Source organism: Glycine max, chromosome 12 (assembly GCF_000004515.6).
Source record: "Glycine max cultivar Williams 82 chromosome 12, Glycine_max_v4.0, whole genome shotgun sequence".
NCBI classification, from domain to species: domain Eukaryota; kingdom Viridiplantae; phylum Streptophyta; class Magnoliopsida; order Fabales; family Fabaceae; genus Glycine; species Glycine max.
The window spans coordinates 40,689,121-40,761,209 of record NC_038248.2 but is presented as its reverse complement, the minus strand read 5'-3'; the positions used below and the strand labels follow the sequence as shown (position 1 = coordinate 40,761,209).

Below are 72,089 nucleotides of genomic sequence, written 5' to 3'. Positions count from 1 at the left end.
TTCACAACTACTTATTCTAAGACAACTTGTTTCTTACCATGCCTTTGGCCGTGTTTGGTTTTACGTTGAATAATTTAAAGTTACATTAAAATACTAATTAACATGATCTTAGATTAATAATTACATGCTTGATTTTACATTAAAAAATTTCTTGATTTTACATTAAAAAATTGATTCTGAGTTTATAATTTTCAGTTGAGACAATTTTAGAGAGTTTTTGTATTAGATAAATAAAATTTATGTTGAATTTTACTATTAATTTGTTTTTAGAATAAAAACATTCCCAGGAAAAAGAATAAAAACATTCAATCATAAAAATCAATTTTAATTAGAATTAATTTTGTAATAATTTTTTCCAAACATACTAAGGGTATGGTTAAAGGCATGGAGTTTCTTGAGAGAGATTGGGAGAGTTTGTTTAAATTAAAAAAAACTTTAAAATAAGTGTTTTTTTATAAACTGTTTTATTAAAAAAAATAGATAGGATTTATTTTTTAAAATAAATAGAAAATGTTTTTTTTAATCATAAGTAATTTAAATAATCATATTAAAAAATAGAAAGTTGATTATTTTATTAAAATAAATATTTATTTTATCAAATAATTTTAAGTAAATTGATCCATTGATTAAAAGTCAAGATTACACTAGATTAAATTTTTGGATTAATTAAATTTGTGATCTTAACTTTTGTTTGACTGATTAAAGTTTTTAAATTTTTAAAGTTTTTAATTTTTAATCTCTCAATAAAAATTTTAATTTATTATTTTTATTTATTTAATGAGATTTAAAAGATTAAAAACTATTCAAAAGTTTAAAGATTAAAATGTTAACGAAAAAAAGTTAAAATACATTAACCATTCATTTGTATAGGTCTTAATTATATTTTAGGTTAAATTATTCATTTGGTTCCTATTGTTTTATGATTCTTATTTTTCAAGTTTTTATAGTTTGAAAGTGATTTTTTTAGTTCCTATAGTTTATATTTTAATTTTCTTCTAGTTACTATAATTTAAAAGTATTTTTTTTAGTTTTTGTAATTTGTATTTTAATTCTCTTTTAATCTTTATAATTTGAAAGTGATATTTTTAGTCCATATAATTTATTTTTTAATTACTTTTTAGTCCTTGTTAAAAAAAATATAAAAACAATTAGTTATAAATTATCAATTATTTTTTTTATTACAAATTATCTTACGATAAATTAGTTGTGAATTATTTATTAATATTTTTGTAGTTAATTATAATTAATAATATTATTCATATTTTGATGGTAAAGATTAAAAGGGAATTAAAATATAAAGTATAGAGACTAAAAATATTACTTTCAAATTATAAGGACTAAAAGAGAATTAAAATACAAGACTAAAAAAATACTTTTAAAATTATAAAGATTAAAAGAGAATTAAAATGTAAACTATATAGACTAAAAAAAATCACTTTAAAAAATTATAGGGACCAATAAAATAGAATCGTGAAATTATAGAAAGGAAAGGAATAATTTAACCTATATTTTATTTTTTTCTTTGCCATTGATAAAATTTGAGAAAGACTAATGGTTAAGTTAGATAAGAACTTACGAGTCGTCATTTGTGAAAAGTGATGCCTTGTCTGTTAGGCACTCGATTATAAACCTCTCTTGATTTCTGATTGCACCTTGGTAGTGAGAAAGATAAATCAAGTTTGTCTGGTGGTCTCCAAAGTGGCCAACTACATGACGAATTTGATTTTTGGATTACTTTATTTTGAAAAAATAATTATTCTGATAATTTTTGGGCTACATTATTTTTTCTCCGCTTTTTTATTGAATTTATTTAATTTAGTCTCTTTATTATTAAATTTAATTTAATCTTTTAATTTTCAAAATTGAGTCAATGTTCTCATTTCCGTCTAATTGACATTTACAGTGTTAACCAACAAAAAATGTGAAGTTGACACATATTCTAATATTAATTGTCTTGATTATAATGATTATAAAAATTAAGGGATGAAATTAAATTTTTTAATAATAAAGAAATAAAATTGAATAAATTAAATAAAAAGATTAATCAAAAGAAGAATTTGGTCTAATTTTTACCTATAAACTACATACTGAAAATATGGAGAACTTATGTTTTTATCTTTGAATCTTTTATTTTATAAGCTGTACTTTCCTTCATTGATAGATAAAATGTGTTACATATTTTAATTCATTTTAATACAAATATATTTCTTAATAACAATAAATAATTATGGAAAATTCTGAGGCATTTTGTATACAACTTTTGGTGTCAATGGTAGATAATTTTAAACAACTTATTACGGGAATGAATTTTCTCATAAACATGATAAGTAGTGTCAATTAATTTATAATTTTAGAAAATGAAATGAAATTTTGAACGTACTGTTGATTTTGAAATTTTTATTTTATATGTTTTAAGTCATAAAGTCAATAACAGAGGTTCAAGATTAACTATCAGTCTATCAATGATATTGAGAATTATAGCAAGAGAAAAAAATCTTCAAAAGTTCATTTACATAAATGAACTAAAGTGCAACACAATGTAAAATAATAAAAAAAAATGCAAAGCAGTCCCAGATCTAAGACCTCGAGTCAGTAGTGGCAAAAAAAACTTGAGTCTCTAAATTTTTCATAAATGCCACTTTTTGTTTTAAACAATTTTATTTTTTATTTTTAGTCTATATTTTTCTTTTGCATATAGTTTTAACATCTTATGTCAAATAATAATATTAAATGATGATGTAACAATTATATTAATAAATAATTATTTAACTTGTCATATTATTAAGAGTCTAATGAGACATTAACTTATAATATTTTTGATAAATAATATTTTTAATCTCTCATGTTTAAAACACATACACTAGTTGAGGAGGATTAAAATTGAATGCAGATTATGAAAAAAATTACATAGAATTGTTTCGTCAAACTCTTGATAATGTGACAAGTTACTAAATTATCAATATGACACTCACACAACGCTTAATTTACTTAATTGTTGAAACTAAAACGGTTAAAAAAAAATATAAGGACCAAAATCATAAAAAAAATTTAAGAAGAAGGGTATAGTCTAAAAATATATTTTGTTTTGAAAAATAAGCTTAAATCATAACCATGACCAAGTGGAAAAATTGTCCATTTCTTTATTTATTACTTTTCTTTTTGGGTTAACTAAGATCTTATTCTCTAAATGTTTTTGAAATCTAGTTTTTAGTTCTTAAACTTTTCAAAAGTTATAAAATAAAATCATAATAAAAAAAAGTTGTGGGAAATTAATTGATCAAATAACAGTTTAGTAACTAAAAACTTTAATGAAAAAATTGAAAAACTTTGATTAATGAAACAAAAAATTTGAGACTAAAAATTTAGTTAATCTTTTTTTAAAAATTACTATTTGGTATTTTGATGCACGTGAAATACGGGGAAGAAAAAGGCCTAATCAAAGACCTGAAATTGAATGTGCAATGGGTGAATCTCAGTCTACACTCTACAGGACCTACTAGAACGATATTCATGGGAATAATTAGAGCATCGCCATTAATATGATAACGTTATTTCACCTAAAAAATCTCCTTAGATAAATGCTGATACCTAACACCCTACATGTCGAAGAACAAAATCATCCTTAACAGTATGAGTTATATTTGCAACCGTACATAAATGAATATTTTTTGCCTCATATTCTTATATATTCGTATATCGAGTGATTGAGAATGAAACACCAAGACAAATACTGTGCTAAGCAGCTGTAGTCTACAAGTCATATTCCGCATGTGTGGAGCAAAAAGTGACTAATCATGCAAAATCATTCTTTCTTGAATCTGATTTGATGCATGTTGAATTGCTTTACCAATTATTAAAATTCTTTCATTTTATTATTAAAACAATTTCAAATATTCTTTAGTTAATATAATATTATCAAGGGATAAAACAGTGATAATTTAGTTTTGAAAAAACAAAAATTCTGATTGAATTTTTAAATAGGTAAAAAATATGATAATTATATTATGTCAAATAATTTAATATCAAATTAATCATAAAAAATATAATTTTATGTTAAATTAGTGTGTTTGGATTGCTATGTGCTAGTTCCAACCTTTATTTTTAGAAGCATCATCTTTTTTTGAAAGTGTGTTGGATTTCGTGTTATTGAATTTGAAATGACAAAATAAACACACTCTTAATTTTTGAATAGTATAATTTAATGACAAATTTATTTCACCAAAATTAACAAATAATCGTAATTGTTGTATTTTTTCTAAATCAAAATTTTGGTTTTTTTAAGAGACTAAATTATCAATGGTTTCTATGGGAATCAAAATTATCATTTATCCTTATTTTTATCTTAAAAAATATTTATTAATTTTAGTCCTTATTAATTTTAAAAAAAATTACACTCAATAATAATAAACATCTAGTTAAATCACATCAACGATAATTCTAGAATTTAATTCTATTTGTTGTAAATTTTTTATATTATTAATCAATTAGAGCATTACTAGCATGGATATTCCCATGAGTTGCTTAAAATTAAGAAATATTATTTAAAAATAAAAAACAAAATGCATTAGAATAGATGACTTAATAGTGCATTACTTAAAGTAAGTTGTTTAAATTAGCAACTTTGCTTAATAGGTTCGTTCCGATAAAAAAAAAAACAAAAGTCATTTTCAGTTACAAAATTAAATTAAACATTTACTTTAATAATTTTTAAGGATATTTACAATGGATAATTACTTAAATAAGTTATTTATTTTAATTTTATGAGAACTATCATGTCACATATTTAAGTACTTCACACAAAATACTGTGAGCACATATTTACTTAAATAAGTTATTTATAAAGAATTTTTATATTTATAATTATCCATTATAAATATAAAAATTCTTTATACTGTGAGCACATAACCTTAAAAAAAATTACTGTCAGCGCATAAAATATTTACTTATTTCAACTTACTAATTAATAATATACTTTGAGTTAACATGTGATGTAATATATATATTAAATACATGGCATTATAAGTAATAATATAGATAACTTTTAAGCTTTATAAACACTAAAATAAAATAAGAAACCAAAGAATTAAGATCAAACTTACTACTTTATATTGAATTTTTTTATTTATTTATTAAAAAATGAGCTGCCATGCAGTACTCAGTTTGTATTCGGAATATTGAGAGATCCGAATTGGAAAGCGAAAGGTGACATTTTGAACACATGCAGCTGCAGGTCATAAAACTTGATAATTTTTTATGGTCGTGTCGTGCATACATCTTGATCATAGACATATATGGACATGGCTGAGTAATCAATAATATATAAGATTCTTCCACAAAGACAAATCCAATGATGATGGACCTTACTAAGGCCACGTAATAATATCTAACAACTTGAGCCAAAATTCTACTTTCACTCAGATAATGGAGCTTCAAAATCCGTGGCTAAATTTTATTATAGAGATCTTAGCCTAAGGAATGTAACCTTTTGTACGGATACCACTTTTATGATTGCTGCGAAAAAATATATATATAACCCCCTTAACTAGATTCGATTTAAATGATTTTCATTCTAGAAGAATATATCTACTATACAATAATAATAATAAATTAGAAATGAAAAATTGTACCCAAAAAAATACGAAATGAGCTTAACTAAACTTAGTGAAAGCTATTCACAGTTATTTAGAAATTAACATTAAATTATTAATTCACAGTTGATTAATTGAAAACTATTCTTAACTAAATTTAATATCCGTGAGTTGCAAAATTTATTTGAATACAAAAAATAATTAAAAATATAAAAAGCTTAAATAACAATATGATCCTTATAAATATCCTATTTTTGGTTCAAGTCTTTTAAATTTTTTGTGCTGTTTTAGTACCTATAAAAAAATGGTTTTAGTCCCAACTATCAAGTATCAACGTAGTGATGTAATGATAATTTTTTTCACATTTTATTATGTGAGAAATTATCTTAATTTTTCTTTAAAATAACCAGGTCTTTAGTTTTCTTAGTTAATGGTAAAAATTGAAGAAAAACAATATGACATAAAAGAATTATGATTACATGGAATAATGAAGATAAATGGTTGAGTTTTGGATGATTCTTTCATGAAGGAATGAAGATGGAAAAGAAGCAATATCTGCACTTAAGCCATGGAACTTCCAGAGACCAAATGCAGATAGCGCTTAAGTAAAGGAGAGTACCAAAGACCAAGTTTTCAATGATACCAAATGGCGCTTAAGCGAGAATTTATCAGGCTTAAGTGCGATGCTGAGCTTGGTTTAAGTAGATAACACGCCAAGTGAAGCTTCATTCGGTTGTTCAAGTTTGTTGGAGACGATTTGGGAACCAAGAACTCTCTCAAGAGCTTCCATGGCTTCCATCTCCTTCCATTCTTCTTTGTTTTTTTTTTTTTTTATCTTTTCATGGCTATAAATAGCTAAATCTCCCCTAAGTTGTTGGGATTGGATTGTAGTAGGACTTCCAAGCATCTATTCTCTATGAATTTTCAGATTTCATTTTATTTCAAAGGAACGTGCAGGGTAGTTTTGGGATTCTGTAAGAAAATAAGTTAAAGGAGGTGTAGTTAGCAAAATTTGGGGTGCGGGAAGCACTGGCCTGCAATTTGTCTCTTGACTCTTGAGAATAGCAAACAGGGAGAATTATATATTATGAACATCTACTGATAATGAGATTGTGATTACTCCCCTTTCTTGTTTCGTTTCTTTATAATTTTTTTTTATATAATTTTTGATAATAGAATTGATGAGACAATTTGAAAATGGTATTTACTTGTTCCATGATCTTTTAGCTTTTCTTTGAATCATTGGGTTTATACATTACTTCGAGAATCTTGAATCTTTTAAAAAATGGCAGCAACATACCATTTTTTCTTTCTATAAAAGAATAATACAAATAGAAGGAATTTTTCTTTCTATGAAAAAATCATAAGGTTAATTCCTGCTGTTACACTTTTGATCAAAACAGTTTTACTAATTCCAACCTTTGTAAGTGTATGTTTGATTTGTCGATTGATAGGTTTTAATTCCTATAAATTGTCATTTTTTTAATTTTAATTCTTGTAAGTGTTTTTGTTTATTTTTAATCTTTAAAAGTTTGTATTTTTTTATAGTTTTAGTTTCATTAAAATTTTAATTTTTTCATTTATAATTCTTATAAGTTCAGACTTACAAGGATCAAAATTAAAAAAGCATAAATATTAAAAATAAATAAAATATCTTGAAAAAAACACAAATTCACTTAAACTAAAAATAAATAAAAAATTACAAAAATCAAAATTTAAAAAATACAAACATATAGAAACTAAAGATACTTAAACCTAAAATAATAACATCAAAAGTACTTATACGTATCTTAGTTTTGTCTTCTAAAAAATCAAGAAAAAAAATTCTTACTCCAACTCTTAAATTGCTGTCTTGGTAGGGGTAATGGAATCGAATCTCTACCTAACAAAAACTAACAGTTATCAATGGCGGTGGAACATGGCGGAAGGTTGAAATTTCACCATATAAACACATCATTGTGCCATATGGCGGGCCTCTTCACATATTGACTATGGTCGTTGGCAACAAATTTGCCATGCAATTCCGCCATGACCACTATTTAACAACACTGATCTTGGCTATTGATAAAGTAGAAAAATCAATATCGAATATTAACTATACAATAATGGAAGTGTAACTAAACTTTTCAACAATTCTTTCAAAGACTGCATTTCAGATGCTCTTCTGTTAGTGCACAACAGCCAGAAAATAAAAGGGATAAAATGATAGACAGAAATGCTTAGGAGAAACTGTTCTATTTCTTAAAAGTAAGTTGGATCAAGGAAAGGGAAGTTCACATCTACATTTTGAAAGAACCACTGCTTCCCATACAAGACACTTGAATCATGGTTACAGCTTACTGAGTTTTGTGGTTTCCATTGCCACTTCTATTAATTTCTGTAACTACCAACATGCTTTGAGTACGATCAGAAGAATGGGTTTCTATCCATGTTTAAATAAGTATAAACATCTGAGTCGGTTTTCAAGGACAAATAAATGAATAATCATTTTATCTGCACTGCTCCATTGCTCAAACCCGTGTTCTAGATAAGCACTTATGAAGATGGTCACTACGTTAATATGATTGAGCTCCGTGAAAACCTTGGCATCAAGTTTAGGAACCACAGATCTGGAGTGCTTGCTGCATGAAGATTGCTATGATACTGCCCATTGATATGTTGATGACATTGACTGCATCATTGTTAAGCTGCAGAAAACAGTGAAGTAACCATAAATAACTAGTGGAAAAGTACATCTACATACTTGCTACCATATATACATATTAAGCTGGTGAACAAAATCCCAGCGTAAAAATGAAATCCAGCTTTGAGCATTACTAATCCATAGTAACTCATGTAGATCGGTATCATGTATGTGTATACATACTAGCCAAGCTCAAGTATTCAGTTTGAATTTTCCACACGTCTCAAAATTATTTAGAATTTGGACCAATATTTTATCTAATAGGCAAATTGGCATTTAAGAACGAGGTATCACACTGCTTTTATAAACCTACCCATTTAAATCCTTCCTTCTCTTGAAGTGCAGCACCAATTATGCTCTCGCCAAGATTAGCAATCTGAGCAGCTAGTACACATATAATTGCTTCATGTGAACCAACCTGTTCAATAATAAAAATAAAAAGCAAGTCAGAAGCACAATTGCACAAATTTAAGTTCATAAACTCTTGAGCAACTGACCATAAAGTAGTAGCTACATGTGTAAGGATTATTGTTCACTGACATTGCAGTTGAGGTGATTTAACTGGAAGAGGAAGGAAATGAAGTTGGGGAAGGGTGCCATCCCTTGATAAGTTTCATAATCCAAAAAAGAGGGAATGCTATAAAAAAAACAAAACTAAATGCATAGGGATATTTCTTCATTGACTTTTAAGAATTTTATGGGACCCACTATTATTAATCCCTGCATAGTTTGGAAAAATGGGAGACAAGCTGAGTTCACTGAATCAGTAGGAATCATCATGTTTAGTTGAATAACTTGCATTAAATTTCAGTTTTTAGTTTTAACCCTATGTTAAAGTTCTGACTCCACAACGGAAGAAGGCATTCACATAGTTCTAGAAATAATTTATATTCTATACCTCAAAACCAAAACAGGGAAATGTAATATTATTGAACTCCTTTGTTTCTTACCAATCCTTCCCATAACACCAAATTCCTTTGATTCTCTTTTCTATGAAACCAAACCTTGGCACCTAGCATTGTTTTTCCAATTTCATAGACATATTTAAAACAGTCAAGGGTTGCTGAGGAATCAACTTCAGACACATGCCAAATTCTTTTTTCTCTTTCTCTCATTAGTCAAATGCTAAAAAATTCTCATGAGTAATGATTAAATGTTTTCAAAATGTCCTTTCAACAAATAAGTGCACAACCAACCTCATACAAACACAAAGCCACTACCATAGAAATGTACACCCCCCACCCCCCCTTCCAAAAAAAAGCCCTAATGTGACCACTATTAGCCTTGTAAAAGTTAGCACTTAATCTCATACAAAACCCTAACTCCAACACAACTGATCCTGAAAAGTCAAACTCACCCCAATCCCAACTCCACCACAACTGACCAAGTTAACACTTAACCCTATGCTGAAAGAGTATTTTATTATTTCATAACCAATTTACTAACAGGTCGGACCCCAAATGTAGCTTCCTAAATGCCAAAAGCAATTATATTGTAGGTTTTACAAGCCAAAGAACCTTGAGGAGAGGAGATGAAGAGTCTACTGTCTATCTTGAAGAAAATTATAAGAGCACAATTCAAAATTAATTTATTAGAAGCACCAACAATTACTCTCCCTGTACATTCTTACAGAAATGCTGCATAGAAAAAAAACAGCAAAGCTAGGGACTATGCACTTTCCAAAAATAGGCAGCCACTGCTAACAGCATTTGGGACTGAAACCAATCCACCTCCATCTCTAACGCCAGCATTTCTGAGAAATAAACGACTAACTAACTTATCTCTGGATCACAAACTAACCACTTCCCACAACTTAGAGTATTCGAGCACAGATCATTCAATTGATTTTACTATTTAATTTCAAGGGATGAACTTAATGTTTTGTTCATATTTAAAATCTGTTTGTGGGAATGGGAATGGGAATGGTCATTATGACGTCTGAAACAGAAACAGAACGATTATAATAAGCCTTGAAGCATATTGGTTTTTCCTTATAGCATTACTTAATTGTAGAATTATATCTAAACTAGCATATCTGATAGGGATTATTTTTTAGGAAATGGTCATTTTTCTTTTCTTTCAAAAGCTCTCCTAGGAAACTGCAAGAGAAAATAATATGTATTCAAAATATGCATACTTGTATACAGAGTCAGGAATAAGTGAAGTACCTCACCCATGAGAAAACTGACAAGTGCAAGAACTATGGATGCTAAAATTCCTGCCAATGTTCCTTCAACACTAACAGCCCCTTCTGTGCCTCTTGGGACTATCTTGAAAGTTGTAACTAGGTACCTGGATATTATGCCAGACAGCCAGAGGGATTTTAGAACTGAAATGTTGAAAAAACACATAAAGTGAAATATATGCATCTTTTAGAAGAACATAGATCTCAAGTTGCCAGGAATAACGAGAAACAACTATAATAAATTCAGACTAAAAATAATATTGGCAATCAAGTAAAATGTACAACAAGCAAACATATTATACAAGGTTATGTAATGCTTTGAATTCACAAGGCAATAGATATTGCCTGCCTAATCCATGTACAGCCACAAATGGAGGGGTATCCCTAAGTTTCCAGTTGGAAAAATTATCAACCAAAATTACAGAATAGCTCAAAAAATGTCTGTGTCAACACAGAATTATGATTTCTTGGAGGGCTTCCATCAGTTCATGGCACAGAACTAATATTAGGGAGTCAAGGGATGGGGTTCCAAGGTTTTATTTAACAGTTTGCGATTTCAACTGCAATGTCATGGTTTCTGGGGTCTCTGTGATCATGTCATGACTACAATTGTGGCCGTATCAACTGCATTTGTCCACATTTTTCCACAACATCAAAGATCACAACAAAACCGCAACTGCAAATTTAAAACCTTGGGGTTTCTAGAAAAGCTAACAAGTAAAAAACCATGAATGCTTCATAAACAGATGTTGACAACAACATAACACAACCAATATTCACACCTGAATTCACCACTCACGTTGTTTTTCCATATGCCTTCCCGATCTCACTTGAGACAGTGTCACTCAACTTGGTACAGAAACTGGCAACAAACCCAAGTCTCCATAGCCGAGAAAATGCCTCTCCCCCAACACCAAAAATTGTGAGGAAAGCACAAATGCAACCAGCAGCACTGGATCCAATAACACTGCCCGGACCCCTTCTTCCTCTTCTTTTCTCAGCAACCCCCTGAGCCACTTTCTGTGCCATTTTGACCTTTGTAGCAGCTGTACCCTAACAAACCCCAAACAAATCAAATCCAAAGAACACAGCCTCAAACCCAGAAGCAAAAGCAAGGAAAATCCTCACACCCATTTTCAGAATTGCATAGAACTCCATGAACAATCAGTCCTTCTCTCAAAATTTATCACTTTCCCCATAAACAAAATCTGGAAAAATCTGCACATCCATTTTAAGAATTGCACATAATTCCAAGCAAAACCATTTTTTCCCTCAAAATTAATCTCTTCAAATTAAGTGAAACAGAGAATGTGATCTCCCACACCCATTTTCAGAACTCAATGAACAACTAAATTTGATCTCCACAGTTGCCACTTTCAAACAACACAAGTTCTCAACCACAGAAACAAAAACAAGGAAAATCCCCACACACATTTTCACAACTCAACGAATAACCAAATTTGATCTCAACATCCGTCACTTTCAATGACCACAAATTCCCCACCCCAGAATCAGAAATCCACACCCTTCCCCAAAAAAACCCAACTTTGCACTAAAAAAAACACCACTTTCAACTAATAGCCAAATTTGATCTCAACATTCGTCACTTCCAAAGTCCACAAATTCCCCACCCCAGAATCAAAATTCAACCAAACCCGCACACCCATTCCCAAATTCCACACCACTCCCCAAAAAGCCCAACTTCACACTAAAAAAAAAAACCACGCCTTTCAAAACAAGTTCAGTAAGAAAGAAAAATAAGCTCACAATAACAAAGTAGGTGGCAACGAGGAAGAACCCAGAGGGCCCAAAAGCGCGCCAAGTGAGCGTCCCAAGCAGAAACGCAGCACCGATCCCGGAGAGAGACAAACCAGAGACCAAAATCGGAGACCCCAAGAGGAATATAAGCGCGTTGCTGAGAAGCGCAGACTGCCACGTGGCGGGAGACGATTGGACGAGGGCCAGTGCCCCTCCAACGGCGTCTTGGATGCGCGTGGCGTGCATGGTGCGAGGGAGAGGGCGAAGAGGGTTGAAAGAAATGGGTTTTGGAGAGAAAGGGGAAAGGGAGGGTGTGAGGTGAAGGGGAAAAGGGTGGAAAGAAAAAGAAGAAGAAAGGGAAGAGAGTGGGAAAGCGTGGAGAGTTGAAAATTTGTAGGGCGAGGGGTGGCGTAAATGGGAAGGGGAAGTGAGTGTGGAAAGGGGGAGAGGGTTACTCCATGTTGCCGATTCCATGGGATGAGTGTCACCCTCACTACACCACCTAAAATCACGAATATCATGTCATTGTTAATTATTAATCTATTTAAGTTAGTTTTTAAATAATTATACATAATCATTATTTATCCTTATGATGCTTAATTATATAATATTAAATTAACTAAAACCATAATATATAGTAAAAAAATTATATGTACTTATCATAATTAGTTGACAATAATAATTTTTAATTTTTCAGCTATGATTATGGTTTTAGTTTATTTCATATTATATAACTATGAATTAATTTCGAATTATATGTACTTATCATATTTTTGAATTAATTTTCTAATTAAGTAACATTTAAAATACTTATTAATAATATGTACTTATCAAATTGTCAATTAATTTTCTAATTATATGTACTTATCATATTTTGAATTAATTTTTAAACAAATTATATGTACTTATCATATTTTGAATTAATTTTCTAATTAAGTTACATTTAAAATACTTATTAATAATATGTACTTATCATATTTTCAATTAATTTTTTAATTATATGTACTTATCATATTTTTAATTAATTTTATAATTAAGTTACATTTAAAATACTTATTAATAATTATCTTTATTGATAATCATTATTTATCATTATGTTGGTTAATTATATAATATTAAATTAAATAAAACCATAATATATAGTAAAAAAATTATATAGTAAAAAAATTTTTAAATTTTCAACTTATATTATGGTTATTATTAATTATTAATCTAATTAAATACTTATTGATAATTATTTACAAATAATTATTTTAAAATATAAATTTATATATAAATAAATTGATAAATTAAATTAATATAAATAAATTAATATTAAACTTTGTACGTCAGTGCTGACGTAGGCACCGACGTAGGAATACGCTATTTCTAAGTTGTTGCTTGCATCAGCACTAGAAAATAAAGCTTTCAACATCGGTCGTAGAGTAACCGTCGTTGTAGAACATATGATAAACGAAGTCGTGCTTACGCCAACAACGTCGTAGAAAGTAAAGCTTTCCACATCGATTGTAACATAACCGTCATCGTAGAACACGTGATAAACGAAGTCATGCTTACGACAACACCGATGTAGAGTGCTTTCTACATTGATTGTCGTAAGCACAACTTCGTTTATCACGCGTTTCTAAGACGATCCTTTTACGATCGTCGTAGAAAGATCCACCCTCTACAACGTCATTAATTTCAAAGACGCGCGTCCACTGTGACACCCTCTACCCCTCACATATATATTAATAAAGGAATAAAAATTCAAATATTAATTAAAAGTATTTTTAAAACATTTTTTAATACAAGCTTTTCAAATGGGTAAAAGGCTCACATTCACTTTCTTCTACATCATATTCAAACTTGTCCAAATAAATAATAAAGTCATCTCGACTCAAAGAAAGTCATATAAGTCTCATACAATTAATATAGAACCTATATCCTAATGTCACATCCTATCAGAGCGTGGTGTTCCCGTGTCCTCTAGCATGAGGTTCTTCATAGTCATCCACCTATTCATCTGCTCCCCCGAACACAAGTTCAAGATCATCACAGGATCCAAACACAACAACACACAGGGAGTGAGTTATCACATTCCTAGCTAATAGAGAAACAAGACAATTAAATATACATATTATATAAATGAGATACCACTTGCTTAAACATAGCTCACGTAACTTCACCACTTCGTCATTCAAAATTCACTTTTCAATTATCAATCACATTACACAAGAATCACACACTTCGATCAAGATATAATAACACATCAATTAGCAAGCATATGCAATAGTTATGCTAAGACTCAATTCTATATGCAATGTGGTACCATGTCAGTGAAAAACCACCCTGGGGCGCTTAGGAGTACATAACAAGACACACCACACAATGGGTTTGTCAGGTCACTCTCACTAAGTAAGATCATAGGGAGACCAGTCAGGGTCACGATGTTTTGCGAGAATGCTCCAACCATATGAGATCAGCATAGGCTTAAAGGAGCACTCAAACCCGGTGACCCCCAAGGCCTACACTCCGAAGAGTCCGTCAGGGCCTCTCCCTCCTGATTCAGGTCCAACCCCTAAAATAATTTTTTTTACATGCAGACACTGCTCATGAATTATATAATACCCACGACCTTACACTCGTGTTTTAAACACGTTCAACACAATTGCGCTACGATTTAACACTGGTTCTTAAATAGGAAACCTACATTTTCTCTTTAACACTGCGCATCAACGCTTTTCTCAAGATAACGCTGGTCGGGTATTGTACAATTCATAGCTTACAACACAAGTAATTTCACATCAAGTGTTAACTACACACTTATCCACAACTAGAACTCATTCACAATTTCACATCTCATAGTGTCACAATCCACCATCACATGTTTACACGTATCTCACAAATTAACACATGTTCAACTTTACACTTATACTCAATCTCAATAACAATATTATAATCTCAAAGCAACATGTTATTCTACAATTCATCACATACTCACAATTTGAATTATCATTTCATATCCTCAATATAACAATTTATATAAAAGACTATCACAACATGAGGACTAAAACCCCTCAAATAATATTACACAATTATATCCAAATCATAGGTCCAAATATACAAATATCAAGAGCACAATTTATCAAGCAATTTTAATCAGGACATCAATATTTTATTTATAATCATAAAGGAAAAATTGCAATTTAACAAACATCCCAAAATAAAATCCCAATTTAATCCTCTAAGGATCCTTACACATGTTCTCACTAATCCCCAACTGTGAATAACTCATTCCTTACCTCTAAGCGGGCTCACGTGTCTTCAGCCAGCGATAGCAACATCTCTAGCGGTTCCCGGAAATTCTTTCAATTATTCATCCGACTGCTCCGATAGAATTCCCAAACGTCAGAGAGACGGAGAAGAGATTGAAACCTCCACTTGTACTGTCTTCATATGATTCCTTTTTCTCCCTCTACAAATATTATCTCGCAAATCCCAACGGTGGAAGCGTGCGGAATTGAATTTCGAACAACATATCAAAATTTCACAATAATCCAACAGTTAACAAAATCGGGATCGTAGTTTTACCAAGACAGCTCTGGGTTTCTACGGGAAAGAAAAAGGCTACAATGCGAAGGGTTTTTCTCTCAGTCCAGACATGATATCGAAATTCCCAACGGTGATAATGCTCGGAATTTTGTTGCGAACATGATACTCAAATTTCACAACGATCCAACGGTGAACGGGTTCGAGATCGTTGTTTTTCTGAGACTGGTTTGGTGGGCTGCGGGAAAAAGAAAGGGTTTTGAGAGAAGGGAAAAAACAAAAATGAGGCCAAAAGGAGGCAGCTGACTTAACATAACTATTTATATCTAGGGTACTCAGCCTATTATTTGCTCTATATTTATTTATTTATTACTAAAAAGCTTTTTAAATTTATTTAAGAAAAATTGGGATGTTACATCCACCGTCTTTGAAAGACGTTTACCACCGATGTAAAATGTTATTTTTCTAATAGTGAAATGATTTTTTTAAAGAGAATATTGTTCAAATAATTTCAATCAAAATTAAATTTTGAGAGTAAAATGACCAAAATGAATTTTAATATTTATATACATTTTTTTATAATTATTTTTATTTATATATAATTAAAATTAAGCCAATATTATATACACTATTTTAATGATTTATCACACTAACGGTATTGTATTAGTACAAAGGTAAATTAGATAAAATGTATTAAAAAATATAGTAGAATTTTTAACTATAATTTTTTATTTTGATAGATTTAATTATATTTTAAATCAATAAATAAATAATAAACATATGCATGAGAGTATTGAAGTGATGGTAAATTAGTCAAAATTCTAGTAGAATTAATTTTGGTAGAAGTAAAAATTACTACATGCAACTTGCTTCAACTCTATGTGCATGTTTGGTTTTACATTGATAAATTGATTTTGAATATATTTTCACATGTTTAGTTACACATTAGAGAAGAATTTAGAATTGATTCTGTGTTAAAGCAATTTTGAGTAGCTTTTGCATTGGGTCCAAAATTTTGTATTGAATTTTACTCCCAACTTGATTTTATAACAAAAATATCCAAACATAAAATTGCACCACTTCAAAATCAATTTAACCAAAATCAACTTTGCAGAAATTAATTTCATTCAAATTCAATTTTGTCAATGTTCATCCAAACACACCTTACCATGATTTTTTTCCCATCAAAATTGATTCTACTATGATTTTGAAACAATCTGTGACACTCTCTATCTCGACATACATATAAATAAGAAAAATATATAAAAATGTGAAATTTAATTAAATCAATTTTATTCAAATCACATAAACAAATTCACGTGGATATAAGGGTTACATTTGTTTCACTGTTATCAAATAAAACTTATTAAAAACATTTTCGGCTCAAAACAAGGTTGTCCAAGTTTACAAAAGAACTCAAGTTAAGCAGCGGAATGAAATAAAGTAAAATAATATGTCCAGAACATTATGCAATTGATATAAAAATCCATGTCTCAATGTCACATCCTATTAGAGCATTATGTCATAACGTCCTCTAGCACAAGATTCTTTAAAGTCATTCACCTAATCATTTACTCCCATGAACACAAGATTTTAGATCATCATAAGATCAAAACACAAACAACACACAGGGAGTGAGTTATCACATTCCTAAAAAGATAGAGATAAACGAAGACACGCATATATAATATAAGTATAACAAGCTCAACTTAACACACTTTGCATCATTTTACCACTCATTGCGTAACATCACTTGTCCCAAAGATTTAATCACAATATCACATTTCACACCTTCATATTAATCATGTATTCAAAATAACACATCTTAAGTACATTACAACATCTCACACTTATAGAATTCATTACCCACCATCACATAACAAGTCACAATGATCATTACACAAGCGTTACACAACAAATACACTAAAATTCAATCTTATATGCAATGTGGTACCATGTTAGTGAAAAACCTCGTCGTACGCCTAATAGTACATGACAAGACATACCACACATTGTTTTGCAAGAATGCTCCAATCGTGTGGGATCGACACATGCTTAAAGTAGTACTTAAACTGAGTGTATTTACCCCCAAGGCCTAGACTCCAAAGAGTTCGTGAGGACCTCTCCCTCCTAATTTAGGTCCAACTCAAAAAACATTTTAATACGCAGACTCTATCTAGGAACTATACAAAACACACAACTCCTCAATTATTCTCAAAATAATTTTAACTCGTTGCGCCTCAAAGTGATTCAACTCGTCGGGTTCCCACAGTGAATTATATCACAATACTCATCGCGCATTAACTTGTCGTCCTTAAAGGATCTTACAGTCGTGTGATTGTACAGTTCATAGCTCACAACTCAATGCACACAACAAACAGTTCATTGATTGTACAAATTGCTCATGTTTGATGTGACCTTAGAATTTAACACATACTCAACTTGTCACTTACACATAGTTCATCACACTTTCATAATCCAAACACATCATGTTATCAAGCCTCATGCATCATATACATATCATACAATAATAATATTAATATGTTATGTTCATATGACTAATCATCTCCTTAAAGCAAGCATTTAAAATCATATATGTGCCATTGGAGTTTGAACTATGCAATACACACAACTACTCAATTGTTTTTAAAATTATTTTAACCTGTCGCGCCTCAAAGTGATTCAACTTGTTGGGTTCTCACAATGGATCCCATCATAATACTCATCGTGCATTAACTCGTCGCCCTTAAAGGATCTTACAATTGTGTGATTGTACAGTTCATAACTCATAACTTAATGACATCACTTTATACTTCACAATAACATGTATAATCACATTGAGGAACGTATTAATCCCACACTTGTTCACAACACATGTCTCATCACACCTTCTCACTAACACATTATCATATCATGGGGAACAAAACCCCTTAATTAATTTCAAGAAAACATGAAAGAATCAAGAATTCCTAAATTTCTAGGTTTCTAATATTCAAAGCCAAACACTCAATTAAACCATCCAATTCACATCAAAGCATCAATTGACCCATCAAACATGAGCAATTTGTAGTTATTATTGTACAAGCAAAATTAAAACGCATAAAACACCCTAAAATTAATCTCAAATTGATCCTCTGAAGATCTCTACACATGTTCATTCTAACTCCAATTGCGATAAACTCATCCCTTACCTCTAAGAGGGCTCACGTGTATAGTCTGGTAGTAATAACGGAATTTCTAACGGTTCCTTAAGATTTCTCAAGTTTTTCCTCTGGTTGCTTTGCTAGGATTTTCAAGCATTAGAGAGAAGGAAAAAGAATTGAAGCCTCAATTTCACTGTGCGAGAGACACTTATCTCTTTATAAACATTATTTCGAAAATCTCAACAATAAAAATGTGAGAAATTGAGTTCCTAAGGTGGTGTCCAAGTTTCAGGACGATCCAATGGTTAACGAGTCCAGAATCATAGTTTTACTGAAACATATTTCAGTGTATGCGGGAAAAAGAGAAGATTTGAGAAAGGAAGAAGAAAAAACAAATTTGAGAGAAAAAAAAGAGTCTAGAGACATATCGTAATTGTAAAAACTGACCTATTATATCTCTATTTATAGTTAGGGTACTACGAGCCTATCATTTATTTTATTTATCTTTATTTTATAAAAAATTATTTTACTATTTTATTAAATAAATAACCAATTAAAATATCACTTTATTTTTTAAAATATTATTTTACTCTATTTATTTTTTAATACTATGAAATCCTTGTTTTAATTAACAAAAACTCATTTATCTCATTTATTTAATTTCTAAAAATTCTATTAATTTCTGGTCCACATGACTAATCATTAAAACTCAATTTCAATCCAATATCTCACCCCAATATATTTACTTAATTCAATTAATTATAAAAACTCAAGTTACATAATAAATATCAATATATTTAAAAAACTGGGGTGTTATGCAATCCAAATATGCAAAATTTGGTCAAAATTAAGATTGACCCACCTCACCATAGTCTACCATGATTTTGAAGGTTACCCAAACACACACTAAATAAAAAAACACTACAAATCATGTACTGAAAGGTCTTGATTGAGTAGAATGTATAATTTGTTATAAATTTTTTGATATTTGTCTTTGATTCTTGCGGATAAAAAAATTATAAATCATGTATTTTTTAAAAATTATTATCTCTGTGTGTGATAAAGAATTAGAGTATTGAAAATTGTAATTTTAAGTTTGAATTTTGATATGGTTTTCACGTCTTTAGTTAAGAGTAAATACGGATAGAATTATAACCAACAATTCTAAGTAAGGATAGAGGGAGATGTATATATGTTTTATGGACTCTTTTTGGCTTCAAACAATTGTTCTGTAAAATAGATTTTATTAGAATTTCAGAGTTAATATCCTTCGTTATCATCAAAATATTTTAAAAGTCAGATATTTGATCGATACGTTTATGGTTCCAATAATTTTGGTGTCTTTTGTTAAAAATTTAGAATATCTTGATGATATGTGGTGTGCATAACAAATGACATAAATGATGATGTTTTAGTTTCATGGCATGATAATATGACATGCGAAAATAGCTACATAAATCACCAATATGTTAAAAATGGAATTTTAACCACTGAGTCCAAAACCTTTATATTTTATTTATAACAATTCTTTTGAAGGCAAATCATAAACTTTTTGAGTAAAAGTCTACTAATGAGATTGCTCGAGTGCATTAAGACATGTTCAGTAAAGAACAACTTTTGAAGTGAACTCAAGAAAGGTCTTATAAGAATTCAGAATATTCCAGGCTACTGAGATGAACTCCTTAAGCTCATTACATGAAGAAGAAAGGCTTAGCCATGTGAAGGAATCAATATAAAAAACAAGAAGAATATTGTTCTTGATATATAGAACAATTATAAAGCAATCATGAAAAGGCAACATGTGCAGAATAATTTACATGTCAGAAGAACCATCTTTTGCTCCAGTGACATTATAGAATGAAACTTCATAATGATACTAAGAGTTGCACAAGAAATCTAACATGAAGTACAACAAAATTGTAACACACTCAAAATGATACTTCATAAACAAAAGGGAGAATTATGAAGGAATCACCTTAAGCTCTAAAAATGCGTTTAAGATGATCTATGGAAAGATAAAAGAGACTTATACATTTCTTATGAAGAAGACGTATATAAACTAATATGACCTTCTATATATTCAACAATTCCTTCAAGAGAAAAGGAAGATATATTTCTACTTTGGATATTCCTAAGCTTCCTTAACAAATTATGCAAGAAGATTACTTATCAGAGATTTCATTCCATTGAGAGACAAATAATTAAAGATAGGATCCATCTGGCCATTTTATGGGCTCGTGACTAAACAATAGACATGGATCTTTTATATATGAAGTATTGTAACACATAAACATGTTTCATTAAAATAATAGGCATATAATGTCATTAAAGATTAAAAACATTATCATAATTTCATCCTAATTGAGCTAGAGCTACTGCAGAATGTCATGAACAATTTCATGGATATAGTATTGAACTATGAAGAAAGCGCTCCCATGAAATGTGATTCACTTTTTTTTTTATTGGAAAAAGGTTAGGTGAGTTGAGTCCTAAAGATTTATCAGGATTAGAGCAGGTTTTAACGCTCAAAAAAATACTTATAGAAAAATACTTATAAATTATTCATCAATCAGATCTTCATATTGATAGAGGAAATTAAACTTATATCCTTTTGGGTATAAGCTCATTCCTTATCTATTAAACCAACTTTTATGGATTAATGTGATGCACTCTCATTCCTAAAGAAGATCAATATGAAAAGAAAAATATGATCCAACACTGATCAACTTGCTAGTAGGTTAAGAAGAGATTTTAAAAGGTATCTAATATTGCCCTGTCCAGATTTATTTTCTAGCATTCTACTCTACTTACTACCTGTATATATTTGTTCCACACACTTACGGGAGCTGTTTGATAGAACAGAAGATTGGGGGATTTTATCTGTTTAAGTGCGCTATATATAGAAATGTGACATACTCACTTTGGTGAGTTGGGAGATGTGTTGTTGCCTAAGAAGAAAGGACATTTATATTTTGTCAATTTAGTACGTGAGAATGCACGAGAGGTGAGATACAGGAGAGTGGAATAAGTTTGCTCTTTTCATAATTAAATATTAAACTATTATAACATCCTTAAAATAAATAAATTAAAATAAAAGAAATGGCGAAGCAACTTGGGTTATTTGGAAAAATATTAATTGAACGCAATGGTATTCACAGCAAGCAAAAGAAGGATGTAGCTGAGATGGTGGAATTAGTGAATTTGCAATAGTGACAATGACTAACTAACAAATGTAGGTTTATGTATGCACATGATGGTTGATCTAGTGATGAATGGAGAAGAAAAAAAAAGAGATTATGGGTTCAAATTTTTTTATCAACAAAAACTAATAATACTTATAATTAATATTTATTGATAAAAAATGCTTAAATTTCACATTTTTACCCAATAGTTCATAAAAAAATAAAATTGGTGATGGATTGTACTAATGGTTCCTAGGGACTTTTGTTCAGGCATCAATTGCAAATAAGCCCGGTAGAAAGCTAAGTCTAACCTGAATTTTGCGCCAACAACGAATACAAGATGTTTATGTAGGCATGGTGTGTGGAAAATTATATTCATTTAACGTAGTATGGGGTGCAAGATAATAAGGAATTATGCAGCAGGTGCAATTTTATTCCATATTGTCAGGGACAATCAGATCTGCCTTTTGGGCTTCCTGGTTTTGTTCACTATATCTTGTGTTAGGCCTAGCATTTGGCATCATGTTGTTTATTAGGAAGGGCCAGATATGACCTTGTGGTTAATATATACTGTATTTTTTTATCACAAGATGCAGGAATATATAATAGTTGACGTTAGATACAGTTTATAATGATCCTTAAGTATATATAGCATCTCCTGTATAATTTGATCTAAGAAACAAATATTAGGCTCCAAAAAAAAAAGGAAGAAGAAGCTAAGATTCGAGAATTACTAGATAAGTTTAGAAAGGGGGAATTTTAATTTGACTATTTTATGGACGTTACTACTAATTACTATCATGCTTTTATACAATTCTAATAAACAATACATTTTTTTGTTTGTTGAGATATAATGAATCAGCACAAGATGCATGCAGCCTATACTATAATATCTCAATATTTAGGAAAAGACACAACAAACTTACGTAACTAATTGTTCAGTGTATGAATCCAAGAATTAATAAATGTACATGTGTGGTTTTATCGGCATAAATGTAGCTATAAAAAAAAAATATTTACTACATGTTAATTGTTTGTTCTAAATGGAACAGCTCGCATGGGTTGACCCATGTCAACATCTGGGTTTACACCATTTTCAAATTTCCAATCAAAGCCATTGATTAATGATCCCAACATCAAATGCAACATCCTTATAGCTAGTGGCAAACCAGGGCATATTCGTCGCCCGCCACCAAACGGTGTTAATTAGTTGAAAATGTCGACCTTTAACATCAATCTCTGAACCCAAAAACCTCTCAGGTGAAAATGAATTAGGGTTTTCCCATATGCTTGGGTTCCTTCCAATGGCCCATTCATTAATCACTATTTGTGCACCCTGTGGGATGGTGTAGTCATTGATCTCCACATCCATCAATATATGTTGGCTTTTCTAGGTAGCAAAAGTGGGACACCTGGGTGCATGCGAAAGGTCTCTTTTACTATTGCACTCAAATATGGGAGTCTTGCAATGTCTGATTCCTTAATTGACTTGACTCAAACTCATGAGGGATGAACATCATGTGTCTCTAAAGCTTGTGCCAACACAAAAATATCATGCCACCTCAATTAATTGTGCACACCGTTTTAATATTAAGAGCAATAATTTTGTTTTTGACGTTGATCGTTCGTTTGGTTTCCGTTGGTCTCCGACTCTGTCGTTTTATTGGTCTTCGACTTTGTCTTTTTGTTGACCTGTGTACTAATTGCCACCACCACGGCATCTGCATCCCTTGGTGTTGCTTTCACAATAGATTGTTTCATAGTGAAGTGTGTGAACTTGAGCTAAGGGCAAGTCAATAGATTGCCAGTCTGCTAGCTTCACCAGCGACAGCCTAGTTGTTTGAACATAATAGCATGGATAAGTGGTTCACTCTAGTCCATCAATTTAGAATCTAATTCGATAGTTTCCTCAAGAGGTATATATCAGAAAGAGATTGAAATGTAACTTACTAATGTAATAATATCCATGAAGAGCAAATAACGTCACAGGATTTATTTTTCTTAAATGATAATTAAAGTGATGTAGACAATTAATTGGGGTGACACATTTTTTATTTGAGGTCAGCAATTGGGAACTGAAGATTTCCATCCTCTCACGAGTCTTTCTAGGCTTTATATGGCTATAATTTTATTCAATAATTTGAGTGGTAATAATATATGTATCCATAGCACTCCAATGGCACAAAAAGTTAAAAAAAAAAAAAAAAGAGGGTGAGATCGAGAGAGCTATATATAGACCGATAAACGGCATTGTAAATTGTAAAAAAAGTACAACAAGTGTTAAAGTAAATATTCCAGATGGAGTTGTGTAGGAAGAAACAGTGGTTAGTATCAGTATTGTTGGGAGCAATAGTTTTGAGTGATGTGTTAGGCAATAGTAGTGGTTGCTTCCAACAAGAGAAGGCTGCGTTGTTGGATTTCAAGGCTACTTATCATGGCAACGACTCATTGAAGCTGCGTTCGTGGGTGAATGAGGCTAAGAGCAATTGTTGTGATTGGGAACGGGTCACATGTGATTCCTCTTCTGGTCACGTAATCCATCTAGATCTTGGAAATACAATTGCTGAAAGTGAAATGGTACCATTTGTATATCCACCTGGTGAAATGGGACCATATACGTCGAACATAAAAATGCCTCCATGGCCATATCCATATTGTTCAAAGCACACAAGCCGTTTCTTAAACTGGTCCTTGTTTCTACCCTTCAGGAAATTGACAAGTCTCAGTCTGTCCAACTCTTGTTTGCTGGGATTCATTCGGACGGAAGGTATAATTTTATTATTAATATTATTTTAAAAATTCAAATAATACTTATTAGGACTCAGATTCAGTTTGTTGAAGAAAAAAAACAGATAAATGTGTTATAAATTCTTTAGTTGATTCACACAAAAAATACTTTTATTTTGTTCTGAACATGAACGTACGTGGATTCGGGATGGTGAGACAACCACGCACCCTACCATTTATTGGCATTTAATTTGTCATAGTTCACTTGCTCCACGGTGATATTGTTATTGCATCGGTTAATGAGAATTGTTTTATATCCCCAAAGGGTAATACTAATACTCCTTTCATTTCAAATTGATGGACGTTTTAACCTTAAAAAAAATGCATATTCATTGTTGCTTTTGGTTTTAATAAAACTTTTATTTTAAATTTAAATCTTAATAAATATGATTTTCTCGGTCCTTTATATGAAAATTAAATAATTAATTTATCAAGATCAATAAAAATACACTTTAATGACACTACACCTTCACCATAAACTTTATTTTTATTCTTAAAAATACACTTTAAATTGTACGTAGTTATTAACATTTAATGACACTACACTTTCACCAATAAATAAGCATCACTTGTATTGTTAATAGATCAATAAATGTGTCTTGATAATGGATTTTACAAAATGAATGATAAAAACAATTTAACAATTAATGCATCTTAAAATGAGTTTATGTTTCTTATCATTATGAGAAACAAATATTTTTTCTTATAAAAAAGATAAGGAGTATTATTTTTTAACAAATAAATATTAAATATTATTATCTTGAAATACATAATAATGTATTTATAGAAATTAAGAAAGTGAGTAAGAATATTTTAGTAAAATTGACCCATAATAATTATTATTACTCCCCTATTCCTTAATAATTGTTGTGTAAGAAGAAGAAATAAGTTCTAAATAGCTGTTATTTTAATTTTTTTGATATAATATTAATTAATTTTTTAACTTATATCCCTTATAAATGATAAACAAAAAAATTAAAAAATTAATAAAAATAAGTTTAATTTTATAAATTAAAATTTTTATTTTTTTCAATCATTTATTAATTTTTGTGTGTAAAATAATCTACAGTAATTATAACAGGAATGAGGAAATATTGTCTTGGAGTTACTATTATTCTTAATCTGTATGATAAAATCATAAATGTCAATCAATGTAAAATGAAGGTAGTATAAGGTAAGCTAAAATATCATTGGGCTTGATTTTGTGGGCCCAAATAATAAATAAAAGTTACTCGATTTTGCTGGCCACAACAGAGTAGTAATTTAATTAATAGCTTTTCCTTTATATGTGAATGGAAGTAGGTGTGAAGAGCAGTTGATTAAATTGAAAATTTTAAATGAATATAAGATTTTAATGTTTTATATTTTATGTTGTACATGAATGGTTAAAGTTAATATTGAAGTAAAGTTTCAGATAACAGCAAGTCAACATTGAAGAAGTTGGAGACTTTAGATCTCAGTTTCAATTATCTCAATGAGAGCATAATGGAACTTGTGGGCGTTCTCCCATCTGTCAAGAATTTAATTCTTGCTGCTAATTTTATCAGAGGACCCTTTTTGAAAGGTATGAATGCAATTATATATGTACGTAATTATATGTTTCACACTTGGAGATTTCTATACATTCTAATTTGCTTTATTTTTCCTTCAATTCTAAGAATTATCACTTTTACCAAACTTGGAAGTGTTGGATTTGCATATGAATATGCTCGGCAATGGCAGCCACTTTGCAACTGAAGGTACATATGTATGTGTGTATGATGCTACTTTTGGGTATCACTCATAGTCCAAACCACCATTTAATTTGTTAAAGTCACGATGAGCCCATTATTAGTATGGAGTCTTCATAAAACAATTACAAGTAGAATCTTACATAATTAAAAGAATGATGTATATAAATTCTTATTTCATAAGTTAATTTTTAAGTCGAATTAGATATAGACCCAAATTTTAAGATAGTATAAAAAATTTCTTCAGAGAAAAATAAAAATATTTCTTATATATATATTACTTATACCATGTTAAAGTAACAACATAATTTTATAGGATCATTCAATCTGAATGACACGTGAAGAATATAAGTCATATGAAGAAAAAAAAAGTATCTCAAATCATTTGTTATTGAGCTGTTATTAGATTACTAACATATGTTTAATCCTATGAACTTTACATTTAAAAGATATTCCGTCTTTAATGTGAGATGTATATGGTAAAGATCTCACCTTAGAGTGAAGAACACCTCATCTCATGAGTTTGATCTAAACAAATAGAAGATGATATTCTATATTTTAAAGGATAAAATTATTAATCTTATCTCCTCAATTTTAAAGAATGTGAGTTTATTTATTTACTTTTTAGAAGAATGTGAGTAGATTTATAGATTATGGTTTACTACAATTTTTTTTTACTACTTTAAGTAAAAAATTAATATTGTATATTTATCATTTACTCAAATTTGAAGTAATATTTCAGATTATAAAAACAAGTCAACATTGAAAAAGTTGAAGACATTAGATCTCAGTATCAATAATCTCAACGAGAGCATAATGGAATTTGTTGGTGCTCTCCGATCCATCAAGAATTTAAGTCTTGCCGGTAACTTTATAGCTAGACCTTTTCCGATAAAAGGTATGATTGTAAATAACTTATTATATTTTTCACATTTTTGTGAGTTCGTTTTGCACATTCTGATTTGCTTTACTTTTTCTTCTTAGAATTGTCACTTCTACCAAACTTGGAAGTGTTAGATTTGAGTATGAATCATCTTGTTAGTTCTGTCACAACTCAAGGTACGTACGTAACTTTGTATCAATTACCAGATTAAAAAATTATTTTAACCAATGTAAGAAAATTTCAGAATTTCTCACAGGACATAATTATAATCAATACTTGTTAATTATAATTAATTTCATAAGATCCTCGATTGTTTGCTCACATTCACCGTGTAATTCGACACTGTCAGTTGACAACACAATATTGTTTCTGCATAACTTTTATTGAGACTCATGCAAAAAACCACACATAAATTGATTAATTTTACACTAATAAAAATTCAATTTTTCTTGTGGCTATTTTCAATCACTTTGAATAATAGATTATAACGACTCACTTTACATCTTAAGTTTGAACGTCCTCAGTGTTATCATTCTACACACAAAAAATTAAATGATTTGATTTATAAAATAATTTTTTTGTTTGAAAAGTTTTAAATGGAAATTAATATTTTTTTTAGAATGATTTTAATGCATATGTGTATTTAAGAATTTACTCAAATTATTCTGTAAAAAAAATAATTTACACAAATTAAATTTTAATATACGTAAGTTTAATTTCCTTTTAATTATTTAACTTGACAATTTCATCTTCATTATTAATTTTATCTACGTCATTAAATGTTTCAGACGTCAAATAATGATTTATAAATCAATACAAATCCATCCTAACCCTAATTTTTTGAATAAAAAAAAACAAATCCATATTTTACACGGGGTTTATACGGACAGATATATGCTGTAGCTGCATTTTATCCAGTTTCAAAAGTCATAAGGCAAAGAAATTATTTTTTTTTTATTAAAAGATTGCAATATAAATTATGAATAGACTGTAATACTTTTTTTGGGTTGAAAGAATAGACTGTATTATTACACTTTCTAATAAAACTCTCTATTTTTTATACTTTTTAATTAAAAACTTTCTATTTTTTATTCTTTAATACTCTCCCCATTCCTTTTTATTGTCTTTTATGGTTGTTATGTAAAAAACAAAAAAATATAATAAATTTTCTTGTTCTTAATAATATGGTTGAGATTTTTTATTTTTACTTTACAACTAATGCATATATGCAAACTAATTAAATATTAAATAATAAGTAAGAGTATAATTGCCAAAAAAGAGTATTTAATGCTATGTTGATCTTTAAAATAATCAATAAATAGAAATAAAAATCTTTTAAAATCCAACAATTAAAAAAGAACGATGGAGTATTAATTAGTAAGCATTTTCCTTTTAAATTTATAGATACTATTATTAATTACTCCCTCCATGATAAAATAATTTTTTTCCTATACTGATTTATACGGATAAAAAAATAATTTTATAAAATTAATTTTATTTTATCATTAATTTATTTATAAATTTTATTGTTCAGTATTAATATTATAAAAGATATAAGTAAAAAAATAATTAATATTACATTAAAAAATTAAAATAATAATTATTTTAAAATAATTTTTTTATACGAAAATTATAACAAAACAAAGAAGTAATAAATTAATTAATGATTTCAGATATCCATTCCAGCACCGAGTTCTATGTATTAAAGAAGTTGAAGACACTCAACTTAGCTGACAATCATTTTGACAAGGGAATATTCAAGTCTTTAGTTGCTTTTCCTTCTCTCAGATCTTTGAACCTAGAATTTAATCCAATCAAAGGGGATCTTGATGACAACGGTATTTTCTGCCTACTTGGTTTCCCTTAGATATTTATGTCATTTCTTTTATTATTATTATTAGATATATATTTCATTTCTAGTGCATATAAATAGTTATTTTTGAACAATATTGTTGAATAACTAAGAAGAATAGCTTTGTTGGCTCCTGTTATATATCTAATGATTTCGTTATAGAATCATTTATGAAATTAACATGGATTCGTGTATGTTTGTTGAGAAGGATGTTAGAAGTTTGTAATTTGTATTTGCTTACTAATAATTTAGAAGAAAAAGCATCAGGATTTTACAGTCAAGTTGTAATACACTTTAACCAGGATTTTACGTGGTTCTTCTACTTTGGTTGCTGCATTTGAAGTGTGAATTAGGAGTTCACAATAATTAAGCTAATAACGTCTCTAAATATATCTCTTTTCATTCTGGTGAAGTTTTGGCTAATCTAAGCAAGCTGGAAGTTCTTCGACTAAGTAACTCAGCTATCACCGGATATTTCCCTAATCAAGGTGAGGAAGTATAAAAATCTTTAATATTATCCTTGTCTATTTTTTTTTAATCGACTATCTTATCTATAGGGATGAAAATGAGTCAAGTCAAATTAAACTTTATTAGGTTTGAACTCGGTTTGAGTTGAGTTTGACTCATTATCAGTAATAGGTTTTTTTTTAAGGGTTTGGTTCGACTTATATAAAAGTCTCACTTGTTCTATGAGCCTATTTAAAAGTCTGCTTAAAGACGCCTTTGACCAATTAATTGTTTTAAAATCTACTAAAATACTAACTAAAAAAAAAAACTTATAAAATATCGTATAAATAATGTACAAATCCAAAAATAATTGATAAACAAAATCATATTAAATTTAAGTTGTTAAAACACAAAGTATATCAAAAGACAATGAAAAAAAGAACATAATATTAAAAAATATATGAACGAGAGATGATTTATATTAATATAGCCAAATAAAAATATTTAAATTGTCTGAAAATGTCTTTACAAAATATTCTTTTCTTTGGAAGTATTAATCTGGTTGTATTATCCTTTTAACTTGAGTCTTTCTTTGTTGAAAATTTTTCATATGCAAGTAAACTCTCTAAACACTTCATCCTGTCATTCATAATGTCGAAAAAATGATTTAAATAATAGTTATTATTATTATTATTATTATTATTACTTAAACAAGTCGACTTGTCAAACTTAACAAATTTTTTTATAGTTTGACTTTGATTTTATTATCTAAAAAAAACTTTTAAAAAATTTGAATTTGATCTTTATAGTAAAAATGTCAAGTCGAGTCGAGCCTTAAATAGGCCGAGCCAAAGACCCTTAGAGGCTCGGCTCATTTCCATCCCTACTTATCTATTATCTATATGTTTTTTTTTTTTACTTCCTACACTCCAAATCTAGTTTATTTATGCATTAAGGAGCCTCAATTCATTGGTTGTTTCTTTTCATTATTTTGAATCTAGGTTTATGTAAAATGAAGCAACTTCGAGAGGCAGGACTGTCATATAATAATCTCATAGGAACTTTGGATCCATGCCTTGGCAATTTGACATCACTTCACTCTCTTGATCTCTGCTTTAACTTCTTAAGTGGGAACCCGGCACCTTTTATTGGGCACCTTGTCTCTATCGAGAATCTTTGCATATCTTTCAATGAATTTGAGGGCATATTCTCATTAAGCATTTTTAGCAACCATTCAAGGCTCAAGAGTTTGCTAATTGGCAATATGAAAGTTGACACTGAAAATCCGCCTTGGATCGCACCATTTCAGTTGGAGCAACTAGCAATTACCTCTTGCAAGTTAAACTTACCCACAAAAGTAATTCCAACTTTCCTTTCAAATCAAAGTAGCTTGAGAGATATTGATTTATCGGGTAACAACCTAGTTGGTAAATTTCCCAGCTGGTTGCTTGTGAACAACTCAAATTTAGAAGAAGTGGATTTATTTCATAATTCTTTCAGTGGACCTTTTGAACTACCCTTTGATCTAAATCATCACATGGACAAAATAAAAACCTTGTCCTTATCAAACAACCAGATGCAAGGCAAGCTCCCCGATAACATTGGATCCTTTTTCCCTCATTTAGTGAATTTTGATGTCTCAAACAATAACTTTGATGGGCATATTCCAGCTTCAATTGGAGAGATGTCAAGCTTGCAGGGATTGTATATGGGGAATAATAATTTTTCTGGCAATGTACCTAATCATATTCTTGACGGATGCTTCTCATTAAAAACATTGATGATGGATAGCAACCAACTCAATGGAACACTGCTGAGTGTGATCAGAAAGCTTAGACTTGTCACCTTAACCGCATCAAGGAACAACTTTGAAGGTGCAATAACAGATGAATGGTGCCAACATAATCTTGTTATGTTAGACCTATCTCACAATAAATTCTCTGGTACAATACCCTCTTGCTTCGAAATGCCAGCGTACTTGTTCTTGCAGGGAAACAGTCTTACCGGCACGATACCTGAAGCATTAATAAGCAACTACTCCCGACCAACGGCCATAGATTTTAGTGACAACAAGTTTATTGGAACTATTCCAGATAGCATATATAAGCTTTGGTCTTTAAGATTTCTTTTATTGGCAGGTAATCAGTTGCAAGGCCAACTTTCCAGTCAGGTATGCCAACTAGAGCAAATCAATATCTTGGACCTTTCGCGAAATAACTTCACTGGCTCTATACCTCCTTGCTTCAGTAGCATGTCATTTGGAAATTTTACTATACCCTTGTATAGTCTTGATAGGCTTAAACCATTTAGCCCTAGACCTGATGTTGCAGAAATGCAACTCACAACAAAAAATTTATATCTTTCATTCAAAAGTGACAAATTTCAAATGATGTCAGGATTAGATTTGTCATCTAATCAATTGACAGGAGAGATTCCACACCAAATAGGAGATTTGCATTACCTCCATTCACTCAACTTATCTCATAACCATCTACATGGATTGATTCCAGAGAGCTTCCAGAAGCTAAAAAACATAGAGAGCTTAGATCTTTCAAATAACAACTTGAGTGGACAAATCCCTATTCAGTTACAGGACTTGAACTTTTTATCTACCTTCGATGTTTCCTACAACAATTTGTCAGGCAAAGCACCTGATAAGGGACAGTTTGCTAATTTTGATGAGGACAACTACAAAGGAAATCCATATCTTACTTGGAATAACAGTAATAGAGGCAGTCTAACAACGCTGCCACCACCAAGTACTGCATTGCATGATGGAGAGGAAAATGACACTGCAATTGATTTCACTGCTTTCTGTTGGAGTTTTGCTTCATGCTATGTCATGGTACAAATAGTGTTGGTGATAATCCTTTGGATCAATCCTCATTGGCGGAGACAGTGGTTTTATTTTGTCGAAGTGTGCCTTCATAAATGCTTTGGTCAATTTCTTGAAGATGTGTTCTACTAGAAAGTTGTGAAATAAATTGTTCATGCATGTTATATATATATGTTTAATTTTAACAAGAAGTGATGGTGCACGCTACCGTATGGGAATAATGTAATTTGTTTGGGATATTTAATCAAGTGCCTCAAATTCTCGTAATGTATTTTGATCAATGTTTCGGTAGTTTTCTTTTATGCAGTACATCAATTATATATTTTCTTGTGAGATCTTGCCATATTTTTGCTAAAAGGACAAAAACTTGCATATATTATGGTTTGGACTTTGGATTTTAATTGTAAAAGTTCACTCTGAAATAAAGTCCGGCATTTACTTATCCTAGATTTATGGTACAGTCATATGTTTGTCGGTGTAAAATATTCACCGGGTATACTGTTGTTATTATTTATTTATTATTATTTAATAATTAAATTCTTAATATTTTACAATTTCTAGTGACTAAAAACTAACGCTGCTAAATCTTTATTATGGATGATCAACAACAAATTATACCTTACGTGATTAGAATATATAGTATTTTTCATCAGAGCAACCAAGGTCTCGTTGACTGTACAATCTAGCTTCAACAAGTATCTCATCACACTACTGTCGAACAATCTTTATGATTAATAAAAGACAAAAATGAATCTGCAAAAGCCACTCAACAGTGCAAAACCTTCTATGTTGAGGGAATTATATATACAATCAGGCTTTCTTTTCTTTCTGCAGCGATGCTGAGTATATCTCATGTTAAGCATCTGATATCTTAAAAAATATAATTTAGCAAGTGGCGTGGCTTTTATAAGCTTGGTTATGCAGAGATTGTTCTAAGAATATCCATCTAGCTGTTAAATTTGTATGGTGCTTTATATATATCACATTATGAGTTTTAATGCGAAATTCAAGCATTTGCCTTTTCTAAAGTTTGAGGAATGTGCTTTAGACGGTAAAGTGTAATAATAATTATTAATTAGAAAACTAATGATTAAAATTTCAATTAATTTTAGATTTTGTTATATATATATATATATGTATATATGAATGATTTTATACCATTAATTTTCTAATCAACCGTTAATTAAGAAATCAATAGTTAGATTATTAATATACATGTATTTGATTTTATCACAATTTTCAACTATTGATTTTTTAATTAACAATGATAAATGTACTATATTTACTCCTTTAAATAAAAAAAACCAAATTAATTAATTGAATAAAATACATAAATTATTATAAATCTTTCATAGTTTTTACCATGACTTTTACTTTGTGTTTGATTCCCACAAATAAAAAATATTCACTCCCTAAAAACAAAATGTACTTTATTCACCTTCTCGCTTTAGATTACTCCGAAATTCAAACGGAGAGAAACCATAAAACTTACTCAACATGGGAAACAGCAATTCCCGGATACAAGACTCTTAAAAAATCACTTTCTTTCGAATAATTTGTTAAATTTTAAACAAATTGTTGCATCCAGTATTTGTACTTTTTGCAATATTTGTTGCTTTCCCAGTTCCCCTACTGTTTTTATCAGTCCACATGGGATGCTCAATAATCTTAGAAGATTAATCTTCAACCTGACCTTTCCTTATTTTTTTTAGTTGATCAAAGATCATTGGATTAAATACTAATTTGACTTAGGATATATGATTGTCGTTTGTTCAAGAAAATTTTACACACAAAAATAATTAAACAAATTTTTTATGTGAATACAATAAAATCTTATAATCCTATGTCAATCCTATGAGTTATTTAAGTAATTATCTTTTAAAAATCATAAAAAACTAAAGAAAAAAAATTATTCTTTTAAAATAAATTCAATCAATCCCACATTATACTCTAAACTAAAAAGATCAAAATGACAATGTTTCCATTGATGCCTTTTATGAAATTAACTTGACTTGATAACAAGGAAGCACAGGATAGCAACAGGTCCAAGAGAGTTACCGGGAGATCAGCCCAATATCGGGATTATGTCTGAAGGGCACAATGAACTCTTGCTGACTAGATAGCTATGTTATTTTCCATTTTGAGTTTGTTACGGACAACTGGCTAATTAGTTCAATTTCAGCACATGTTATAATTTTCCTTGTTATAAATATGATTCAGGAAATAAAAATCAGCAAGGCAATTACCAGTAGCTTGTAGTGCTTAGTAGTGGTTGCTTCCAGCAAGAGAAGGGTGCATTGCTGGATTACTACTAGGCTACTTATGCCAATGACTCATGGCTGCGTGTGAATGAGCCAAAGAGCAATTGTTGTGACTGGCAACGGGTCTTGATCTTGAGGATCTATATTTATATAGTGAGAATTTACTAGTCTTGATTTGTCCTCTAATTGTTTTGATGGCTTCATTTGGAGTGAAGGTACAATCTGAACTACTTTCATGTAGTATTTGTTTATTTTTCCTTTCCACGCATCTAAGTTTGTTTGTTGGTTTAAATACATTAGGTTTTTATGTTTTTTATACTTGTAAAGAGAGCTAAAATAATCTTTTCTAAAACAATATTTTGTTTTTAACTTTGGGACATGATTTTAAACCTTTTTTTACTGATATTTGAGACATGAAACTTATCACATCAGATTCACATAAATGAAAATCAAATGATGTTTTTTTTAATAGCAAAGAAAAAAGTTATTAAAATCACAGCATGTGTCTAAACTGAAACAGAATACAAAAACTTCACAAAGCTACAATCAGACTGATACCTGCATAATACAGAAAAGCAAAAGCTTTAGACCTAAAAATTGAATTACAACTCCAGCCTAACCATGGTGAAGCAATTCCTACCATTAATAACCGTACTTGCATAAAACAAAAATCACCAACGAATTGACAGTAGACAAAGGCTCATCAGACCAACTCATTAGTGAATTCTTATCTTAAATACTAGCTATATATAACTTTCTTTTAAACTCTGAATCTAGGTATATGTAAAATGAAGCAATTTGAAGAGCTAGATCTGTCATTTAATAATTTCAGAGGAACTTTGGATACATGCCTTGGCAATTTGACGTCTCTTCGCTCACTTGATCTCTCGCACAATTTCAGAGCAACCAACTCAATGGAACACTACTGAGTGTGATCAGAAAACTTAGACTTACCGTCTTAACTGCATCAAGAAACAATTTTGAAGGTGCAATAACAGATGAATGGTGCAAGGATAAGATTTTAACATTAGACCTATCTTACAATAAATTCTCTGGTCCATTACCCTCTTGCTTCAAAGCGCCAAACTACTTGTTCTTGCAGGAAGTAGTTTTACTGGCACGATACCTGAAGCATTAAGCAACGACGTCTCCTACACAATGAATATAGATTTAAGTCACGACAAGTTTACTGGAACTATTCCTGATAGTTTATACAAGTTTTCATCTTTAAGACGTCTTTTATTAGCAGTTAATCAGTTTCAAGGCAAATATGTCCAGAGATCTGCATTACCTCCATTCACTCAATCTGTCTCACAACCATTTACATGGACTGATTCCAGAGAGCTCCCAGAAACTAGAAAGCATAGAGAGCTTAGATCTTTCAAATAGCAACTTGAGTGGACAAATCCATCTTCAGTTAAAGGAATTGCACTCTTTGGCTGTCTTCAATGTTTCCTACAACAATTTGTAAGGCAAGGCACCTGATAAGGGACAGTTTGGTACCTTTGATGAGGGTAGCTACAAAGGAAATCCATATCTTACTTGGAACAACAGTAACAGAGGCAATCCAACACCGCTGGCACTGCCAACACTATTGCCTGATGGAGAGGAAAAAGACTCTGCAATTGATTTCACTGCCTTCTGTTGGAGTTTTGCTTCATCCTATGTCATGATGCTCATAGTGTTGGTAACAATCCTTTGGATCAATCCTCATTGGCGGAGAAAGTGGTTTTATTTTGTGCATGTGTGTCTTGATAAATGTTTTGGTGAATATCTTGAAGATGTGTTGTACTAGAAGTTTATGAATTAGACTGCTAATGTTAGATGTGTTTACTTTTAACAAGAAATGGTGGATTGCATACTACCATATGAGAATAATGTAGTTTTGTTTGGGGGGTTTTAGTTCTGTTCCTAAAATTCTCGTAATGTGGTTTTTTATTCACTACATCAATTATATATTTTGTTCACTATATAATTACTTGCATCTTCTGTACAATAATTCTAATCATCTGCAAGGTGATGACTAACAGAGGTATTCAGTAAAAAAATTACAGGACTGCTTTTTCTCTATAATGTATAGTGGGTGGCTTTCCCCAGCACCACTACTGATTTGGTGGAAAAAATTGCAAGAAAAAAATAATATTGCCAGTGATTTATTAGAATTGAGTCAGAAGATCATTTTGGTCTAGGAAAGAAAACACTTTAAAGTAAAGAAGGATGTAACAAGTACTAGAAAAGGCAACAAAGGACTTACTACCTTGGAACCGGATTTGGTGCAATAAGCCAATTGTGAGTGACCTTATACGTTTCACTTTACAATGAATGTAGTTAATCGTTTTTTAACACAGGGTATCTCCCTGTCAAGAATCAAGAACCAATCTCTTGAAGTAATGAAATACACTATTAAGAACATTATAGTTCAAAACAAGATCTAAGGATTTTAACTTTCAATTTTAATTGTCCACTCTTAATTTTGTTTAGCTTTGAATAAAAAATTTAAGTAAAAAAGATAAAAGAAAGAAAATACTAGGCGGTAGAAGAAAAAATATCCTTAGAAATGGAGAAGATCTAAGTGTTATTAAGTTTGAAACTGGAAATTAGTACCATAGACGGTCACATACCATTTTGCACATTTTTTTTAAAGAACAATAAGAAATAAGAAATAACAATGTTATTTTTTAAAATTTCATTGCAAAGATTAATACCAAATTCATAAAGAAATTCAGAAGTAAAAAAAAATGAGGTTATTTATCTTCTTGACTAGTCAAACATAAATTAATTCATAGATCATTGGATTTCGATTAGAAAGGAATATAGACTTTACAAATAAAGTCTGAAAATTGACATTTCATTACTGTCATTTTATATGTATATGATTATAATTATTTGTGTTCTTAATTTATGTATGATGTGGAGGACTATTAGCTAATGTATGTCACCTTACAAGATTAAAATATAGTATAAATCAATTCAAAGAGATCTACATAAAATTATTTTATCACGGGTCAAAGTATGTAAAAATATTTCAAAATTTCATTAAAAATCAAATTCTCTAATTACATTGATTAAAAAAAAGATAAATCATAAGTTCCATCATAACTATGCAAATGTTTCAGATAAAGGTGTCAATTCCTGTCTTCTATTACTTTTTAAGATTACGGTTAAAAATTTTACTTTTTAAGATAGGCGAATTTGCAATTCTGCTAAATTTGAAAGCAATATTATTGATTTGAGAAAGTCAATATTTCCAATTTAATTAAAAGCTCATATTCAAATTTATGAGAGCCCTATTTCCTAAAGGGCAATAAATAAATAACCAAGGATAACATAAATAAAGGACAAATGAGATGAAGATACTAATAATTTCCAAACAGAACAGCATACAATATTTCATTCCAAGCATCAGGAACACCAGCCAGACACCAGTGACTGCAGTCATCAAAAGAAGTGCCACGCCCTGTGTAGATAGAGGGGGATTTTAATTTGACTATTTTATGGACGTTACTACTAATTACTATCATGCTATTATACAATTCTAATAAACAATACATTTTGTTTGTTTGTTGGGATATAATGAATCAGCACAAGATGCATGCAGCCTATACTATAATATCTCAATATTTAGGAAAAGTCACAACAAACTTACGTAACTAATTTGTTCAGTGTTTGAATCCAAGAATAAATGTACATGTGCGGTTTTATCGGCACAAATGTAGCTATAAAAGAAATATTCACTACATGTTAATTGTTTGTTCTAAATGGAACAGCTCGCATGGGTTGACCCATGTCAACACATCTGGGTTCACACCATTTTCAAATTTCCAATCAAAGCCGTTGATTAATGATCCCAACATCAAATGCAACATCCTTATAGCTAGTGGCAAACCAGGGCATATTCGTCGCCCGCCACCAAACGGTGTTAGTTGAAAATGTCGACCTTTAACATCATTCTCTCTGAACCCAAAAACCTCTCAGGTGAAAATGAATTAGGGTTTTCCCATTTGCTTGGGTTCCTTCCATTGGCCCATTCATTAATCACTATTTGTGCACCCTGTGGGATGGTGTAGCCATTGATCTCCACATCCATCAATATATGTTGGCTTTTCTAAGTAGCAAAAGTGGGGCAACTGGGTGCATGCCAAAGGAATTTGACTTCTGTCCTTGCCCATGCTGTGGTGTTGTCCAGTAAAAATGATAATGCACAACAACTGTGTTAATAATTAATGATGATATTTAATTTTAAAAATTATAAAAATGGTATGATTTTAAAAGAACGAGATAACATAAAAAAGAAAAGTAAAGAAACCAAATCCATGCAAAGGTCTCTTTTACTATTGCACTCAAATATGGGAGTCTTGCAATGTCTGATTCCTCAATTGACTTGACACAAACTCATGAGGGATGAACATCATGTGTCTTTAAAGCTTGTGCCAACACAAAAAATATCTTGCCACACCTCAATTAATTGTGCACACCGTTTTAATATTAAGAACAATAATTTTGTTTTTGACGTTGATCGTTTAATTTGGTTTCCGTTGGTCGTCGACTCTGTCGTTTTGTTGGTCTTCGACTTTATCTTTTTGTTGACCTGTGTACTCAAACTCTGCATAAAACAAAATAAAAAATTGCCACCACCACTGCATCTGCATCCCTTGGTGTTGCTTCCACAATAGATTGTTTAATAGTCAAGTGTGCGTGTGAACTTGGGCTAAGGGCAAGTCAATAGATTATCAGTCTGCTAGCTTCACCAGCGACAGCCAAGTTGTTTGAACATAATAGCATGGATAAGTAGTTCACTCTAGTCCATCAATTTAGAATCTAATTCGATAGTTTCCTCAAGAGGTATATATCAGAAAGAAATTGAAATGTAACGTACTAATGTAATAATATCTATGAAGAGCAAATAACGTCACAGGATATATTTTTCTTAAATGATGATAATTAAAGTGATGTAGACAATTAATTGGGGTGACACATTTTTTATTTGAGGTCAGCAATTGGGAACTGAAGATTTAATTTCCATCCTCTCACGAGTCTTTCTAGGCTTTATCTGGCTAATTTTATTCAATAATTTGAGTGGTAATAATATATGTATCCGTAGCATTCCAATGGCACAAAAAGTTAAAAAAAAAAGAAAGAAAAGAGGGTGAGATCGAGAGAGCTATATATAGACCGATAAACGGCATTGCAAATTGTAAAAAAAGTACAACAAGTGTTAAAGTAAATATTCCAGATGGAGATGTGTAGGAAGAAACAGTGGTTAGTATCAGTATTGTTGGGAGCAATAGTTTTGAGTGACGTGTTAGGCAATAGTAGTGGTTGCTTCCAACAAGAGAAGGCTGCGTTGTTGGATTTCAAGGCTACTTATCATGGCAACGACTCATTGAAGCTGCGTTCGTGGGTGAATGAGGCAAAGAGCAATTGTTGTGATTGGGAACGGGTCACATGTGATTCCTCTTCTGGTCACGTAATCCATCTAGATCTTGGAAATTTATATACAATTGCTGAAAGTGAAATGGTACCACTTGTATATCCACCTGCTGGTGAAATGGGACCATATCCGTTGTCCATAAAAATGCCTCTATGGCCATCTCCATATTGTTCAAAGCACACAAGCCGTTTCTTAAACTGGTCCTTGTTTCTACCCTTCAGGAAATTGACAAGTCTCAGTTTGTCCAACTCTTGTTTGCTGGGATTCATTCGGACGGAAGGTATAATTTTATTATTAATATTATTTTAATAATTCAAACAATACTTATTAGGAGTACTATTAATGAAAAGTTGGGTATCAAGGAATCAGATTCAGTTTGTTGAAAAAAAACCCAGATAAATGTGTTATAAATTCTTTAGTTGATTCCCACAAAAAATACTTTTATTTTGTTTTGAACATGAAATTGTCTTGGACGTGGATTCGGGATGCTGAGACAACCATGCACCCTACCATTTATTAGCATTTAATTTGCCATAGTTCACTTGCTCCACGGTGATATTGTTACTGCATCGGTTAATGAGAATTGTTTTATATTCCCAATACTCCTTTCATTTCAAATTGATGGACGTTTTAACCTTAACAAAAATTCATATTAATTGTTGCTTTTAGTTTTAATAAAACTTTTATTTTAAATTTAACTCTTAATAAATATTATTTTCTCGGTCCTTTATATGAAAATTAAATAATTAATTTATCAACATCAATAAAAATACACTTTAATGACACTACACCTTCACCATAAACTTTATTTTTATTCTTAAAAATACACTTTAAATTTTCGTAGTTATTAACATTTAATGACACTACACCTTCACCAATAAATAAGCATCACTTCTATTGTTAATGGATTAATAAATGTGTCTTGTTAATGGATTTTACAAAATGAATGATAAAAAAATTTTATGTTGTACATGAATGCTTAAAGTGAATATTGAAGTAAAGTTTCAGATGACAGCAAGTCAACATTGAAGAAGTTGGAGACTTTAGATCTCAGTTTCAATTATCTCAATGAGAGCATAATGGAACTTGTGGGCGTTCTCCCATCTGTCAAGAATTTAATTCTTGCTGCTAATTTTATCAGAGGACCCTTTTTGAAAGGTATGAATGCAATTATATATGTACGTAATTATATGTTTCACACTTGGAGATTTCTACACATCTAATTTGCTTTATTTTTCCTTCAATTCTAAGAATTATCACTTTTACCAAACTTGGAAGTGTTGGATTTGGCTATTAATCTGCTCGGCAATGGCAGCCACTTTGCAACTCAAGGTACATATGTATGTGTGTATGATGCTACTTTTGGGTATCACTCATAGTTCAAACCACCATTTAATTTGTTAAAGTCATGATGAGCCCATTATTAGTATGGAGTCTTCATAAAACAATTACAAGTAGAATTTTACATAATTAAAAGAATGATGTATATAAACTCTTATTTCATAAGTTAGTTTTTAAGTCAAATTAGATCTAGACTCAAATTTTAAGATAGTATCAAGAATTTCTCCAGAGAAAAATAAAAATATTTCTTATATATATTACTTATACCATGTGAAAGCAACAATATAATTTCATAGGATCATTCAATTGAAATGATACATGAAGAATATAAGTCATATGAGGAAACAAAAAAAAACTATCTCAAATCATTTGTTATCGAGTTATTATTAGATTACTAACATATGTTTAATCTTAAGAACTTTACATTCAAAAGATATTCCATCTTTAATGCAAGGTGTGTATGTTGAAGATCTCACCTTAGCCTAAGAACATCTGATCTCATGAATTTGACCTAAACTAAAATAAGATGATATTCTATATTTTAAAGGATAAAATTATTTGTCTTATCTCTTTATTTTTAAAAGAATGTGAGTTTATTTATTTATTTTTTAAGCAGAATGTGAGTAGATTTATAGATTATGGTCTACAACAATTTTTTTATTACTACTTTAAGTAAAAAATTAATATTGTATATTTATCATTGACGTAAATTTGAAGTAATCTTTCAGATTATAAAAACAAGTCAACATTGAAAAAGTTAAAGACATTAGATCTCAGTTTTAATTATCTCAACGAGAGCATAATGGAACTTGTTGGTGCTCTCCGATCCATCAAGAATTTAGCTCTTGCCGATAACTTTATAGCTAGACCTTTTCCGATAAAAGGTATGATTGTACATAACTAATTATATTTTTAACATTTTTGTGAGTTCGTTTTGCACATTCTGATTTGATTTACTTTTTCTTCTTAGAATTGTCACTTTTACCAAACTTGGAAGTGTTAGATTTGAGTATGAATCATCTTGTTAGTTCTGTCACAACTCAAGGTACGTACGTAACTTTGTATCAATTATCAGATTAAAAAATTATTTTAACAAATGTAAGAAAATTCCAAAATTTCTCACAGGACATAATTATAATCAATACTTGTTAATTATAATTAATTCCTTAAGATCCTCGATTGTTTGCTCATATTCATCGTGTAATTCGACACTGTCAGTTGACAACACAATATTGTCTCTGCATAACTTTTATTGAGACTCATGCAAAAAACCACACATAAATTGATTAATTTTACACGAATAAAAATTCAATTTTTCTTGTAGCTATTTTCAATCACTTTGAATAATAGATTATAAAAACTCACTTTACATCTTAAGTTTGAACGTCCTCAGTGTTATCGTTCTACACACAAAAAATTAAATGATTTGATTTATAAAATAATTTTTTTGTTTGAAAAGTTTTAAATGGAAATTAATCTTTTGTTTAGAATGATTTTAATGCATATGTGTATTTAAGAATTTACTCAAATTATTCTGTAAAAAAAATAATTTACACAAATTAAATTTTAATATACGTAAGTTTAATTTCCTTTTAATTATTTAACTTGACAATTTCATCTTCATTATTAATTTTATCTACGTCATTAAATGTTTCAGACGTCAAATAATGATTTATAAATCAATACAAATCCATCCTAACTCTAATTTTTTGAATATAAAAAAACAAATCCATATTTTACACGGGGTTTGTACGGACAGATATATGCTGTTGCTGCATTTTATCCAGTTTCAAAAGTCATAAGGCAAAGAAATTAAATTTTTTATATTAAAAGATTGCAATAGAAATTATGAATAGACTGTAATACTTATTTTGGGTTGAAAGAATAGACTGAATTATTACACTTTCTAATAAAACTCTCTATTTTTTTATACTTTTTAATTAAAAACTTTCTATTTTTTATTCTTTAATACTCTCCCCATTTCTTTTTATTGTCTTTTATGGTTGTTATGTAAAAAACAAAAAAAAAAAAATATAATAAATTTTATTGTTCTTAATAATATGGTTGAGATTTTTTATTTTTACTTTACAACAAATGCATATATGCAAACTAATTAAATATTAAATAAAAAGTAAGAGTATAATTTCCAAAAAAGAGTATTTAATGCTATGTTGATCTTTAAAATAATCAATAAATAGAAATAAAAATCTTTTAAAATCCAACAATGAAAAAAGAACGATGGAGTATTAGTAAGCATTTTCCTTTTAAATTAGTAGATACTATTATTAATTACTCCGTCCATCATAAAATAATTTTTTTCCTATACTGATTTATACAGATAAAAAAATAATTTTATAAAATTAATCTTATTTTATCATTAATTTATTTATAAATTTTATTGTTCAGTATTAATATTATAAAAGATATAAGTGAAAAAGATAATTAATATTACATTAAAAAATTAAAATAATAATTATTTTAGAATAATTTTTTTATACGAAAATTATAACAAAACAAAGAAGTAATAAATTAATTAATGATTTCAGATATCCATTCCAGCACCGAGTTCTATGGATTAAAGAAGTTGAAGACACTCAACTTAGCTGACAATCATTTTGACAAGGGAATATTCAAGTCTTTAGTTGCTTTTCCCGCTCTCAGATCTTTGAACCTAGATTTTAATCCAATCAAAGGGGATCTTGATGACAACGGTATTTTCTGCCTACTTGGTTTCCCTTAGATATTTATTTCATTTCTTTTATTATTATTATTAGATATATATTTCATTTCTAGTGCATATAAATAGTTATTTTTGAACAATATTGTTGAATAACTAAGAAGAATAGCTTTGTTGGCTCCTGTTATATATCTAATGATTTCGTTATAGAATCATTTATGAAATTAACATGGATTCGTGTATGTTTGTTGAGAAGGATGTTAGAAGTTTGTAATTTGCATTTGCTTACTAATAGTTTAGAAGAAAAAGCATCAGGATTTTACTGTCAAGTTGTAATACACTTTAACAAGGATTTTACGTGGTTCTTCTGCTTTGGTTGCTGCATTTGAAATGTGAATTAGGAGTTCACAATAATTAAGCTAATAACGTCTCTAAATATATCTCTTTTCATTCTGGTGAAGTTTTGGCTAATCTAAGCAAGCTGGAAGTTCTTCTACTAAGTAATTCAGGTATCACCGGATATTTCCCTAATCAAGGTGAGGAAGTATAAAAATCTTTAATATTATCCTTGTCTATTTTTTATTTAATCAGCTATCCTTATCTATTATTTATATGCTTTTTTTTTTTACTTCCTACGCTCCAAATCTACTTTATTTATGCATTAAGGAGCCTCAATTCATTGGTTGTTTCTTCTCATTATTTTGAATCTAGGTTTATGTAAAATGAAGCAACTTCAAATGGCAGCACTGTCATATAATAATTTCGTAGGAACTTTGGATCCATGCCTTGGCAATTTGACATCACTTCAGAATCTTGATCTCTCCTTTAACTTCTTAAGTGGGAACCCGGCACCTTTTATTGGGCACCTTGTCTCTATCGAGACTCTTGAAATATCTTTCAATGAATTTGAGGGCATATTCTCATTTAACATTTTTAGCAACCATTCAAGGCTCAAGAGATTGCTAATTGGCGATATGAAAGTTGACACTGAAAATCCGCCTTGGATCGCACCATTTCAGTTGGAGCAACTAGCAATTACCTCTTGCAAGTTAAACTTACCCACAAAAGTAATTCCAACTTTCCTTTCAAATCAAAGTAGCTTGACAGGTATTGATTTATCGGGTAACAACCTAGTTGGTAAATTTCCCAGCTGGTTGCTTGTGAACAACTCAAATTTAGAAGAAGTGGATTTATTTCATAATTCTTTCAGTGGACCTTTTGAACTACCCTTTGATCTAAATCATCACATGGACAAAATAAACACCTTGTCCTTATCAAACAACCAGATGCAAGGCAAGCTCCCCGATAACATTGGATCCTTTTTCCCTCATTTAGTGAATTTTGATGTCTCAAACAATAATTTTGATGGGCATATTCCAGCTTCAATTGGAGAGATGTCAAGCTAGCAGGGATTGTTTTTGGGGAATAATAATTTTTCTGGCAATGTGCCTAATCATATTCTTGACGGATGCTTCTCATTAAAAACATTGATGATGGATAGCAACCAACTCAATGGAACACTGCTGAGTGTGATCAGAAAGCTTAGACTTGTCACCTTAACCGCATCAAGGAACAACCTTGAAGGTGCAATAACAGATGAATGGTGCCAACATAATCTTGTTAAGTTAGACCTATCTCACAATAAATTCTCTGGTACAATACCCTCTTGCTTCGAAATGCCAGCGTACTTGTTCTTGCAGGGAAACAGTCTTACTGGCACGATACCTGAAGCATTAATAAGCAACTACTCCCAACCAACTGCCATAGATTTTAGTGACAACAAGTTTATTGGAACTATTCCAGATAGCATATATAAGCTTTGGTCTTTAAGATTTCTTTTATTGGCAGGTAATCAGTTGCAAGGCCAACTTTCCAGTCAGGTATGCCAACTAGAGCAAATCAATATCTTGGACCTTTCGCGAAATAACTTCACTGGATCTATACCTCCTTGCTTCAGTAGCATGTCATTTGGAAATTTTACTATACCCTTGTATAGTTTTGATAGGCGTAAACGATTTGTCCCTAGAACTGATGTTGCAGAAATGCAACTCACAACAAAAAATTTATATCCTTCATTCAAAAGTGACAAATTTCAAATGATGTCAGGATTAGATTTGTCATCTAATCAATTGACAGGAGAGATTCCACGCCAAATAGGAGATTTGCATTACCTCCATTCACTCAACTTATCTCATAACCATCTACATGGATTGATTCCAGAGAGCTTCCAGAAGCTAGAAAACATAGAGAGCTTAGATCTTTCAAATAACAACTTGAGTGGACAAATCCCTATTCAGTTACAGGACTTGAACTTTTTATCTACCTTCGATGTTTCCTATAACAATTTGTCAGGCAAAGCACCTGATAAGGGACAGTTTGCTAATTTTGATGAGGACAACTACAAAGGAAATCCATATCTTACTTGGAATAACAGTAATAGAGGCAGTCTAACAACGCTCCCACCACCAAGTACTGCATTGCATGATGGAGAGGAAAATGACACTGCAATTGATTTCACTGCTTTCTGTTGGAGTTTTGCTTCATCCTATGTCATGGTACAAATAGTGTTGGTGACAATCCTTTGGATCAATCCTCATTGGCGGAGACAGTGGTTTTATTTTGTCGAAGTGTGCCTTCATAAATGCTTTGGTCAATTTCTTGAAGATGTGTTCTACTAGAAAGTTGTGAAATAAATTGTTCATGCATGTTAGATATGTTTAATTTTAACAAGAAGTGATGGTGCACGCTACCGTATGGGAATAATGTAATTTGTTTGGGATATTTAATTAAGTGCCTCAAATTCTCGTAATGTATTTTGATCAATGATTACGTAGTTTTCTTTTATTCAGTACATCAATTATATATTTTTTTGTGAGATCTTGCCATATTTTTGCTAAAAGGACAAACACTTGCATATATTATGGTTTGGACTTTGGATTATAATTGTAAAAGTTCACTCTGAAATAAAGTCAGGCATTTACTTATCCTAGATTTATGGTACAGTCATATGTTTGTCGGTGTAAAATATTCACGGGGTATACTATTGTTATTTATTTATTATTATTTAAAAATTAAAATCTTAATATTTTACAATTTCTAATGACTAAAAACTAACGCTGCTAAATCTTTATTATGGATGATCAACAACAAATTATACCTTACGTGATTAGAATATAGTAGTTTTCATCAGAGCAACCAAGGCCTCGTTGACTGTACAATCTAGCTTCAACAAGTATCTCATCACACTACTGTCGAACAATCTTTATGATTAATAAAAGACAAAAATGAATCTGCAAAAGCCACTCAACAGTGCAAAACCTTCTATGTAGAGGGAATTATACAATCAGGCTTTGTTTTCTTTCTGCAGCGATGCTGAGTATATCTCATGTTAAGCATCTGATATCTTAACAAAGGACTTACTTGTGAATTGTGAGTCACCTTATAGTTTTCACTTTACAATGAATGTAGTTAATCGTTTTTCAATACAGGGTATCCCCCGTCTTGAAGTAATGAAATACACTATTAAGAACATTATAGTTCAAAACAAGATCTAACGATTTTAACATTCAACTTTAATTGTCCACTCTTAATTTTGTTTAGCTTTGAATAAAAAGTTTATGTAAAAAAGATAAAAGAAAGAAAATACTAGATAGTAGAAGAAAAAATATCCTTAGAAATGGAGAAGGTCTAAGTGTTATTAATTTCGAAACTGGAAATTAGTACCATAAACGGTTAGATAGCATCTGACATATTTTTTTTTTTAGAACAATAAGAAATAATAATGTCATTTTTTAAAATTTCATCGCAAAGATTAATATCAAATTCATAAAAAAATTAGAAGTAAAAAAAATACAAGTTATTTGTCTTCTTGACTAATCAAACATAAATTAATTTATTAATTTATAGATCATTAGATTTCGATCACTAAAGAATAGAGACTTTACAAATAAAGTCAAGAATTGACATTTCATTTCTGTCATTTTATATATATAGTTATAATTATCTGTGTCAATATGTCTTTAATGTAATACCAGGAGGACTATTAGCTAATGTATACCACCTTATAAGATTAAAATATGGTATAGATCAATTTAAAGAGATCTACATAAACATATTTTATCGCGGACCAAAGTATATAAAAATATTTCAAAATTTCATTAAAAAAACAAAATCTCTAATTACATTGATTAAGAAAAAGATAAATCATAAGTTCCATCGTAACTAAGATCAAGGTATGCAAATGTTTCAGATAAAGGTGTCAATTCCTGTCTGCAACTACGTTTTAAGATTGGCGAATTTGCAATTCTGCTAAATTTGAAAGCAATATTAGCTTTTGGGGGGCTGTAGAGTAACATGGCATTTTTTAATATTTCGAATTTAATTAAAAGCTCATATTCAAATTTATGAGAGCCCTATTTCCTCAAGGGCAATAAATAAATAACCAAGGATAACATAAATAAAGGACAAATGAGATGAAGATACTAATAATTTCCAAAGAGAACAGCATACAATATTTCATTCCAAGCATCAGGAACACCAGCCAGACACCAGTGACTGCAGTCATCAAAAGAAGTGCCACGCCCTGTGTAGATAGAGGGGTGACCATCCCTCCTCAGTTGTGTGAGCAGAGTGATGTCTAGCAATTCTGCAGGCTTTGCCATGTTACTTATAACGCTCTTCACAATGTCTGCACCAGGATATGGTGGCATTGGTCCTTCATCTGGTTGAGTTTGCCTTAGGCACCCCTTTTTACTGGAATATTCAATTCAAAGAAACAAAAGAGTGACTTCTTCACTACAATTATATAACAATTACTAATCATAATAACATATGGGGCAATCCATTCTTTAAAAAAATAAAATCACATAACATATGGGGCATTTGTCTTGCTATTTCATACTCATTTAAAAACCAAATGTATCAAAATGTGTTGCAATCTCCACACCCTACCCAATCCATATTCAAGTAAAAACTTTGAAGCATAAAACATAGCAGACGGGCATGGAATTTTTTTAATCAACCATTAATTAGGGAATCGATGATTTAGATTGTATTTGTAATTAGTTTTAGATTTTATGTTTATTTGATTTTTTTATCAGCACTTTTATTTGATTTTATACCATTGATTTTCTAATCAACCATTAATTAAGAAATCAATAGGTTAGATTATGATTAATTTTCATTTTATCATATGTGTAATTGATTTTATCATAATTTTTAACCTTGACTATCTGATTGACAATGATAGATGTACTTTATTCACCTTCTTACTTTAAATTAGACAAATCCAAAATTCAATTGGAGAGAAACCAAAACCAGCCATAAAACTTACTCAACATGGGAAGCAGCGATTCCCTGAAACAAGACTCTAGTCTTTGAAGGATCAATGTTAGAATCAACCCATTTAGCCCAAGTACTCAGCCCAATCTTGAAAGCTTCCATGTGATCCATTTCCTTTCTTAATTCATTGCCCACTTGAAAGTAATCCCACCTACAATAAAACATTAAAATGATGTCATTAGCCACATGGCTAGCACCTCTCATAAACGCCAAAAAAAGTGGTTAAAAATTCAAAAAGCTTCATTACCCTTGAGACTGTCCAGTGTGAGTCCACCAATGGTAGGTGTTGAAAATCAAAACATCCACTTCTTTCCACTGGTCCCCAGAACTAATGCTATCCAATTTCAAAATTCTACCTCTTTCTTTGTCATGAACCAAATCAACTAGGAACCCATTTTTCAACCACATGATTGAAGCTTTATATTCCTATAACCCAAAAAAAACACACAAATGGACTAGATTATTAACCCAATAAAAAACTACAAAAGTTCAATACTTTCCAGAAACGAAAATGTAAAACTGAAAAGAATCACTACCGGAACTGAGAACACCAAAAGTTCCTGTGTTTGACTTGTTAAAGTGTAATTTGAGTTTGGGACTGCAATGTGTAGCAAACAAGTGAGTGACTGCCACATGTTGTTACTTATGGAGTCCCCCACAAACATTATCTTCTTTCCTATGCTTCTCTCCAAGAACTTCTTACCATCAAACCTGTTAACCATTAATACCATTTTCTTGTAAAATAATAATAATGATATCATTTGGAGAGAGAAGAAAAAAAATTCAAATTTGAAATTCAAGATGCCATCTTGCAAGTCAGAAAAAAATATGTTTAAACAAATATGGCAAATTTCCATGTGATTAGACAGTACAAAGATACCATACCACATATTTTTCATGGAAAACAATCATTCTGAAGCCAACACAAGATTAAAACTCGATATTACTGGATAAACGAAAAGTAACCCGTGTCAATTAATCTACGAGCAAAAGTAAAGTTGAATGAAAATAAACAACATTACCTTGGAAGATCACAACCAGAGGGCATCCATCTATACTTGAGATAATCCTTATCAGGCCTTGCATATCTTGAGCAATCAAACCCAATGAAGGGACAGTCCCTTGAGGCATCATAGAGAGGGTGTAAGGAAGCTTCATCAATGATCCATCTGCCATGAGAAAAATCACATCCTTGTGGAGAAGGAGTTGCCACTGCCCATACAAAAACAGAGGCTAGTATCAGAGGCCTCAACCACATTGTGAACACCATATTTGAAAATTGTACCTTATGAGACCGCGTGAAAAACAACGTTTGCGTTTTGTATTTTATATATGCAAAAAAATGTGGTTGGTCCCATAGGCGTGTCTAGCTGTAGCTTTATTGAAAATAATATTGGCAGAAATTATTTTCATATATAGTTGCTGCATCAAATAAAAGTTAACCAGCAGCCTTAACTAGATCCTGTGATCTGATTTAATTTCTCTATAAGGAAAAGGGTGCGTCATATAACGTAAAATGGGGAGTTATTTCATGTATGAGGTAAAATGGGAAGTTATTTTCCTCAATTAACTAAACCATTAACTGTTAAAATCATCTATGAAAATATAGATACATATTTAATAAATTATTAAATAATAATATTTTAACTAATAATTGTAATTTGTTTTACTATTGAATACAAATATATGGTTACATGTTCAAAATAATATATGCAGATACGAGAATGAAAAGGAAAATAGTTCATAAATTTATATATAAATAATTAAAATCTTTTTAAGGATAAATAATTGAGATTTAAAGTCCTAAGATTACTTAAATTAATAATATAATGTATAATATAGTACATACTCTTCCTGTTGTTCAATTCCAAATACAATATTGCTCAGGCACAACTTTAATGATCAAGCTTCCCTTCAACCTTGCCGGGCAAATCATATACTTAAAATAACAATCAATTATATCAATAATCAATATTATATTATAAAAAATTCTTAGTTAGTAAATAGATGTCACGTGGTGGTGTCTTAAGGAAGTCTAGTTTAATTCATTAAATAATATATCTGAATTATTATAAACTATTTAATACCTAAATTTAATTCTTATGGGTGTGATTATTTGTGATTGTTTCATAGATTATTAGTTAATTCTTGAGAATGAAAGTATGGAAATATATGTTTGTGACAAGCTTTGAAAAACTATTTTAGGTATTTTTAATTTTCAGAAAAGTTGCAACTTTCATTTAAACCGTACTTTTATACATTTTTATTCCCGTGAAGAGAATAGAAAAATAATATTATCGTGGGAATAAAGTGAAGTTATTTACTAAAATACAAGTAACTTCTATTTTTACCCTTATGAGTCATACAATAAACAAAGGCAGTATACACCACGTACACGTGGATGCTGTAGAGTGTTGCATGGATTATTTTTTTTAAAAAAAGAATTTGTATCATTATTTAGTTAAATACTTGTTTTTATTATTGTTAGTAAATCCAATATTTTTTAAATGAAAGATTAGGTCCTAAATATAAGACAACTTGAGCAATCATACATATACCTAGAAAACCATTTTCTTATCGGGACCTAAAACACCATTTAATGTATGTAGATAATGTAAATTACACATCAACATTAAAAAACCCGGTGCAAGAACACTTAACTGCATAATGCTTATTTTTTCCTCACTTTAATTAACAATTATACTATTATTTTTAAATTAATACCAGATAATCATTCAAAAATAATAATAAAAATCAATAGAATTCTCACATTCAAATTGAATTTGAATTTGCAGGCTATTGATTTACTAAGAGTCACGCACACAACAACTAAAACCCAAAACATTGATTCGTGGGCTTTGTTAATGGCAACACCGTTATTGCTAAGATACCCCCTAGATTCACAAAAATATGCTTCATGTTCATCATAAAACAAAATGGAATCGTTTTTAAGAATTAAGAACTCAAATTGGAATAAAATTAAATAATTGAAATTTAGAGAAATTTTATAATAAGAAAGCTTCTACGATTAAGGGTTCACATAATGATTTTTTTTACTGCAACATAATGATTTTCTATTGGACTAGTTTTCTTACCTAAGCGTAAATTTTCTATTGGACTAATAATAAGAAAGCTTCTACGATTTTCTATGATTTAGAGTTCACATAAGAAGTCATATTTATATTATAAATTTTGTAAAAAAAAATATAACAAATAAAATTGAGAAGAAAAAAGAGCAAAATGTAATAAAATAATTATTGTACTACAAAATAAGCAAAACAATTTAATAAAAATTATTGTATGAATTTGTGGTATAAATAAATAACTCAAAATCTAATAGCTATGTAGTCATCACAACTCTTTATTTTTTTTTTAAATTCTATTCTGGACAGGTATGTTAAAGTAATTACTTCATGAACTTAGATGGATCGAATGATTGCAAGAAGAATGAGAATAAATTATTGGGTATATAGCTTGAGGAATTGATCGATACATGTATTGATGTAAATGTACCTAGCTTATATTTGATTTGATTAGAGAGAATCTCACCGACAAAAGGAGCTAAATTAGTTTTGTCAGTTTTAAATTTCGATTGGGGCACGGCAACAACCAACATATGTACATGCAAGTGTCTTCCCGTGGTTGACAATCAAAAGAATTAGATTGATGATTATAGGACTTACTTAAGAATCTCTATCTCCTACAAACAAACAACTCATCAGATTTCAGATCTATTCAAATAATTTAAAGAACAAGAAAACAATTTGCTGTTTATCTTAGACGTTAGGTGATCAGGTTCACATTCTGGTCCCGGTTACAACAAATATTTAAAACTCAAGAATTTCACAATTACACTTGTGTTATAAAGGTTATCTTGTCTTATCCTAATCACACCTAAAAAGATATAAAATGAGTTAGATGATTAAGAGAGAAGATAAAAGAAAAAATGTTGTAGGTTCAATTTCCTCTAATGACAAAAACTATCATTTTAACAAAATTAACTTTGTCGATCAAAATAATCCTAATCACACCCAAAACACATTAAAAAGCAAAACCACCTTAGAGGACATAAGGGTTAATAAACCCGACCCAACATCACGCTCAACATAAGTAATAAATGCTTAAACATATGATCGCACATCTTTTTATACGAAATATAACCTATACATCGTCCCATAGAAATTTCGAACCACCAACTCATCTTGAGAATATCAGTTCTTATGACTAGGTAGCTGAAACAATGTCTGACCTCTACTACGATCAAGAAAGAGAAATGATGAGAAGTATGGTATGAAATCGTACTCCAGAGAGTGACGATAGGATTAAAGATATGTTGCGACTTGACATATCGAGCACATACAACCACGCATATCATACCATTTATGAGAGAGACATGATTGAGCTCGCATAGTGGCATGACAATAAAAAATCGATATGATTATCACACATGAACAATATTATTGGAGGGTATCGTGTATAAATAGAGCTAAATTGCATGACTCATCTCAAGTTCATGGTTAAGCAGAGCTAGGGAAAGACGTTGATGGTGGTTTGAGCTAGAACCCTCCACCCTTTCTCCTTGGTGTTTTCCAATGTGAACATAGCTTAACGAATTTTTCCGCCAAACACGTCTATAAATACTGAATCCTTTAGATATGAATAACTTCACTCATTTCTCACTATTTCTAAAACACTTTTTGACTTAGTGTTAAAATCTCTATAAGTATCACTACAATTCAAGATCCACCATAACTTCCATCATGTCATTGACTAGAATCCCATCTCTCAGGCTCACATCACAAGTTTAAAAAGAAATTAGGGTGGTGTCAAAGGTGTGATCATGTTTGTCAATAGTTGACAGAGTACTTAACAACAAAGTATATTGAATTAATTGTTAGAAAGTAAAAACTTTATAGCGTGTAGTTGATTTTGTTTTTATCATGAATCAAAGATCATTGGTATCTTCTAATCTATTGGATTAAAGGCGATACATGAATTAAGAGAATTTTACATATAAAGAAATCAAACATAAATTATTTCATTAAATATGTTATTTTCTCATATATAAAGATAGTGTAACTTTATATCATTGTTCCAATCTCATGAGTTCTATAACATGTCGTTTGTTAGTGTGTGAATTTATATGCTGATTAATTATTATATTTTTTATTGGTAAATATTAGTAATTAGTATAATAGAAAATCTTAATCTAAACCATTGTTGTGGCAATCTGAAATGGAACTGCTAGTCTTCCGTGTTTTTTTTTTTGTGTGAATACTTGTCTTCCTTTTTAGTCACAATTAATATTGCTATCATATTTCAGGTTACTTCTCTATAGATTTAATTAAAATACGTTGAAAATGTAAATATTTTTTTGTACTCATTTAATTATATAGAATAAGCTTATCAAGTCTGAAATTACGTCCAATAAAAGATAGCATTTTCTTTCTTTTGAATTTTTGAATTCATAAACTTTTGTCTGTTAGCTATAATCTTATCTATTTTTTTATCCAACAATATTTGTTACTCTTTTCTGTATTTATATCTTCACATTAGATAAAGCAATAACCAATTCATTCAGTTTCCAAACTCAGAAAAAAAATCATTCAGTTCCCTACTTTTATTTATTTATATTATGTATCATAAACTTATTAACTTTCATAGTATAAACTTAACTTTTGTCTGATTACTTAAAAGTATAAAAATCTATACAATGATAGTGCTTGACAATTAATCCTTTTTTCTCTATATTTCACGTCATTTTCTATTGGCTGTCATTTGTCACTGGGACTTTATGTTGTTATGATGTTATTTTCATGCACACCCCAGCATCAATAGCGCTTTTAACAACAAGCGAAAATTTTCGTTGAGACTCACCTAATGATCGACCACACTTCTTTCCTTAAAGACAGACGCAGTAGGCTATCACTATGGCATCAAATTTTAATCGCTTTAAATTCCCATTTTGTACTTAATTTTGTAGCAATCGGCATTCCCCTAGATTTCGCAAATTAAGAAACAAAAGTTCCCTGCTCGAATACGTTACAGGCTTTGGTTCAAATTGGTGATCAAGTAATTAAATTTTCTTATATAAGATTGTTGGGAGGAATAAATAGATAGATAGGTGTATGATGTATGACTTTGTGATGAATTTTTTATTATTATTATTCACTCTAGGCCACAAGGCACATTACAATTAATCAGGGTGTGGTCTATTATAGCCAACCCAGTTTTCATTTTTTTATATAAATTTTTGTATGATTAAGAATCGACTAAACCCCCCCCCCAATCAAATGATGAATAAAAAATTTAGCCATCAAATAAGGTTGTAAAGTATCTCGTTCCAAGTATCTGGAACACCAGGAAGACACCAATGGCTGCAGTCCATTCCGGCGGCTCCATTGAGACCATAAATGGAAGGGTGGCCATCTTTTCTGAGCAGTGAGAGGGTTGTGATGTCAAGCAGAGTGACTGGCTTCCTGATTGTGCTCAGCACACTCTTTAACACCGCCACGGCCGGTGGCAACCCTCCGGGATAGGTTGATCCCGGCACCGGTGTCTTCTGCCGGATGCAGCTCGTTGCACTTGGTTCGTTCCATAGGCTGCCACTGAAATCAGTGTTCAAAGAAACATTGTCATGCATGCCCCAGTAAATTTTGTAGGAATTTAATTAGTATGCAATGAAAGTGTAAAGATATATATATTGCACGAGTTTAAAATAAAATTATACGTCAACCAATTAATAAAAAAATATTCTTTAAAGTATTTGTCATAAAAATTAATAAACTTATTATATATAATTAATTATGATTACACGATAATTTTATACATAATATATGTATAATTTATTCTTTGTACATTATCATCCATTATTATTGATAGTAGGATTGGTGATAATTACTTCAATAATTAAGTCAAACATAATTTCTAACTAGTTGATAATGTTAAAAGATAAATGTATCAAAATTGAACCCAAATTTGTAATGTAATCAATCGTAAACTTTTATAGATTGGATCCAAATGTTTAAGAAACTTAATACTAACAAGCATACTAATGCAATGGGGTGTTTGGAAAGTTCAATCATCATTCAGGAAAAGTTTGTTTCTTGTAAATTTTAAGCAAATCAAAGTTTTGGCAAAATCTCTTTTTTATGATGATTAATTTGTTGCTATTCTTTGAGTTTTAAATAACAAATGATAAAATGGATGGGCTTATGATTACTTACTTGTAGTGAGATGGGGAAATTCCTTGAAAGAAGACTTTCACTCTCGTAGGGTCGACGTTGGCGTCTACCCATGCACCCCACGTCTTAAGTGCTATTTCAAAAGCCCTCATCCGATCAATGTCTTTATAAGTATGACCTCCCAATTCGACAAAATCCCATCTGAGAAATTCATCCGTTAATAACAACAAACTAAAACAATGATTTCAACTTTAGATAATTTTATCTATAAACATGAAAATGGTAATATTTAAAGAGAAAATACATTATAAAATGATAATTAATTATTTTATGCCGGTATCAAATTGCAATTAATTATATATAATAAATTTATTGATTTTATAATAATTACTTTAAAAATCATATTATTGATGATTGATGATTTGCGATGAATAAGTGTATAAAAAAAAACATGATTATTAAACTTATATTTAAATGTATTTTATTTAAACTTGATTAGATGCTCCCAAAATAATTCATTTAATTAGAAACTTACGGTTGAGTGGGTCCTCTACGGTACCACCAGTGCCATGTGTTAAAGATGAGCATATCAATCCCTTGCCACAGCTTGCTTCCTTGTATTGAATCAAGCTTCAAGACCCTGCCTATATCCTCTCTGACAACGTCAACTAGATACACGTTCCTATCAAGCATCACTTTAACCCTATACTCCTGTAAATAATAATGAAAATAATAAATAATGAAGATTCCCTAAGATAAAGATGAAGTGGAATCAAATAATGCAATAAAAAAGCATGGTGGTGTCACAAGTCACAACATATACCCATCACAAAATACCAAGTAATTTTGGCATGCGTTTGATATGAAAAGAGGAAGCTTGTTTTTGAAGATATATAGTGCCCTACTGCCCTTATAGTTAGAATCTAGCTAATAGACAATTGACCTAAGGTGAAATTTTTTCCTTTCACGTCACACACAACCTCCTCAGGCCTTGCAATTGAAAGCTTTTCAATCCAAAATAAGAAAAACATCAAACAGAAAGAAGTTGGAGTTGCAACTAGCATGTGGCAATAGGAGGACTTGACCAATGTAAAACAAATGGAAGCCACAAGTGACTTATAAATATGGACAACCAATTAAAGGGACCACTTGTGACTTAACCATTGCGCATATTTGCACCTTACCCCACGTTGCCCATCCCTCATGGTTGCACTACAAACAATTTCTTAGACCATCTCTTTGCAAAAGAGATTCTTCCCCCACTTTAATTAAGAAGACAGATAAAATAATGATGATGTGTATGACCACTCTAAAAGGATACAAGTTAGATGCAGATGTTCTAGTGTTTCTATTCATGTTCTTAAGTTACAACTGGAATTTTACTGTCCCAATTTATATCATGAAACTCTGTATAAGAGTAATGATATGTTTGGTGAGAGAAATTAAGATAGAGAGAAAAGAAAATGCAGATAACAATATATTTTTCTTTGTTTTGTTTGATTAAATAATAAAATTGACTTCTAAAAACAAAATTTCAATTTACTTTACTTTATTTTTTTTTTCTTTTCTACTTCTTTCCTTCATTACAACCAGATACCTTTTAGCCGTCATTTAATAAAAAAATATTATATATAGCAAAAGAAAATTGACAGGAATTATATATAACAAATTTATTAGCTTATAATTACTTTAAAATTTATATTGATTATGATTTTTTATTAATTTAAGTATAAATTTAATAAAAATACATAAAAATTAAACTTTTGTGTCGAAATTTAAAATAAATTACGAAAATGAAATGTTAATTATAATTAATATGATAACATAATGAAAACTACAAATCATACCGTAAGTGTGAAAATAGAAACATCTCCAACTCTATCCAAAGTATAAGGTGAATTGGGCACTGCTGAATGAAGCAAGCAAGTCAAGGACTGCCATTGATTCCTGCTCAGTGAATCTCCCACGAACATGATGCTCTTCCCCCTCATCTTCTCCAGAAAATCTAGCCCGTTAAATCTACAACATTCAAACATCGGAAAATTAAAATAAAATTAAAGTTTTTCAGAAAAATAATGAATTGTCAATTGTGGTTATAACTTTCACTTTTCAGAAAAGTTAATGAAACAACTACATTCGAAACGTCAATCACTGTTATAATTTGTCGCTGAATTCACTTTCCAGTTCAAGTTGTCTTCATTTTTCTCGAAAAGCGAAAAATGGAAGTACTCCCTCAGTCATAATTATCGTGTGAAAAAGCATTATCTTAAAATAATTATTATTTTTATTTTTTAATATAATATTAATAATGAATAAAAGAACATATAAACAAATTAATATTTATATGTTTTTTATGAAATAATCCAAGAGAACCATTCTTTTTGGCGGGACGAATGGAGTACAAAAGGAAATGAATGAGTTTCTGAATCAACCGACACTTTTTTTATTGGCGCAGTAAAAAAAAAAAAAAGAATTGGAAAAACATGAAAGTCAAAATCTAGTGAAATGTTGGTTTGTTTGTATCTGACATGCCGCTAAGCACTTTTCCCTAAAGAGCTGCCAAATGGCTTTTATGAGTGCACGTGAAACTGCGTTTGCAACCAAAGCCAAACATTCGGAACCTCTAATTCCCCGCTAATGTCTTTTTCATTTTTTATTTTTTTAAATTCCCTATTATTTTACAGGCTGGATGGTGGGATCATTCTAAAAAGGTCACATGATATGCTATATTTCACCAACAACGAAATCAACATTTTCAAGTAGATGATTTGTAGAAAGGAAAATGCTTGAAGTTATTAGATCACCATTAGATTATTTGAGAATAACTGTAAAATATTATTAATTATTGAAAATTAATAATTTAAAATTATTTATATCATTTCTTGAGTTCAAACTAAACTATTAAAGATTTTTTTTGAATAAATCAAGCTAATATTTCTTTAAATTTATATATAAACAAAAAGTGATTTTATAGGTCAGACTTAATGTTATCATTTTTAAAATACTTTTTATTTAATTTTATTTTTATTTTTAATGATTTTTTAATTCATGATAATACATTCTAATAAAAAATATTTTAATTGAAATTAATAAAATTAAATAATATCAAATTAATTATTTTTATTTATATATGAGTTCAAAAAAATACTAATAAATATGAGGACCACGTAAAGTTATATATATGAATTGAGAGTAATTAATTACAGTACTTTTAAGAATAAGAATACTCAATAACTGTCGATTTTATAATAAATATTTAAAAGCTTATCAAGTACTACTAATTAATGTATATAACTAATATTAATATTAATATTTAATGAATCTTAGTATAGTAGTAGTAACTTACTTTGAATACTAATTGGTGCTCATGAAAAGAAATCGGTTACCAAACCTAATTCTTATTGATGTAAAATCACGAAAAAGTATAACACTGTGTTATTTAAAAATAAACAATACTTGGTACTTACAACAAAAAATATATATTGGGTACTTTTGTTTTGTTCTTTTTCAATTTTATGAATTCTATAATTATTTTAATTTTGTAATTCTGATTAATAACTTAACTTTCAATATTTAATAAAAATATTAACATGACATTTTGTTACCATGCTGTGTTAATATTTCTGTTAAATATAAAATTTTAAGTTAATGAATCAAAATTAAAAAACTAATATAACACAAATCAAATTTGCAAAAAAAATTATAGAGAAGATATATAATTAAGCCATTATATTTATATACTACATATAACTCTGTTATTTTGCTGAACAATATATAACTCTCATAATCATAAGAGGTGTTCAAATAAATTTATTTATGAATAATTTTTTTGAAGAAAAAAACTGAGAAAATATTTTAAAATTGGCATATAAAATGAAGGTAGACATTAGGCATGCTGTTGTGAACGTTGATTTAAGACTAAACCAAAAACTCTGCCTCAGTGGCAGAAATGGACAAGCAGAACTGCAGAAGGTTATTTTATTTGAAAAGAAATTTCTATTTTATGATTTTTTTTTTTTAAAAAAAAGGTGTATGATGATAGAAAAGAAAAGGAGGCAATGGAGAATAATAAGAGGGTTAGCTACTAACCTGAGTAAATTACAGGCAAGTGGGTGCCACCTATAGCGGGTGTAAAGGAGATCGGGCCGTCCATTCCCTTTGCACCTGAACTCGCGCTCGATGAAGGGACACGTGGCGGGATCATAGGGCGGGTACGATTCGTCCACCACCCACGTTCCCGTGAACACATCGCACTGCGCATAATCCAAAGCCGAAGAAGAACCCTTTCCTCTCACTTTCGACAACAACAACCCATGAAGAAGGAAGAAGAACAGCTGCAGACGACAAGAGACAACACCCTCACCCATTTTCTTAATCTCTCTCTCTTGGGTACGAGGAGAGACAAAGAATATGGTAATGCAGAAGAAAGGGGTATGGAGAGGGTTCTTTTCTCTCTGATGAGTTATGAGTATTTGTGTTGTTCTATCCACTAAGCTTGTGGCATTTATATACATACAACTAAGTGCGGCTGCATGTGTTTATGCAAATTGAATGGGGACACTCGAGAGAGAGAGAGAGAAGGAGTTTTTTTTTTTTTTTTTCTTTTTTTCCTTCTACTTCTTCTTCTTATTATCATTATTAAATGATGTGTGTTGGTTACCAACAAATAATGAAGCCATGAAAGTGAATTGGGGCAAGTGGAAACTTGTGGGGTTCTTTCTCCTTGCCGAGGTGAAACTGGATTTTCATGATGCGTTAATTTGATTGTCAGAGTTTAAAGGGGTCTGACTCTCATAAAGAGTTCTACTTTTACTTTATTATTACCTCCTATTCATTATATAAAAAATAAATAGAAGTGTTTTTTTTATTCAATTCTAATTATAATCAACATGATATTTATTATTTTTAAATATATTAATTATTGCATTAATTTTCTTATATATTTTATTTAAAGTTTATTAATGAAATATTCAAACATCTTTTTATGATAAAATAAGAAACTTTTTAACTTTTTTTTTAAATAAGGGTATTTCAAATAATATTTTATTTTTATTTATTTAATTAATAGAAGGTGGATTTTAAATGCACATTTATTATTATTTATTGGGAGGGAGAATAATGTGTTTTAATGATCATTAATCAATATATGACTTTATGTATACATTAATTAGTTATCATGTAATCTTTTTTTTTAAAAAAAAGTATTCATTTATTATATTATATATAATGCTTTTTTATATATAATCAATTGAAATTAATACAGTTTAATCTTTTATAGAAGATAATCCTATTTCTAATAAGTTGCAAATTAATTCGTTCTCATACTAATAGTTGTGTAAGAAGAAAAAAAATTGTCTAAAAATAATTATCATTTTAATTTTTCAATGTAATATTACTTATTTTTTTCTCTTATATCTCTTATAATATTAATGGTAAGAGTTTCAAAAATAAAAAAACTGAATTAATGATTATAAGTTTAATTTATAAAATTATTAATTTTTTATTTATTTATTAATTTTTCTTTTTCTTTGTAAAACAACTTAGTATGATGATTATAATACAATGGAATGAGTAACTAAATTTCTTAATCATGATGAATTAGTTTATTAAATCTTATAATAAAGACTAAAGATAATAGTACATTCATTTATATTTATAAGACTTAATTATGTAATTCATTAAAAAAAGTGATTTTCTAGAAAATTAAGAAAAATTATTAGTTTACATAATAACAATAAATTTATCTTAATTTTATTTTTCTAAACTTAACATTATCATAGATTGGATATTATAAAAAGTAACAAATATTAGTTCTAATTTGGGTTTTGCAAATAGGAATGAAAGTAGTATAAAGTAAGAAAGTTTAAACCCACTTTTTCCATCCAAAATAAGGACACTTTAGATATTTTTTTAATTTTTAATTTTTTCATTTACTTAATAAATCATATTAATTACTGTAAAAATATCATATTAATTAGTGTCATATTTAAATTATAAATGCACACGTATTATTATTTGTTAGGGAAATAATAATAATAATAATAATAATATTTAATAGTGTCATTTATGAATATTATTTAATTTTAGGCATTCATTAATTGATTATTATATATTTATTTATCATATAATATAAAAACAATATTGTCTTGATTCCATTTTACATCCTTTGGTGGTTATGATTGGATATGAGAGTAAGATAAAAAAAATCAAATATAAAAAAAAGCATGATAAGTTTTTAATCCTATCTAGTGTTTGGTGTGCTCCATATAATAAAGCAAATAATGCCCATAGGATATAATATTGTTGAAAAAACCTCTAATAAGTCCTAAGATAAGGATACAATAAAATATATAAAGTGGGAGATAATTCTTATTTTATAAGTTAATTTTTTAGATTAAATTAAGGCAAAATTCACATTTTACTTGTGATCTAAAACTTTTTACCGGCATTATACTTATTCCAACCACCTACATCCGCCTTCGGATGAACCTTTCCCCTTTTTTGATGTAGTTTTAGGCATTCACCGTCCCCAATCGAAGCTCTGATGCCTTTCTAGACGGTGACCCAACCACCAACATCGCTGTCCATCGATCTACACAATGTTGGTGATGACGACCTCATCAAAGCTCTAACCCTTTCTCATGTTGATAGTTGGTTAGATGATAATTGATAGTTGATAATTTTAGAGAATTGTTTTAGAAAGAAGATTATTTATTGATTTCTTGGATGATCAATTACAACATACCAATTGTCTATTTATAGGCTCAAGTCACCAACCTCTCAATGGTGGTGAATATTTCTATATTATTTTAGGTCTTTTTAGAGTTTTCATGATAGATTAGTATCATGATAGTTCTAGATTCTTCTATCTTATACATATACTTATAGTTCTAGATTGTTCTACCATATTCATATACATTATAGTTCTAGAATATTCTAGAAATTTGTAGCAATTTCAACACTCCTCCTTGATGCAAATTTCTGTGACTCTGAGTATAGCTCGTAATTCTTCAAATCTTGGTCTCGACAACGTCTTCGTGAATATGTTTGCAATTTGATCTTCTGTTCTGCAGTAGTCGAGTTTGATCTCTTTAGTTGCTCCAGCTTCTCTGATAAAGTGATACTTGATTGCTATGTGTTTTGTTCTGTTGTGATGAACTGGATTCTTCGTCATTGCAATTGTGGATTTGTTGTCGTAGTTGATTGTAGTAGGCTTAATTGCAATTGCTGATTTGTTGTCGTAGTTGATTGTAGTAGGCTTATCTTGTTTTCCTCTCATGTCTTCAAGTATCCTACAAAGCCATATAGCTTGACTCGTTGCTTCAGCGGTTGCCACGTACTCTGCTTCTGTTGTTGATTGTGCTACTGTAGCTTGCTTCTTCGACGCCCAAGAGAACATTCTCGATCCTAGTAAGAAAGCATAGCCAGAGGTACTCTTCATATCATCTGCCGAACCTGCCCAATCATTGTCGGTGTAGCCAAGTATTTCTTTTGGTTTCGGTAGTATACCATATAACGAACTTTTTTGTTCCTTGTAGATACCTCAAAATTCTTTTTCCTGCTCTAAAGTGTATTTGACTTGGGCTTTGCATGAATCTTGGAGTAGACTCTAGTGATGAGTGTTCTTGATCTTGTTGTTGTGGTGGAGGTGAAGGTGGTTCACCTGGGTCTTCTTCCTCAACTTCTTCTTGAGGTAGTTGAGCGGGTATAAGAACGTTCTTCTCCACTTTTTCTTTATCCCAATTCCAAGAAGCGTACTCATCAACTTCAACATGTCGACTGATAACGAGTTTCTTAGTTTGCAAGTAGTAGACACGGTAGCCCTTAGAGATATTGTTATACCCAAGGAAGATACCTCGTATAGTCTTGTCTTCAAGCTTGTGCCTCTTCACGTCTAGAATATGAATGTAGCATATAGATCCAAAGACCCTTAGGTGATTTGCTGATGGCTTCTTCCCGTTCCAAGCTTCAATTGGAGTCTTGTCTTTTACAGACTTAGTTGAACATCTGTTGAGTATGTAAACATCAGTGTAGACTGCTTCAGCCCAGAATGTGTTAGGTAATCCCTTCTCCTTGAGCATCGATCTAGCCATTTCCATAACTATGCGATTCTTTCTCTCGGACACTCCATTTTGTTGAGGAGAATATGGAATTGTAAGTTGTCGTTCAATGCCTTCATCCTCACAAAATCTTTCAAACTCGCAAGAGGTGTACTCTTTGCCGCGATCACTTCTTAGTACTTTTATCTATTTTCCACTTTGATTTTCAGCAAGGGCCTTGAGCTTTTTGAATACTCCAAAGACTTCTGATTTTTCTTTTAGAAAATATACCCATGTCATTCTAGAGAAGTCATCAATTAATGAAGAGTATGAAGTACCTGTTGTTCTCATGTGATGGCGTCCTCATTGGTCCACAGACGTCCGTATGTATCAGCTCCAATAGATCTTTCATTCTCCATACTCTGCTTGTTGAGAAAGGAAATCGGTGTTGCTTACGAAGGAGACATCCTTCACATACTTCATTGACTTTGACAGACTTGTCAATGCTTTTGAAAATAGTCTCATCCTTGGCCATGTGATTGTTACATCCACTATCCAAGTACCAGCTTCCTCCCTTTTCTTTTATTGAGTCTTGAGTGGCATAGAACATACATTGTTCTTGATCATGCTCCTCTGCGATATTGGCTTGATGCCTATTTTTGTTGCGACAATTTTTCTCTATGTGCCAGAACTTCTTGCAATGGTTGCATTGTGGCATATTACGGAACCACCAATTTTTTTCTGCATGGCCTTGCCTTTTGCATATATTGCATGGAGGATTTTTATCTGTTTTGTTCTTAAGGAAATTCCTAGAACCTTCTCTTCTTCTGGAAGTTTCTCCATAATTTTTCTTTCCTCCATTTTCTTTGTTTTGGGGCTGAAATTTAAACTTTGACTAGAAGGAATTTTCAAGTGTATCTTTTTTAATGCCTATACAGTCTTTGCTTATATGCTTCAAAAGAGCCCACAAGTTCCTGTCTCTGATAGAGTGGACAAATCTTTGATTTCCTCAGTCGTTGTCACGATTGGGTCAAACTTTTAGGGCATAGTAATTAGAATTTTCTCAACAATTTTCTTGTCAAGAATATCTTCCCCAAAAACTCTCATTTGATTAACTATTTCTTTAACTTTAGAATAGTAATCTTTAACTGTCTCAAACTCCTTCATCTTCAATAGTTCAAAATCTCTTCTTAGAGATTGAAGTTTAACGGCACGTACCTTAACACTTCCTTGAAACTCCTCCTGCAATGTGTTCCACGCTTCTTTGGCAGTCTTAGCTCCCATAATTCTTGGGAAAATTGGATCAATCACCGCTTGTTGCAAGGTGAACAACGCCTTTGAATTTTTCTGTTTATTTTTCTTCAACTTTTTTTCTTGAGATGCATTAAGAGCTGAAGTATCCGTGGAAACAGTGAAGCCTTCTTCTACTATGTCCCATAAATCTTGAGATGAAAAATATGTTTCCATTTTAACATGCCAGAAATCATAATTTTCACCATTGAAGATAGGGACAAAAATAGTTGACGATTGAGTAGTGTTATCCATAGCTTAGAAAAAATATTATTGGAGTGAGTTAATAGTACAAAGGAAATTTTTGAAGTAGTTGGGAGGATTTTGGAATGGTAGGTAGGTAATATAACTAAGCCCAATGTATGACCGAACATAGCTTTGATGCCACTGTTGATAGTTGGTTAGATGATAGTTGATAATTGATAGTTTTAGAGAATTGTTTTAGAAAGAAGGCTATGTTATAGATTTCTTGGATGATCAATTACAACATACCAATTATCTATTTATAGGCTCAAGTCATCAACCTCTCAATGGTGGTGAATGTTTCTACATCACTTTAGGTTTTTCTAGAGTTTTCATGATAGATTAGTATCATGATAGTTCTAGATTTTTCTATCTTATACATACACTTATAGTTCTAGATTGTTCTACCATATTCATAAACATTATAGTTCTAGAATATTCTAGAAATTTGTAACAATTTCAACATCTCACGAGTCCATCTATAGCACGCCAAACACCATTTTTGCGCTCCACTATTATGGTATGTGACGGTGCCTCCGGTTGCAATGACGAGCAGTTATCCGTAGGATGAGGAATAAGATTTCTGGTTTAAATATTGATGGGATTTGGTGCAATGATGAGGAAGTTCTTAAAAAAGCTTCCTTGAGTTACTTTAAGAAGTTGTTTCAGTCTAGGGAACTCTGTTATCGCCAAAGCCTGACTCTAAACAATGTTTCCTAGATTGATAATGATATGTTGAATGAGTTGTTGCTTCTTCTTGTTACAAGTCAAGAGGTCAAGCATATTATTTTCTTCAGGAATTATTGGGACATTGTTGCTACTGATATTTGGAGTCTGGTGGCTGAAGCCTTTGGGACTGGAACTATTAATCCAGATTTGGCCAACACTCTTGTAGTCCCTATCCCCAAAATTGATAGTCTTACGAAGGATTTCAAACCTATAAGTCTCTGTAATGTGACCCTTAAGATTATTTCTAAGGTTTTTGTTAATCATATTAGACCATACTTGGATAATCTAATTGGCTCCTTGCAGAGTAGTTTCATTCCTAACCAAGGGACAATTGACATGCTATTATTGCTTAGGAGATTGCGCATCACATGCACAAGAGGAAAGACATACTTCATGCAGAATTTGTGGTTTCCTCAACATTGATAATTATGTTAGGAGATTTAATTGGGGGGAATCTACGTCTCATAGAGTGAAATGGCCTACCTTAACTAGATCAAGGAGAGATGGTGGTCTGGGAATTCAATCTGCTAGGGAGATACAAATGTTGCGTTGCTGGGCAAACACATATGGACTCTTTTGCTTGATGATCAAAAGCTTTGGGCAGCGATGCAATTTCATAAATATCTTACGAACCAAGATGTTCTCCGGTCTCAAGCGCCTACAGGGAGTTCTTATTTATGGTTCTCAATTTCTAAAGCTATTGAGGATCTTCGCGTTGGCAAGGGTGACATCTTCTTTTGGTATGATAGATGGTTACCTGGTGACTATCTTTGCGGCATGGTGGATTATGTTAGTATCATGGACACTCACATGCTATGGATCTCTTTGAGAAATTAATGGCCATCCTCAAAGGTTTGGTGACAGCTTGGAATATGGGTTTCAGAAAGTTGATATGTGAATATGATGCTCAGCTTTGCCTTGGACCTCATTCTTCAAGGCAATATTTAGTTTCATCCTATGAATCTGTTCTTAGCAGAATTTGTGACATGAAGACTCTTGATTGACATCTTCACTTCCAGCACACCTTTCGTGAAGAGAATCAATGTGCCGATTGGTTAGCTAAATATGATTCGCTCCATCTGAAGATAACTTCAAGCTTTGGGACTCTTGTCCTTCCTCTTTGTACCATCTTGTGCTTGCTGATAGTATGGATCTTATAACCATAAATCAGTAGTTCATCTTTTCTTTTCCTGTCTTTATTTTCCACAAGATATAAAAGAAAACGTCTCACTTAATAATATTATGATCAATTAATAAAATGTCATTAAAATGAATTGATTAAATTAATAATGTTATTTAATAATTTTAAAGAGAATCCATAAAATGGCACAAAAAGTTATACCTCATGAAAAATGGAATGTATAATTTGCAAGTTAATTATACATGTAATAGAAAATCATGGTAATTAATAGAAAAAATTATCATAATTACAATACATTAAATAAATTAAATATCATATAATATAAAATTTTCATAATCAATAATTTAAAAAATGTAATCAATACATATATATATAAAAGAAAAATCAAATTATACTAATGTAACTTTGATAATTATTTTATTATTTTTATAATTTGATATAGAAAATGGTTTTTATTGATCCACCTGTTGAATTATATTCATATTACTAATATCATTTGTGTCAAAATTGAACAACAAAAAAATTAAATAATTCATATTTTAGTGTATTTTAAAATGTTTATATTATATCAATTTTAATTTATACGAGTAAGATAACAAACGATTTTGGATTAATATAGTATAAAATTTTACATATATAATTCATGTGAAAGGAACTTTCAATCCAATGGTGAGTTTTAAGAAGATATTATTTAATTGAAAATTATAAAATGATGTAATAGTTATCAAAATTATATTGATAAAATTTAATCTTTTTATATATATCAATAACTGAGTCAGATATAATGTATCATATGATATTTGTATTTTTTATTGATTCCTCTGAAATTGGTCAAAAACATTTCTTGAATGAATTATTCAACTTGAATTTAAAAATCACTCTATTAGTTTTATCTCCTCTCTTTTATGAATGAATTTTTTTTTATCAAAAGATTTTTAAAAAATTGGTTTAGATATAAGTATAATCCATCCAAAAAAACACTCAATATTTGTAACTTATATAAAAAAATGTGAATTAAATGTTTAAATCTTTTTTTTACTGCAATTGTGTAATGTTTTTGTATGTAAAGAAGAAAAAAATATTGAAAGAGATAATTCACATATATAATTTTTATTTTCTTAAAAAATATATATAATTTTTATACTTAAAAGAAATTAATATTTAACCGATAAATTACTGGTTCAAGTTAATATATTTGAATCAATTTCTTTAATTAAGATCTCAAATTTAATTTTTATATTATGAATGAAAAAAAATCTCATTAAAAATGATCAATTATATTTTTTTAAAAAAATTAATTATCGATAAAATTAATAGATATTTCATATCAATATCATAATATAATATATAAAAAAATCTAGTTATTGACTGTGCATGGAATCCCCTTAGCATTCATTAAATAGGATCCATCCAAAGTTTGAAAGAACTAACATGCTTGGGCTTTGACAAATGTTCAAAGTGTTTGGACATGGATAAATCAGAAAAAATAGACACGGACATAATCCTGACAGCTGGGTCAAGTATCGCACATAACGGTTAAACTACACGGACATAAACCTAACTGAACCCAAACGATTTCTAACTATATCAAGTCAACACTTTTTCTTCTAAAATAAACATGTTCAAAATTAGTGTAAATTAAAGCGTTTTGGAAGATAAAGAAAAGAAGAGATCAAGTTTCAAACTGCCATGTATGGAATATGGATAATTGGATATGTATGAAGCTTAGCCATACACGGATTAATCACATGGGTCTTAATCAACTTTCATTTATTGATTACAATTACGTGCTTGCAAGTTGCAATTGCATTACTACTTTCTGAGCTTATCCCATACGATAGCTAGTTTGCCGCATATTCAAATCTTTTTCTGGTCCCCATTATGCAGTATGATGATAGACTCAAACCAAATATTTCTACAACGTCAATTCATTCTCAGCTTACTATTTTGTTTCGCATAATAGCTGTACCTGTTGATTTCTTGCCTTCTTAATTTCTTTACTGAAAATAAAAAGTCTGTCATAACCAAAATTGAAAATTAAAAGATTCTATATTTATAAATAAAAATATTATTTGTTTGAAAATTTGTTAGAATTTATATTGAAGAACAACACATAAAGCATCATTGAAACTGTTATTATTTGAATTTTCTTTATTTGGTCTTATATTTGGTTGATGTATTTTTGTTTTATTAAAATTTAGGTTAGATGTATAACTTAATATGTTTCTATACCTCTCAAGTCTCTACTGTATCACTAACTGGAAACTTTAACTAATGAAAAGAATTTAGTTTCCACAATATATAATCTTGGATATAACAATGAAGTTTTCAATATTCCTGATTTATAGGATGCTATCACACATACTTAATTTAATTTGGTGGAGTCCTTTGATCTCAAAGGAGCCTTCTATAATTTTGCATGTGAGGAATTATTTTTTTAATTTCGTTTAGTTATTAATAACTTGATTATTTTTTAATAAGAATAGACAAAAATATCACGCTCTTAAGAAATCCTATTGAAACAAGAAATATAAGCCCTCCGTGTTATTCACATCAAAATAAATGAATTTTTTCAGAAACCTGCTAATGGGGGAAGACCTATTGGTTTATATAAGGACATACAAGTCCTTGATATCAGGTTTAGAGGTAAAGAATTAAGGAGAACCATATTGATAAGTTTAGCGATACTTTTGTCTGTCAGGACAAGTAACAACCTTAATGAAGACAAAGAATTTCGGTAAATTGACTTATTAGTCAAATAATTAAAACTATTTATCTTCTTTATTTATTTGTAGACATCACAATGAGACGGGGTAAGATGCAGATGAATATGTGGTTTCGTGATGTTCATATACCGTTTCCATAAAACTATCCTGGTCCCCATTCATGTTCTGGACGGATATGAAATTTGTTTTCATTCCCATCTTTGTTGGAGATTAATTGTCTATACCCGTTGCCTTCCAATATTTTTCCAAAAAATATATATATTTTGCAAAAATAAAACAAAAATTTATTTTTTTAAGAAAATTGAAAAGTTAAATATATTATTTATTCAATAAGTTTAGACGGCCAATTTACTATAATCAAATATAAAATCTTATTCTAGCAAAAGAGTTCTAATGAAATCATATCCTCCATCACCTAAAACTATACCAAGACTTGAGGTTTGAGAGAGAAAGAGCGTAATTCCTTGAAACTTAAGTTTGTCTTTAAAGTTTTAGTTTCAGTCTTTAAAAGAATAGACCACAAATAATAAGTATAAAATCCTAATAAAAATAATTAATATACATAACATAAAATAAAAATAAGAGCAAGTTTGTAATTATATGTATCAGATAGGAGAATTGGAATGAATATGGAATGAATAGGTACATAGTCATATTCATTCCCATTTAAAAAAATTGGATACTAACCATATTCATACATGATCAAAGTAAAGATTATTTGTCAAAGTCGAGTTGGATGTGGGGTGATATTTGTATGTATGAGTTTATTAATTTGTCATATTTACTTATTTGAGATCAATTTAATGCAACAATGACGTTGCTTGTTTGCCAGAATTTTATTCAAGTGATTTGAGATCTTTGGAAGGATTCTTAATTATTTCATTTAAATGAGAGTTTCTGAATTAATAAATAAATCTTTGCTAACAATTTTTTTTTACAGACTTTGCTAAAAACTTAGGAAGAACAAATATTATCTCTGTGTCCCCAAGCATCCATAATTTATATTGCAATTGTGTAGAGATGAAATATATTAATGTGGAAACACAAATATATTGTGGTCTGAATCAAAATCGATGAAAAAA

At 30.1% G+C, this 72,089-nt stretch overlaps 4 protein-coding genes and 1 pseudogene across 6 annotated transcripts; 2 read left to right on the top strand and 3 right to left on the bottom strand.

Annotated features, from left to right (window-relative positions):
• Positions 1-7,807: 7,807 nt before the first annotated feature.
• Positions 7,808-12,735, bottom strand: LOC100818598 (protein VTE6, chloroplastic). 2 transcript variants are annotated; one of them, XM_003540461.5, is made up of 5 exons: positions 12,224-12,735; positions 11,256-11,509; positions 10,440-10,563; positions 8,585-8,689; positions 7,808-8,275 (listed from the first exon to the last, which is right to left on the bottom strand). In XM_003540461.5, exons 1-5 carry the CDS (start codon positions 12,686-12,688, stop codon positions 8,183-8,185), a joined length of 1,041 nt encoding a protein of 346 aa, XP_003540509.2. In that variant the 5' UTR covers positions 12,689-12,735; the 3' UTR covers positions 7,808-8,182. The 2 variants fall into 2 exon arrangements, 1 of the variants encoding a protein (XP_003540509.2); XR_001383985.3 differs by having other exon boundaries at positions 8,258-8,275; positions 10,445-10,563; positions 12,224-12,716.
• Positions 12,736-24,227: 11,492 nt separating this feature from the next.
• LOC102667854 (receptor-like protein 56) lies at positions 24,228-32,853 on the top strand. 2 transcript variants are annotated; one of them, XM_006592880.4, is made up of 8 exons: positions 24,228-24,837; positions 26,266-26,421; positions 26,516-26,596; positions 27,330-27,485; positions 27,572-27,646; positions 29,144-29,308; positions 29,736-29,810; positions 30,771-32,853. In XM_006592880.4, exons 1-8 carry the CDS (start codon positions 24,369-24,371, stop codon positions 32,735-32,737), a joined length of 3,144 nt encoding a protein of 1,047 aa, XP_006592943.1. In that variant the 5' UTR covers positions 24,228-24,368; the 3' UTR covers positions 32,738-32,853. The 2 variants fall into 2 exon arrangements, with proteins under 2 accessions (XP_006592943.1, XP_006592944.1); XM_006592881.4 differs by having other exon boundaries at positions 24,229-24,837; positions 26,272-26,421.
• Positions 32,854-40,006: 7,153 nt separating this feature from the next.
• On the top strand, positions 40,007-47,111 carry LOC102661765 (receptor-like protein 56; annotated as a pseudogene).
• A 1,580-nt stretch (positions 47,112-48,691) lies between these two features.
• On the bottom strand, positions 48,692-51,028 carry LOC100818058 (protein trichome birefringence-like 42). The gene is made up of 5 exons (XM_003540460.5): positions 50,678-51,028; positions 50,192-50,366; positions 49,903-50,081; positions 49,648-49,806; positions 48,692-49,067 (listed from the first exon to the last, which is right to left on the bottom strand). The coding sequence occupies exons 1-5, from the start codon at positions 50,923-50,925 to the stop codon at positions 48,797-48,799; spliced, it is 1,032 nt and encodes a 343-aa protein (XP_003540508.1). The 5' UTR covers positions 50,926-51,028; the 3' UTR covers positions 48,692-48,796.
• A 4,767-nt stretch (positions 51,029-55,795) lies between these two features.
• On the bottom strand, positions 55,796-61,478 carry LOC100817531 (protein trichome birefringence-like 41). The gene is made up of 5 exons (XM_003540459.5): positions 60,929-61,478; positions 58,687-58,858; positions 57,375-57,550; positions 56,882-57,040; positions 55,796-56,263 (listed from the first exon to the last, which is right to left on the bottom strand). The coding sequence occupies exons 1-5, from the start codon at positions 61,351-61,353 to the stop codon at positions 55,972-55,974; spliced, it is 1,224 nt and encodes a 407-aa protein (XP_003540507.2). The 5' UTR covers positions 61,354-61,478; the 3' UTR covers positions 55,796-55,971.
• Positions 61,479-72,089: the final 10,611 nt, after the last annotated feature.

Bases quoted from the DNA above. Each gene is read 5' to 3' on its own strand.
- LOC100818598 (XM_003540461.5), bottom strand. From the start codon at position 12,688: ATGGAATCGGCAACATGGAGTAACCCTCTCCCCCTTTCCACACTCACT. The intron at 11,510-12,223 runs GTGAGCTTATTT...GGGGTTTGTTAG, and splicing joins TTGCCACCTACTTTGTTATT to GGTACAGCTGCTACAAAGGT. The intron at 8,276-8,584 runs GTAGGTTTATAA...TGTTTTCTGCAG, and splicing joins AGAAGGAAGGATTTAAATGG to CTTAACAATGATGCAGTCAA.
- LOC102667854 (XM_006592880.4), top strand. From the start codon at position 24,369: ATGGAGTTGTGTAGGAAGAAACAGTGGTTAGTATCAGTATTGTTGGGA. The intron at 24,838-26,265 runs GTATAATTTTAT...ATTGAAGTAAAG, and splicing joins GGGATTCATTCGGACGGAAG to TTTCAGATAACAGCAAGTCA. The intron at 27,647-29,143 runs GTACGTACGTAA...TAATGATTTCAG, and splicing joins TAGTTCTGTCACAACTCAAG to ATATCCATTCCAGCACCGAG.
- LOC100818058 (XM_003540460.5), bottom strand. From the start codon at position 50,925: ATGGTGTTCACAATGTGGTTGAGGCCTCTGATACTAGCCTCTGTTTTT. The intron at 50,082-50,191 runs GTAGTGATTCTT...TTTGGGTTATAG, and splicing joins TTTTGGTGTTCTCAGTTCCG to GAATATAAAGCTTCAATCAT. The intron at 49,068-49,647 runs GTAAGTTTTATG...TGAATATTCCAG, and splicing joins ATCGCTGCTTCCCATGTTGA to TAAAAAGGGGTGCCTAAGGC.
- LOC100817531 (XM_003540459.5), bottom strand. From the start codon at position 61,353: ATGTATATAAATGCCACAAGCTTAGTGGATAGAACAACACAAATACTC. The intron at 57,551-58,686 runs GTATGATTTGTA...TATTATTTACAG, and splicing joins TTTCTATTTTCACACTTACG to GAGTATAGGGTTAAAGTGAT. The intron at 57,041-57,374 runs GTAAGTTTCTAA...TGAATTTCTCAG, and splicing joins CGTAGAGGACCCACTCAACC to ATGGGATTTTGTCGAATTGG.